The sequence below is a fragment of the Dermochelys coriacea genome, chromosome 8 (genome assembly GCF_009764565.3).
Source record: "Dermochelys coriacea isolate rDerCor1 chromosome 8, rDerCor1.pri.v4, whole genome shotgun sequence".
NCBI classification, from domain to species: domain Eukaryota; kingdom Metazoa; phylum Chordata; order Testudines; family Dermochelyidae; genus Dermochelys; species Dermochelys coriacea.
The window spans coordinates 13,099,526-13,160,473 of record NC_050075.1 but is presented as its reverse complement, the minus strand read 5'-3'; the positions used below and the strand labels follow the sequence as shown (position 1 = coordinate 13,160,473).

Sequence of the window (60,948 nt, the reverse complement as noted above, 5' to 3'; positions counted from 1 at the left end):
CTTCAGCCCCATGGCGCTCCCAGCTTCAGTACTGGGGCTCGGGGCACGGGTTTCAGGGTGGAGCCCTGCGGCCCCCCGAAAGGTCTCACGGACCCCCAGGGGCTGCAGACCCCCAGCTGAGAACCATGACATTTTCAAAAGTCTTGGAGAGTTTGATTATTGCATTTTCAATTACTGGGAAAAGCTGTATATTGATTTTTGAGTTTGTATCTGATCTTTGCTAGCTTTGTAAATGGAGAACCAGAAGAAATTTACTGAATTCTTAAATATTTACTGTCTTATGGAAAAAGATGTATTACAATTATCTTTTCTGAATGAGTTATTCTAAATTTTTAAGTCTCCCAAACAATTTATTCATCACGTACAAGGATACAAGTTAGAAAAAAAAACAGCAATAAGTAAGATGATGCAGGACCATTTTGTACAAACCAAGAGGAATTAATATAAAGACAAAGTAGAAGGTGAAGTTTCAATATTTTATTCAAGCTGGGTTTTTTGTTTATTTCATTTTAAGTAGTGTCAAGTTCAGCATTTTGGGGGTCTAGTTCCACACAAAATGGAAGACTAAAATTGTACCCATTAAATTGCTAAAAAAAGTGGTAATAAAACAAAAGACCATTTTAAATTAAGAGTGATGCCACTATGTGAGGACAGTTACAAAGACTCTTCCCTGCTTATGGCTGTCTTACAAGCTTTTCCATATTTAGTGCAAGGGAAAGGAATCACAACATAAAAACAAGTATTATTGACTAAGTCACATCAAACCTTCTCCATACCAAAATTATACAAGGTGAACAATCTAAAGCTCTCTGAAGACAGCTGTAGATATCAGATAACTAAATAAGACAAACAGTTAATGAAATATCTGTCTAAAAATATCCTTTCCTGACAGTTTTGCACACTTCATCATGGACTGAAACTCTGATAAGTTAATATCCAAAAACAATACTTCATGAATTAAGAGTTCACTATGGTGGATTGCAATTCTCAGTCACAGTTTCTATATCTTTTCTGTCCTTATATAGCCATCACTCTGGAACAGGTAATCAGTACCATCATTGTATCCCTTGTAAAGTTGTAATTAGCAGCTGTGATGGGCAACAAGCCTGGAATTAGGATTTTGATTAATGTTTTCTTCTCAAAAGAGCAACACTTTAAAGCTTAGCTGTCTTTAAATCAGGTTTAACATGACTGATACATAACAATACTTGCATCCCAGACATAAAACACTGAAAGGTTCACTAAATTCTGAAGGTAGCTATACTGTAAAGTATTTTCATATTAGTGATTGTACAATCCCTTTTTATGCTTCAAATTCCAATCCTAGACCAAGTTTGTGTCCACCCGCATTGACATTCTTGCCATCCAACAAAGCTGACAATGTCAGTTTGATACCTGTGTAAGAGAGAGAGAGAGAGAGAGAAGGTAAATCCTGGAATAGAGGTACAGTACCACATAAGATATGGTGTGTGTATATTTTGCTTCTTTGAATTATTGGATAGTTATGGTAATTTAATTTGATTGTATGGGGATGACTCTTCGTGTAAGGATTTTTCTTTTAAAATAACTTGTAGAATGCCTAAAGCAGTGGATGCATTTCTATCAAAAGAAATAATAATGAACAACATAGGGCTAAATTCTGCTATGTTTACTCATCTGGGTGGTACTTTACTCTGAGTCATTCTATTGATTTCAGTGGGACTAATGACAGACTAAGGTATTACTTAATGTGAGTGTGAATGACAGAAGCAAGCCTATTATGTCTACACAACTTCCTAAAGCCCGTTTAGATCTATGGATGAATAGTACAAAATGCAAAAAAAAGTTATAAAAATCTCTATCAATCTGGTGTTCTGACAGCAGCATCATTGTGCTTCAGTAATTCTGTGATCAGCAGCACTGAAGTTCTCTCTGGGCCAGTGGAACTCAAGCATGTCATGCTTTGAATCAGAAGAGAGGCTTACAATAGGAGAGCTTCCAGTGACTATGAATGCACTTGCTAAATCAGGTCTTTACATATACAAAAGGCCTGTTTGTGTGTCTAACCGGTCATTTGAGGTGCTGCATACCTCTGGCAAATCTGCTCCTCATTGAATGTCAAGAACTTTTGAAAAAAATCCAGGTCTAAAAGGGTCAGTTCTTGAGTTGGCAAGTAGGACAATGTTATAAAACCAAATCACTTTTTTACATGAAAATTCTCTGCTACTTAAAGACGAAAATGTATCTTTCTCAAATTCTGAATTCCTTCTGTCCACACTTACCTGGCTTCAAAGTCTGAGTGTATCCTAAACCAATCAGACTGGAGTTGTTCACTTTAGCCTGGGGAAAAAAAACAAAAAAAAACCCACTCGTTTTAATAATCTGGTATATTTCTTCAAAGTCTTTGCTGTTTAAAAGGTAAGTGGCTTTAAAAAAAAAAAAAAAAAAAAGCTTAAATTATTTCAGACTCCAAATCACGAACAGAATTTGGACCAAATTTTTCCACTACTTACATCTATGCAACTCCACTAAATACTTCCAATATACAAAAGATGTTTTTGTTAACCAACTTAATAACTATTGTAGTGAGTCATGAATACCAGAGAATATTCTCCCCCACTTCACTTAGGTCAAAAAACTTACATGCCAGTCTGCTGGTAAGACAGCACTTTGTGCTACTTTTCAGAAAGTACAGGTAATAGTGATCTCAGAATGTCTGATTGGATAGCAGGCAAAATACAGAGAATGGGTCAAATTCATCCCATGGAATTACATCAAGGATGTATCTGACTCCAAAACAAATATGAAGTTTGGAGCTTTCTATTATTACAGAGAGTGCATGTAGCAACACTTATAGTTGAGGTTACTCAGTTTCCATTATAAGAACCTGTTTTCCGTTGCTTATAACTGCACATCTACAGTACTCACAGAGAAAGATGCATCGGGGTCAATCTGATATTTGGCTGCTATTCCAAAACGAGTGTTACTATTTCCAGCTGTCCAAGCGAGATTGACAGCAGTTTCCAATTTATCATTCACTTTCTGATAAATGGAGCCTCCAAATTCTGTGCCATCATTCCTGTAATAAGCAGATTAGTTTTAAATTGCACAGGAAACTTTAGGTTCTTCATCGGGATCCAGGTAAGTAAAAGCTTCATTAATAACTCATTTAAGAGCTGTGTAGCAACTATATAGAATGAAAACAATGGACCATATTGATTTTGAGAAGTCATGCATTACTGTTTTGTTTTTTAAATGCTGAATTTCATGAATTGCTTATCATATTTCAATAAACCCATCCATTACCTAAAGAGAAGCCAGGAGAAAAACAGAAATGGACTCTCAACTGTGATGGTTTCCAATTTCCCCTCCTCAGTGGTTGAAATCTTCGCAGCAAAGTGGGTCCATCAGGCTTGTTTTTATCTATACATCTAAGAAATCTGTTTCCCTAACACAAACGCCTCTTTTAGCGCTCATGGAAGGGGCTACAATGACAGTCCTGCAGACTGAACCTCCTGTTTATCCACAGAACAGGTGCAACACTGGCAGTGTAATTTCCTCCTGCGGCTTTATCAACACGTCTTTGCATAGACAAGGAAGTACCATCTTTAAGGGTAAAATGACAGTTCAGTTTCCAGGTCCATGCAATCCTTGCCCTCCCTTCTGCGAATGCAAATTAGTGCCATTTGCAGTAATAGCAGTTTTATACTGTAGACACTTTTGTATTAAAAACTTATTTCCATTTCGTTCACCTACCAGATGGCAAGAACTTTCAGTTAATACTAGCCTGTCTTAAAAACTGGCTACATGAGAGGTAAAAATGCTCCAAATTTCATTTAACAGATTTATGAAGCCTCTCGGCAAGAGTGGGTTTTTTAAAAGAGCAAACCATTTTTACCGACACACAGCTCATGGTAAAAACTGTGTCTGGCTTTTGCATTTTCAGTGTAGCTCATTCTGCTGAAAGAGGGTGCAAATATATTACCCAGAACAGGTAGCACATAGGAGTTTATGAACTGATTAGAATTGGATCAACAAGCAGACTTTGTGCAAGCTTCCTACACAGCTCTATCTGGACCTGCAACAGCAGGAGTCTGAGCTGTACTCACAAAAGCTAGGAAAGTTGTATTTAAGGTCTTGCCCTACTTAATACTACACATATATTAATTAATTAATCCATTAATTATAAATTATTAATTTATAATTAATTAATTATATATATATTAATTATGGTATGTTATTTTATATCACCATTTTGAAAATACTGAAATATCCACACGGAATATGGCATGCTAGGAATGGAATTCCAGGTATAAATCAATTTCCTGGATGTTGTGGATTACACGTCAGGCCCTTCGTTTTATTCGGACATGATTTTTGTTTAAATTTCTTTAAAAATGCAATTTTAAAACCCCCTACATAAAACGAAGTGCCATCAGCTTACCATGGGGTCCAAGTCTTCTTCAGACCTGAAATCATGTCAAAGGACCTATTAACCCACTAGTACCAGGAGTTAACATTTTTGCCTTGCAAATATTACATTTAGTATTTTTTGTGTATTATAGATTGATAATACCAAATGCAAAAAATAAATATCCTCTGGTGAATAATTGCTAACTAAGAAATACATTTTCAGGGGGCCATGAAAGGGCAGAGGAGTCTGAGAGGGTTTTTTTGTTTGGGTTTTTTTGTTTTGTTTTTTGTTTTTTTTACACCAGCTGTTGCCTTCATTTAAAACAAAAACAAAAAACCTGTATTTTATAGTAATGGCCCCAAAAACAATGTTTTGGACTACTACAGACTACTGTAGTTGAAAGCCATTGTAAGTGTTTGATGGGATAGCTTATAACTGTTGATAATCTGTAGGGACCAATGCGTACACTTAGGATCCAAGTTCTCTGCTCATGCATTTGTGATTTGCCAGTCATTCCTTTCTGGATTATGTGGATTCAACCATTCTTTAAGGCAATTTAAGCTTCCTGAATCATACTTTCAGAACCATGGGAAAACTGAACAGAAGCAGGGTATGAATAAGCAGCTCCTAGAAGGCAGAACAGTTTGTTCAAGCTCCAAATGCAAATGGCTTGCAATAGCCCTGCTACATACAAAATGATTGTGATCAAAAAGGGTGAGAACAGAACTGAATATTTTAATTAAATTTTGCCCCTTTTTTGCCATTTGTGCAGAAATGACAAGTGCTTGTGTAGATGGATTATTAGGCATTCCAATTCTGAAACATCTCAGGATTAAGGCTATATGAAGTTTGATTAAATGCCCTCACTCTTGTGTTTCATTTTCTTTTGTTTCTGTTCTTGTACATTGTTTGTTTTCTCTCTTGGGTCAAGCCATTAGTCTCTATTACAATTTACCTTGCATAAATGGAGAAGTAGCTTTTTATTTTCTTTATTTTCATGAAGGAAGTTTGTGTAATTGAATATGTTTGCTTCTTTTATTTTTCTAATAAAAATCTGTTAAAAGTTACACAGTTGAATGCCAATCCAATCAATTGCTCACAATCTGTTCTTATTCCCTCCAAAACTGAATGAGTGCTAAAGTTCCCTCCATCTCCCACGCCCTCACCCACGTACAGCAAACAAGGACCCAGTGCAAAACAGCATCTGAAGTCTTTAAGCAGATCTCTCTCCAATTTCTGGAGGCTCCTACTGAACCTTCTCAGTAAGTGAAGAGTCCATGCCAACTCCATCATTCTCCCTCTTATTAATTTTGACAACCTCTCCCCTTCACTACTAAACCAGGGAGCAATATACATTAATGCTCATTTTCTGGTACTTACACATTAGTGTGAAGCTGGAATTCATCAGTCTTATAACCAACAGCGAAGTTGCTCTGGGTTACTCTGGATTTAGTCGTCTCAAAAGTCATTTGGTAACCTGCCAACCAACCCTCATAGCCGAACACAAAGGCTCCACGTATTGAAGGTCCAGCAATATCAAAATCCATGTCACAGCCAAGGTTGATGTGTTCCCGTTTATATCCTGTCTTAATTTTAGCATTTTTTTTCCTGAAGGAATGGGAGGGGAAGAAAGGGTAGAGATGGGGTGGCAACAGAGTTTTATGACAAAATCACATACATAGTGATTTTATCAATCCATTGTTACTTTTAACAAAACAATGATGCCAGAAGACGAAGTACACATACCCATAGATCTGTGCTTTAAAATTTGTTTCACATTGTATACATGATTTATTTGCAATTATGTGCACATGAAGCAGTAAAATTGAAAAAAAGTTTGGAATACTGAGCCTTATATGCAGATCTTGAAACTAAATTACAGTATATGAAAGTTGCAATGCAAAAAGCATGAAACTCCTATTTACAAACCTAGTATGTACTGAATTTTTTTTGCAATTAAAGACTGAGTTATCTAGGATCTACCTAATTGCTTTGTAAACTGGTGTAGGTGAGAGAGAAGATGACTTTGCAGTTTTTAGTTGAATACAATTTTAAAAGCTTGTTTCACTGATACCTCCTAAATGCCTTAAACTGGAAACTTCTGTTGATTTACAGCAGTCTGCATATGAAACTTGACTAAGCAACCTTTCTGCTTCATGTTTTCTCAGAAGTCCTGTTCTGGGTTCTAAATAGGTGGGAACTGTGTCAAGAAAAATCCATTGTTAACCATATAGTAACAGTAAGACATGGTGGAGCTGTCTGTTACTACAGCCCCAATGCAGAAAGATAGCCTTCAACTGGACTACTCATGTGTTCAATGGTACACAGGTGCCTCAGTACCTTCCTGAATCAGGTCCTAAGGCAGAAAGTGTAATTTTTCCCCGTCTTTCTCTTCCCAAAAATATTATTCAACTCTATGGCATTAACAGCAGTTATAATCTCATTTAACAGTATGTTCATCTTCCAAGATCAATTTCTACAAGATTACAGCTTGACTAAACTGTGCAACTGTTCCCTTACAGTCATATTATGATTTTATTATTAAATATCAAAAGCTTTTCATCCCATGTTAATTCTTTGCAATTAAAGACTGATTTATATATGATCCTACCTAATTGCTTTGTAACTTGGTATAGATGAGGAAGAAGATTACTTTCCATTAGACAATTTTTATTTGAATATAATGTTAAAAAAACTGTTTAATTGATATTGCCTGACTACCTAAGACTGGAAAACTTCTGAGAAAAACAGGAAATAATAAGTTTGTTAATCAAAATGACATATGCAGACTGCTGGTTGCTTAACAAATTCATACAAACACTTTCATTCAGTATAATGGGTTTGCAACCCAAGGAGGAAGGTCTTTTCCTGTCACACATCTAGTCTTTCTGTATACAAGTATTAATTTAGGGCATTCATTCTCTTGAAATACTCTGTACCTACTTAATTAAGCTCTTACCCATTAAAAATTACCAAAATGCCCTACTTGCCATCCTGTTCAGTTTCTATTAGCAACAATGAATTATCCACAATCCATATAACAGTAAGAGAAGGACACTTCTAATGACTAATGATCACTTGTGGCTAATGGCCTTGGCAGCTGCTATGTATCCCTCTGCCTTGATTATCAGATATTTACATCAATAGTATTTTAGTCTCCAAAATTAATACAAGATGTAAAGAATCACAAATTTTCAGAAGTTCAAGTAATCAAACTCCCTGCCCCTTCCCACCTCATAGCTATTCCCATTATTGTACAGCCACCCTGAGCTATTGCAAACATTTTTAAAATTTGAACATTTCCATTAAAGATGAAAATTGGTGGAGGGGGGGAAAGTGTAGCTGTTCCATTAGTAATCTCTCAGGAGAGTTCAGCAGAGCATTGCAATAAAGGAGCTGCTGGCAACTGAAAGAGTATTTTCCAGTCTTGCCCCAACATTACTCACAGAAATATCTCCTTTTCCATAAACTAGGATAGTTTGAATAGCAGGAATTTTTGAGCCAGTCTATGGAAACAAATGCTCTACCACCCTTCTTTCACAGTGACTATTAACCTTTCAGCTTACTGCTGCATTGGGGGGGCCTACACACCACAGAGGTCTTCACCCCACAGCGCCATTTGTGTAGCAAATAAGTCTAGTTTTCCAATGGATTAAGTAAAACTCTGAAGAAGTTGGAGGAATTTGGGTCTTGTCGCAGCTATGCATCAATCTATGCATTTCTAGTGCAGATGTGCTAAATGCATTAGGCACCAAATGCAAACTCAAGAATGCATAATCTTAAATCCACAAAGCACCTCTTATCCGTCACTCTTACTTAGCATTTCTTTCTTTGCATTTAAAAGAAATTATGCTGTGTCATTCTTCCACACCCATTACTGAGGGAGGCTTGCGCAAACAGGGTGGGTCTTGCATCATGATCTGAAAATAGGCTCAAGCTCATTTGATCTTCTGTGGAAAGTAGTTCTTTAGTGGGTTCTCTTCCAAGACCAACACTGCCCCTGGAAAGTTTCATCTTGTGCTCTCTTAACTCAGTGGGTCACAGAGGGAGACGCATTCACTCAGACAGCTAGGCCTTAATCTTTTAAGGGTTTTAAAGACTAGTACCAGGACCTAGAACATTAGAATAGAAAGCCAAAAGGAGTGTGCTGAGCCCCCCTATACTGTCCTTGTATCTTTCAACATGAAGTTACACCTACCGACAGACCTGCTTCCTGGAGTCGCTTGCTCCTTGCTACAGTCTTGTCCAATGCATCTCTCTCTTACACCTCCTTGGGTTTGTTTACATTAAGGGAGCAGATTCTCATTATCTGGTGGACTCACACTCCAGAATTTTTGACTGTCATTTTTAAGATCTTTTCATTCCTTTGAACTTACAAGTTCATTCCATCAACAAACTTAAATTTGGGGGCAATTGTATCAAAAAGTTTCTTCTGCCACTTTATTTGGTCACTTCCCAGAGTCATTCCAAACATATGGCTCTATCTAATTGAAATTTCAAAGTAATGCTCTACTTCAGCGGGGGGAGGAGGGGGGGAAGGGGGAGAGTGTCTTCCACTTTATTGGCTTCAAACTTGCCTGTATCACACTTTTATAGAAACTGCACCCTTCCTTCTACTCTCAGGACTTCTTAAACTTTGTATTGCTCAGCTGATGTTCTCTTCTGATGTCACCTCTTCTGCAGAAGTGTAGGAGGAGGAAGTCAAAGACTGTCAGCAGTGCTCAGCATTGGCCTACCTCCGCTTCCACTGAACTCAGTAGTAAAACTCACAATGACTGCAATGGGAACAAAGACAGGCCAACACTGAGCGTGTCTGAAATTCCCATTCGTGGTTAATAGGTTCATCCAGGAAGGAAAAGTAAAAGATGTGTCAAACTCATGTCTCGTGTAATTCTACTGAATTCAGTGGAGTCGCACCTGATTCTGGCCCAGTTTATTCAGATAATTTTTAACAGCCCTCCACAAAGGAATCCCCATTTCAATTATAAGGCAGCTGGTATAATGTCTGGAGAGCTGTTGTGAGATAACTGCTGAGCTACAATTTCCCATTCTTACGTGATTATTTTTACAATCCAATGATGTAATAACCTGACATTTTGTTGAAAATGAATTATTATTAGCGCTGTCAAGCGATTAAAAAAATTAATCGCAATGAATCGCACTGTTAAAGAATAATAGAATACCATTTATTTAAATGTTTTTGGATGTTTTCTATATTTTCAAATATATGGATTTCAGTTACCACACAGAATACAAAGTGTACAGTGCTCATTTTATATTTTTTTATTACAAATATTTGCACCGTAAAAAACAAAGGAAATAGTATTTATCAATTCACCTAAGTACTGTAGTGCAATCTTTTTAACATGAGAGTTGATCTTACAAATTTAGAATTACTACAAAATTATAACTGTACTCTAACACACAACATTATAGAACTGTAGCACCCAAAAGTCCACTCAGTCCTAATTCTTGTTCCCCTCTTCTTGTTTACAATGTCACTTGAAAGTGACAACAGGTGTTCGCATGGCACTATTGTAGTCGGCGTCGCAAGATATTTAGGTGCCAGATGTGCTAAAGATTCGTATGTCCCTTCATGCTTCAGCCACCCTTCCAGAGAGCATGCGTCCATGCCAATTATGAGTTCTGCTCGATAGCAATCCAAAGCAGTGCGGACTGACAGATATTCATTTTCATCATCTGAATCAGATGCCACCAGCAGAAAGTTGATTTTCTTTTTTGGAGGTTCAGTTCTGTAGTTTCCACATCGGAGTGTTGCTCTTTTAAGATTCCTGAAAACATGCTCCACACCTCATACCTCTCAGATTTTGGAAGGCACTTCAGATTCTTGAACCTTGGGTCGAGTGCTATCTATCTTTAGAAACCTCATATTGGTACCTTCTTTGAGTTTTGTTCAATCTGCAGGGAAAGTGTTCTTAAAATGAAGAACATATGCTGGGTCATCATCCGAGATTGCTATAACATGAAATATATGGCAGAATGTGGGTAAAACGGAGCAGGGGACATATAATTCTTCCGCAAGGAATTCAGTCACAAATTTAATTAATGCATTATTTTTCTAATGAGCGTCAACAGCATAAAACCATGGCCCCTGGAATGGTGGCCGAAGCATGAAAGGGCATACAAATGTTTAGCATATCTGGCACTTAAATACCTTGCAATGCTGGCTACAAAAGTGCCACGCAAACAACTCTTCTCATTTTCAGGTGACATTGTAAATAAGAAGTGGTCAGCATTATGTCCCGTAAATGTACACAAAACTTGTTTGTCTTAGTGATTGGCTGAACAAGAAGTAGGACTTAGTGGACTTGTAGGCTCTGAAGTTTTACATTGTATTAAAAAAAAAACCCAAAAAACAGTTATGTAACAACAACAACAACAACAACCACCTACATTTGTAAGTTGCACTTTCATTATAAAGAGATTGCACTACCGTACTTGTATGAGGTGATTTGAAAAATACTATTTCTTTGTTTATCATTTTTACAGAGCAAATATTTGTAATATAAAATGAGCACTATACACTTTGTATTCTGTGTTGTAATTGAAATCAACATATTTGAAAATGTAGAAAAAAATCCAAAAAATACAATTTCAATTGGTATTCTATTAACAGTGCGATTAATTGCAAATAATTTTTTAATCAATTAATTTTGAGTTAATCGCGCAAGTTAACTGCAATTAATCGACAGCCCTACTTATTATGCTATAAAACTGAAACTGAATATACTATCTGCACATGGGATAGCAAGCAATTTGAAAGGTAGAACACGAGGTCTGCAACTTGGGGTGAAATGGTCACTATGATTACTGCCCTGGTCACTTGCAGTGCCATGTGCCACTTTCAAAGGCAAATCTGCATGATATTCTCAATCATCACAACAACATTTGTTTGTGTTGGGGAGGGAAATCTGCCAACATCTAGTCTTACAGCTGCCTTATCCTCCTGGCCCATATAAAATGTCACTGTCTAATCACACCAACCAAAACATTCATCCAATCCCAAACCATGTTACAGCCTGCAAGAATTTAGGCTTTAAATCCAGCTTGAAAGAAGAACCCAATTACTGAACTGAGTTATTGGAGCAGGCAGCCAAATGGCTTGCAGTGCTCATTAATCTGCATACTTTAACTGATTTGTTTAGGGTTTTTCCTGTTCAGATGGTAGCCAAGTGTAGATCTTATGAAATGAACTGCATTAAGTCACAATGACCAAAACAAAAAAAACAAAAAAAAGTGTTTCACCTGACACCAGTTTTGACTATAATTTTCAAATTATTGTACTTAATCCTTTGCTTCTTATAAATGTCAAAAAAAGAATTTTCAATTCCAAGATTTAGTAAGATGTGATGTGATTTAACTGTTCGGGGCATACCTGCTATCTGTTCTTATACTTCAGTTTGGAGGGAATAAAAGAATAAGCCAATATTCAGGAAATAAAAACAAGCAAAATGTCCCTTTTTGGTCGCCCATGCAAACTTACTCACTTCTTACCCAGTGTTAGGAGAGAACGAGGAGTCAAAGGTCAGCTTCAGTCCATGTGCAAGCTGAACAGAAAAGAAATTCACCAGTTGCATTTATAATTAAAAAGGAGACTGTGATAAGTGAATTGGTAAACTGTGACTTGTGAGCTAAGAGTTACCTGATCTTCAAGAGTAATCTCTGTGCCTAGTGTGTTGTCGGTGTTCCACTTCTCCGTGAACGTCAAGCCATATTCCCCCCATTTGTATTTTGTTTCCAAACTGCCAGTAACTTTGCTTGTCTCAGAGTTTGCTGAACCTGAGCTTGTAAATTCCTAAAGTAAAGCAAAATAAATAAATAAAAATGCAGAATGTACTGATTACAGTAATTTGGGGGAGTACTCAGCATCACAATGCTTTCCCAAATGTTTTTTCTATATTTGTTTCCTTATCATTAATATAAGCACATGCTTGCCCTGACAAAACTTCAAAATAAGAATGCTTCACATTTAAGGAATGCACTGGTGATGGGTGTGGGAATAATTTTCTGTGCTGACAACACAAAATAAGACACTATTTCAAGTGTTACTATGCAAGATAAAGCCTGTGAAATAAAATAAATTTCTCTCTAAAGTCTTCAACTACATCTTTCATCAGGTATTTCAATCAGCTCAAGTAAGCAATCAAATAACAATTAATGCTTATATGTAGCATAAGCTACAATGAGAAAAATGCATCAATTCTTCAGACGTTTGGTGGGGGGGGAATCACATTTCAAAAGTTCTGACACAGTGAAGAAAAGATACTGCAAGTCACAGCAGCAGCCAACTGCGTGTACACTTTATTTTAAAACAAGTGACGGACAATGCTGCCAAATGGTATTCAGACATAGGTTCCCAGAGAGCAGTGGCTCAATCCTGAACACTTTACTGAAAGCCAACTCAGTCTGCAGGAAAAAAAAAAAAGTCGAATCAGCAGCCTTTGTAAGCTGGAGTTCATGCAGTTTTTTATGCATCCTATTCAGCTGGGTAGAGAGGGAAAGACAATCCCCTCATCATCATCTGGGCAGGGGGCCTGGCCTAAAAAAAAAGCACAGACTGTAGGAACTCAGAGCACTCCCAGGGACCCTTAAGTAATAGGGAAACTCTGCATTCTTTTAAAGGAGAGACTGGGAAAATGGTACTCCCTGGGACATCCCTTAGCAGGGGTACTAGGAGGGATGGAGTTTGAGATGAAGCTGGAGGGGTGGGAACAGAGCTACTCTAATCTTGGGGGCAAGGGGAACTCATGAACATTTTCACAAAACGTTATTCTTTTTGGGGGGGGGGGCACGGATGAAGAGGCAAATCATCAGATTCATCAAAAGAAAAGGCGATGGAAATTTCAACTAGTGCTGGGGACATGTAGGAGATCCTGGGGTGTGTGAGAAAGAAAGGTGAATAAAATTCCAGAGGGGTTTAGGAGGGACTATTACTCTGTCTTCTGGCTCCCGTTTTTATTGAAGTCCATCGGACACACTCATACTCTCGACAGATTACACATCACAATACAGTTTGCATAAGAACAGAAGAGCTGCCATGCTGGGTGAGATCATGGTCCAATCTTGTCCAGTATCCTGTCTGCAACAGTGGCCCACACCAAAACTTCAGGGGGAACACACAGAGCAGGGCAATTATAGAGTGGTCCATCTGTCTTCCAGACCTAGCTTCTGGTAGTCAGAGGTTTAGAGTCACCCTGAGTATGGGGTTGCGTCCCTGGCCATCTTGGCTAATAGCAGTGGATGGACTCCATGAACTTACCCAGTTCTTTTATGAACCCAGTTATGCTTTTAGACATCACAACATTCCATGGCAATGAATTCCACAGATTAGTTGTGCATCGTCTAAAAAAAGTACTCTCTCTTATTTGTATTAAGCCTGCTGCTGATTAATTTAATCAGGTAACTCCTGGTTTTCGTATGTGTGAAAGGGTAAATAACCCTTCTCTAAAAAGAAAAGGAGTACTTGTGGCACCTTAGAGACTAACAAATTTATTAGAGCATAAGCTTTCGTGAGCTACAGCTCACTTCATTGGATGCATCCGATGAAGTGAGCTGTAGCTCATGAAAGCTTATGCTCTAATAAATTTGTTAGTCTCTAAGGTGCCACAAGTACTCCTTTTCTTTTTGCAAATACAGACTAACACGGCTGCTACTATGTAACCCTTCTCTGTTCACTTTCACCACACCATTCATGATTGTATAGACCTCTATCATGTCCCCCCTTAGTTGTCTCTTTTCTAAGCTGAACAGTCCTAATAGTTTCCTCACATAGAAGCCATTCTATACCCTCAATCATCTTTGTTGCCCTTTTCTGAACCTTTTCCAGTTCCACTATATCCTCTGTAAGACGGCGTGACCAGAACTGGACACAGTATTCCAGGTGTTGGCATAAAATGGATTTACATAGTGGCATTATAGTATTTTCTGTCTTACTTTCCATCCCTTTCATAATAGTCCCCACCATACTGTTAGCCTTTTTGACCCTTGCAGCATATTGAGCTGAAGTTTTCAGAGAATATCCACAATGACTCCAAGATCTTTCTTGGGTGATAACAGCTAATTTAGAACCCATCATTGCATATGTACCGCTGAAATTATTTTTTCCAATGTGCATTACAGTACACATTGACACAACACCCTCTATAAACAACAAACCTTAGGAATATGAAATTCCAGCCCATTAAGCGTTGTCAGCTGTCCCCTTCCCCATCCTGTGGGTGGCAGCCTGGTTGGCGGGTGGAGCCTCCCCCCTTCAGGGAGGCTATCCCCCGGCTCTGCCCCTTCCTCCTGCCACACACACACACCCCCACAGCCATAGACATGAGACGCCCCCAACCTTAAGGAGCCCTGATCACCCCAGCCCTGGGCTGGCCAGAGGCCCAAGTGTCCCCCCTACCTCAGCCAGAGCCCCAAGCCTGCTCTTGGCTAGAGCCCCGAGACTCTCGAGCCCAGAGGAGCCCCAGGCCAACCGAAGCCCCAAGCCCCCACCCCACCTGCCAGGAGGTAAACTCCGCCCCTTCCCCCCCCACTACACACACCCACCTGCTCAGAGGAGCCCAGAAGCCAGGCACAGCTGCACCTCTCCTCCCCAGACCCCAAGCTGCTGTGGGAAAAAGCTCTCACTCTCACAAAGAAGCTTTTGATATGCCCCATGCAGGTTCCAGGGCAGCTGAGAAGGCGGTATTTGCTACTCATCTTCCTGGGTGCTTCAGTAGTCTCTCTGGAGTCCAGGGATATTACTGAAACCCGGGAAGCTGCATAGCACATATCACTTCCTCAGCTGCCCCAGAACCTGCCTGGGGCATAATAAAGCAAAAACTTCCCCCGCCAAACCTGCAACTGGGGGTCCAGCGGCGGCAGAGCCTCCCCTGGCCTATTTTATCCATTGCCCATGAGTGGCAGGACTCTTTCACTGTCTATAACGAACCTTTGGCTATAACAAACAAACGGTGTGGCTCCTGACAAGTTCATTATAGCGAGGATGTACTGTACTTTGCACTTATCAACGCTGAATAGCATCTACCATTTTGCTACCCAGTCACACAGTTTTGTGAGAAATCCTATGTCACTCCGTGTGTTCTGCTTTGAACTTAACTATCTTGAATAATTTTGTATCATCTGCAAACCTTACCATTCCCTCCTACCCCATGGCTACTTAGTTCCCTTAGGAGCCTTTGGTAAGGGACCTTGTCAAAGGCTTTCTGAAAATCCAAGACACTATTATCCACTGGATCACCCTTATCCATGTGCTTGCTGACTCCCTCAAAGAATTTTAATAGATTAAGGAGGCATGATTTCCCTTTACAAAAGCAATGCTGATTCTTCCCCAACAAATCATGTTTCTCTGTGTGTCTGACAATTCCGTTCTTCTCTATAGTGTCTACCAATTTACCTGGCATTGAAACGAAGTTCACTGGCTTGTAATTGCCAAGATCTCCTCTGGAGCCCTTTCTCCAGAATTCTCTTACAGAAGGATGGTGCGTTGTATAGTACAATGTTCTCTAGCAAATATTATGCCATACTACAAGTCTATTCACCAAAATTGCACCCGCTAAAAGGGAGTAATTTTTTAAAACGGCAATCAGAGTGGAAATGATAACCTTGAAATTTTAGCAAGTAGGAAAAAATTAAGTCATTTTGTAATTTAACTGCTCTCATAAAATGCAAGGTATAACTAGTATTTTATACAAGTGACGCATAGTACCCGCAAATTAATATATCTACTATGTCATACATACCTCATTACAGAAAGATAACTGCAAATCATAGTACAGTCACATTATAATATAATCCAGAGTGTAAAAGGTGTGAAATTCATATTTTTCCACTTTTAGAAATGGGGACTTAATAAACGTATAGTTGATAGATACTAATGTTTTCTCTTTCCAAACTCACCAGTCCATTTTCTGATTTTGTTTTCAAATCAAGTTTTATTAATCCAAATCCTAAAGATGGCAAAAAAAACAAGAATTTTACATATTAGTTTAAAACAGCAACATAAAGAAACAGCATTTCTTTTTTATATCTCTTACAGCTCCCAGCTACATCTCCTTTGAACCATCTAAGAAAATTAGGATTTATACAAGAGGTCGACAGCTGCTCCTTTTATATTCGTATTAGGTAGCACCTTCCTACACTAGTCATAGTGATTTCAGTGGTGCTACTTACACAATGCTGGATTGGAATACCTCTACTACTACTGAAGAGAGTCTCTTGCTCCACAAATAACTCTATTGATTTCAGTGATACCATGCACAGAGTAAGGTAATGTTCAACATGAGTACGGGGATTGTAATCTGGCCCATAAAAAGTACTATACACCAGTTCCCTTCAAAACAGAGAGTGCCATAAGGGAGGCATTGATGATCTCCAACGACAAGAAAACAAGAAGCTCGCTACTGGTCTTTACCAGCCAGGATGGACATCACTCTAAATCTCAGCTTGTGGGATGCAATTCCTCCAATATTCAAACTCAGCCAGAAAGCTCAGCCTGAACCCAAATATTATTATCTGCAAAATACTTAAAAATGTCTTCATCACAGAAGTCACTCAAATTAGCAGTCAAGCTGTCACCAGCTCAAAACAAATCTGATTAAGACTGGGTGGAAATTTCAGATGAGATTTTTCAATTGATTGCCCCTGGTTTCAGCTAGTTATTAGGTTTTATAACAGGTCTATTGGTTGACCAGTTCCTGGGATTACTGGTTCTTCATTAATAACCTATGGAGACCACAGTAGCAGAAACCAGGTAATGGGTTCTAATAGAATGTACTGAAATGTCTAGTAGGGAAGAGAGTAAAAATCTTAGGAAGACAGCTTCAGGAGTTGGTTATTCAGTGCAAAAAACTTTTGAGCTCCTCCTGTTATTATTTACCATAGCCCTTGGTGAAAACATCTCTGGCAGATTTTCCTAGATCAGCGTAAGCAGGTGGAACAGCCATTTTCTGCAAAAACAACAACAGAGATTACAATATTTAGATTCTAGCTGATAATTTAAGCAAAACTCCAGTACAGCCACTCTCCTTTTTCCAACCATCAGCTCTCAATTAGCTATAGAGCTGGATAAAGTATCAGCAGCGATACTGATATTTTCTTTATTGGCCAGTATTAGTCACTGAGGCATATATGCCATGTTGAATCAGAAACAGTCTGCAAAACAAATACAAAAAGGGTAGTAAAATGTGAAGAAACTTTGTGCCTTTGAAGACAATTAAATGCTGTTGCTTTTACAAGAAGAACTGCATGATCTACTTCCTGGTTTTTGTTCTCATTAAAGTTTCTCTTTATGTTCGCTACTTGCCATTAATCAAGGTGAGTATCACAATCAATTGGGACTGTGAGCAATCCAGGTTTAATTCAGAACATGCCTAACATGGGCTAACCTCTATAATCAGTTGCACCAAAATCCCTCCAACTCAGAGGATGTGATTCCAAGCACAGAGTAAAGTAAGCTCCTCTGTTACATAGTCCAACAGGATACAATTTATGCCAGGAAAAAAAACCTAAGAATGGCTATTCTTTACCCTAAACTTTCTTTTACTTAGTTATTACTGCTGCTCCTGGATCAGATTTTTAAACCTCCTTAGACATTGATCCCTCGGTTCCCTTCTGTTGCTCAGTGGGAAGAAAAACTGAATTCACTATGCAAAACTGGAATTGAGGGGATTGCATAGGGAATAGAGCGGCTACAATACACACCCAAACAGGCAGCCACTGGCTACCCCTCCATACCAACTAGATACAAAATCAGAGCACCACGCAAACTCTGAGGCATGCCAGGAGATGAGGGAAAATGGAGCCTGGGAGAGGTGACTGTATGAGAAGCTTTGTTTGGCATGGATATCCTGAGAACCATCGGCTTTGGCCCAGATTTTCAAACAGCTCTTCAAGTTGTATGCACTCAGCAGAGCTTGCCCCTGCTAGTTTAATACCTGCCAGCAAGAATAAAGGATTCATCACATTTCCCCTCTCTCCCCACACCCACAGAGGTTTGTAGGATATGCTATGTCGGGGAAAAGAAAACTGCCCTTTTTTTTTTCTTTTTTTTTTTTTTTTAAAAAACACCAAGACATGAAGCTGTGAGCCTGACATGTTTTGTTTCGTTTTTTGAAGGAGACAGTCGAAGTCAAGAGACCTGAAGTTTTACAGACCTTCTTCCTTCATACAGAAGTTCACTATTCTCCACACATTACAATTTAAAAACCACAAAATTGATGGTTTCTCCCTGCCTATCAACACCAGACATTGCAGTAGGATTTCATAATCCTAAGATCCGTCTTGGTTTTGTGACATTAATGACATCATTCCAGTAAAGGAGAGTGCAAATATGATAGAAGGAATTTTCTACCAGGAATAACCAATCCTGACTCAAAACGTTTAGGCCTAATATAAGGCCTAAAGCCATAACAAAAAGTCACCAATCACATGCACACAAGAGGGTGCTGCTTTTACTTTTTTTTTGGGCTTCAGACTTGGATGTAATTCATAGATACTAAGGTCAGAAGGGACCATTCTGATCATCTAGTCCGACCTCCTGCACAGCGCAGGCCACAGAATCTCACCCACCCACTCCTATGAAAAACCTCACCCATGTCTGAACTATTGAAGTCCTTAAATCATAGTTCAAAGACTTCAAGGAGCAGAGAAGCCTCCCTCAAGTCAACCATGCCCCATGCTACAGAGGAAGGTGAAAAACCTCCAGGGCCTCTCCAATCTGCCCTGGAGGAAAATTCCTTCCCGACCCCAAATATGGCAATCAGCTAAACCCTGAGCACATGGGCAAGATTCACCAGCCAGATACCCAGGAAAGAATTTTCTATAGTAACTCAGATCCCATCCATCTAATATCCCATCTCAGGGGATTTGGCCTATTTACCCTGAATATTTAAAGATCAATTACTTACCAAAATCCCATTATCCCATCATATCATCTCCTCCATAAACTTATCGAGTAGAATCTTAAAGCCAGATAGATCTTTTGCCCCCACTGCTTCCCTTGGAAGGCTATTCCAAAACTTCACTCCTCTGATGGTTAAAAACCTTCGTCTGATTTCAAGTCTAAACTTCCTGGTGGCCAGTTTATACCCATTTGTTCTTGTGTCCACATTGGTGCTGAGCTTAAATAATTCCTCTCCCTCTCCTATATTTATCCCTCTGATATATTTATAGAGAGCAATCAAATCTCCCCTCAACCTTCTTTTAGTTAGGCTAAACAAGCCAAGCTCCTTAAGTCTCCTTTCATAAGACAAGTTTTCCATTCCTCGGATCATCCTAGTAGCCCTTCTCTGTACCTGCTCCAGTTTGAATTCATCCTTTTTAAACATGGGAGACCAGAACTGCACACAGTATTCTAGGTGAGGTCTCACCAGTGCCTTGTATAACGGTACTAAAACCTCCTTATCCCTACTGGAAATGCCTCTCCTGATGCATCCCAAAACCGCATTAGCTTTTTTCACAGCCATATCACATTGGCAGCTCATAGTCATCCTATGATCAACCAATACTCCAAGGTCCTTCTCCTCTTCCGTTACTTCTAATTGATGCGTACCCAACTTATAGCTAAAATTCTTGTTATAATCCCTAAATGCATAACCTTACACTTCTCACTATTAAATTTCATCCTATTACTATTACTCCAGTTTACAAGGTCATCCAGATCCTCCTGTATAATATCCCGATCCTTCTCCGAATTGGCAATACCTCCCAGCTTTGTATTGTCTGCAAACTTTATTAGCACACTCCCACTTTTTGTGCCAAGGTCAGTAATAAAAAGATTAAATAAGATTGGTCCCAAAACCGATCCCTGAGGAACTCCACTGGTAACCTCCCTCCAACCTGACAGTTCGCCTTTCAGTAGGACCCATTGCAGTCTCCCCTTTAACCAATTCCTTATCCACCTTTTGATGTTCATATTGATCCCCATCTTCTCCAATTTAACTAATAATTCCCCATGTGGCACGGTATCAAATGCCTTACTGAAATCTAGGTAAATTAGATCCACTGCATTTCCTTTATCTAAAAAATCTCAGGTTTCAGAGTAGCAGCCGTGTTAGTCTGTATTCGCAAAAAGAAATGGAGTACTTGTGGCACCTTAGAGACTAACAAATTTATTAGAGCATAAGCTTTCGTGAGCTACAGCTAAGCTTATGCTCTAATAAATTTGTTAGTCTCTAACGTGCCACAAGTACTCCTTTTCTTTTTTCTAAAAAATCTGTTACTTTTTCAAAAAAGGAGATTAGGTTGGTTTGGCACGATCTACCTTTTGTAAAACCATGTTGTATTTTGTCCCATTTACCATTGACTTCAATGTCCTTAACCAATTTCTCCTTCAAAATTTTTTCCAGGACCTTGCATACTACAGATGTCAAACTAACTGGCCTGTAGTTACCCGGATCACTTTTTTTTCCTTTCTTAAAAATAGGAACTATATTAGCAATTCTCCAATCATTCGGTACTATTCCTGAGTTTACAGATTCATTAAAAATTCTTGCTAATGGGCTTGCAATTTCAGGTGCCAATTCCTTTAATATTCTTGGATGAAGATTGTCTGGGCCCCCCGATTTAGTCCCATTAAGCTGTTTCAGTTTCGCTTCTACCTCTGATATGGTAATATCTACCTCTATATCCTCCTTCCCATTTGTCATGCTACCATTATCCCCAAGATCCTCTTTTATCCCAAGAGCCTTATTAAAGACTGAGGCAAAGTATTTGTTTAGATATTGGGCCATGCCTAGATTATCTTTAACCTCCACTCCATCCTCAGTGTTAAGCGGCCCCACTTCTTCCTTCTTAGTTTTCTTCTTATTTATATGGCTCTAGAACCTTTTACTATTGGTTTTAATTCCCTTTGCAAGGTCCAACTCTACTCGACTTTTAGCCTGTCTCACTTGATCCCTACATCTTCTGACCTCAATTAGGTAGCTTTCCTTGCTGATCCCTCCCATCTTCCACTCCCTGTATGCTTTCTGCTTCTTCTTAATCACCTCTCTAAGATGCTTGCTCATCCAGCTTGGTCTACAACTCCTTCCTATGAATTTTTTCCCCTTTCTTGGGATACAGGCTTCCGATAGCTTCTGCAGTTTTGATTTAAAGTAATCCCAGGCCTCCTCTACCTTTAGATCCATAAGTTCTTCAGTCCAATCCACTTCCCTAACTAATTTCCTTAATTTTTGAAAGTCAGCCCTTTTGAAATCAAAAAACCCTAGTTGCAGATTTATTTTTGTTAATCCTTCCATTTAGTTTGAACTGAATTAGCTCATGATCACTTGAGCCAAGATTGTCCCCTACAACCATTTCTTCTATGAGGTCCTCGCTACTCACCAAAATTAAGTCTAAAATGGCATCCCCTCTAGTCGGTTCAGCAACTACTTGATGAAGGAATCCATCAGCTATTGCATCTAGGAAAATCTGAGCCCTATTATTATTACTAGCATTGGTCCTGCAGTCTATATGTGGGAAGTTCAAGTCTCCCATGATCACGCAGTTTCCATTAGTATTTACTTTATTAAAGACATTAAAAAGGGCTCTATCCATATCCAAATTAGATCCCGGAGGTCTATAGCACACCCCAAGCACTATCGTAGGAGAGGCTTTACTAGTTTTCTTCCCCAATGTAATTTTTGCCCAGACAGAAATTTGATGGAAAATGGAAATTTGTTTCCACATGAGCTTCGCCACCCATTAATACCTGGCCAGCACTTTTAAACAGCCACTTAAACCCTCAAGCGTTCACTTCAACAAGTTGTTGCCTGCCAAAATAGGATCCTACTGTTACATAAGTGAAGAATCCCTACCGTAGCATGTACAAAACAGACATAGTGAAATCAAATTGAACTGTCTTCTCAGAATGCACATAAAGTAGTACATAAGGGAGCATAACAGACATATTAAGATCCAGATTCAGTTACCCAGACTACATTGTATCTGGATGCATCAAAAGACCCTGAGAGAGACAAAGTGGGTAAGGTAATAGCTTTTATTGGACCAACTTCTGTTGGTGAGAGAGATAGGCTTTCCACCTCTCACCAACATAAGAACGGCCATAATGGGTCAGACCAAAGATCCATCCAGCCCAGTATCCTGTCTGCCGACAGTGGCTAATGCCAGATGCCTCAGAGGGAGTGAGCCTAACAGGTAATGATCTAGTGATCTTTCTCCTTTCATCCATCTCCACCCTCTGACGAACAGACGCTAGGGACACCATTCCTTACCCATCCTGGCTAATAGCCATTAATGGATTTAACCTCCATGAATTTATCCAGTTCTCTTTTAAACCCTGTTTAACAGAGGTTGGTCCAATCAAAGATGTTACCTCAACCACCATATCTCTAATATCCTGGGACCAACACAGCTACAACAACACACATCAGAAAACCCTTTTTTAGTCAGGTGCATCACAAAGTATCTGAGGAACGTTAGGCTGACATCAAGCAGGTAAATGGTTAATAAAAGGTTCAGGCCATATTCCAAAAGATTTGAAGCTGCTTACAACATTAGGGCTGAATTTTGCGCTTTCCCCCCCCCCCCCCAGCATGAAAGCCAGGATTTAATTCCACTCCCAACAGTGGAAACCATTTTTAAAAGTTCATCAGATGTGATTCTGCAAAAAAATAAAAATAAACAAACAGCCTACAAATCTGTTGATGCTTCTACTTTAAAAAATATTCCTCTGCTCCGCAGACCACAACAAGTCATCAAATTTAAAAACATAGCACAACTATGGCCCTCAGTGCACAGCTCACTTCACAGAAAATAGAGTCAAGGTAGGCCCAGCAACTCCAGAATCCTGGACATATTGAGACGATTCAGAATCAGGACCACTTACAGTTTAGACAATGCCACTTTCCAGTAATAGCAGCCAAATCTCACTAGAATCCCAAAAACCTAGCAGCATCAAATCACAGTATTAAAAATCCCCACATTTGAAAAGTAGGTTAGGATTGCTGTGAAGGGCAACTCATCTGCAGTCATTCTACAGAAGCCCTAATTGCTCTCAGTACAAGGAGCATTTTAGTATCCATATGCATTTCCAATACACACTTATGAGCACATTGGTTCAGTTGGTTTTCTTAAAAATCAAAATTTTACACTAACTTGTCTTCAGCAAGACTGTGTGTTAATATTATTGTTTGAGTTATATATTTGTAATAATTCTCCTGTATAAAACTCCAGAGTGCCAAATTCTGCTCTCACTTACACTTGTGCAACTCCACTAACAGCAATGCAGTTACTCTTACACAAATGTAACAGAACGGAGGCAGGCCCCAGGATTCGGTTCTAAGATATTATCCCCAAGAAGCTATCAGCAGAGAGAGTCAGTCATGCTTGTCTGATGAATCAGCTGTGACATACTGCTCCAATGCAGCCGTTGTCTGTGGTTCTAGGGCAGTGACAGATGCCTAGTCTTCTCTTATGCAATCACTGTAATTAAGAAATAATATCGTAATGCTAAATCCATGTCCACTATAAATCTATTTGTAAGGCAAATCATTTAAGTAACATAGAAAGAGGTGTCTAAAATTGGTGAAAAAAATTCTGTGTATAAGGTGGTAGTTAACCTTGTCAGTGACAAAGAAAAGATAATTATTTCTGTTCACATCAGCTTGTCAACAGAGGCCTACTGTATTACAGGAGAAAAACAAATCCATCACATCATATAAGACTGCAGCATGCTTAACCGGAATAAAGGGCCAGGGACGAAGGACATACCAAGCGCATGCCCTCGTCTTTCACCTCTGGAATACGAGGAGGTGAACTCGACTATGTCACAAGTGAAACTGAATGTGCTGGTCTTATCCCCATCCTGCTGTGTGTATAGATCATAAAACTACGAAGCGATTCAATCCCTGCTCATAGAAGGACAAGATTTAAACGGTAGGAAATACTGGGAGTCACTGAGAGCTACATGGGGAAACTCTGAACAGACTGCCTGACTCACAGTAGAACTAGTAACCTGAGCACCGAATTCAGAATTGTCAAAAGAGAAAAAATGGGAAGCTTCCTTTCGAGCAGTGTGGGACAACCTGCGGCCCGTCAGGGTAACCCACTGGCAGGCCACCAGACCACGTGTTTACATTTGCACGGCCAGCCGCAGCTCCCAGTGGCCGCAGGTTTGCCATTCCCGGCCAATGGGAGCTGTGGGAAACGGCAGCTAGCACGTCCCTGCGGCCTGCGCGGCTTCCTGCAGCTCCCATTGGCCGGTAACGGCGAACCTCAGCGACTGGGAGCTGCGGGCAGTCGTGCAAATGTAAACACACGGTCTGGCAGCCTGCCAGCGAGTTACCCTGATGGGCCAGATGTGGCCCACGGGCTGCAGGTTGCCCATGACTGCTTTAGACTGTGCAGTGGCTTCTACTTATTGTAGACAACAGGGGCCAAATTCAGCCCTAGTTAAGAAAATTCCACTGAAGTCAACAGAGTTCCACCTGGGCTAAATCTAGCTCTAAATGTTTCCAAATATTGTGAGGTTGGCAAGTTTTCGTTGGATAGCACAATTTTTGGGTCCTGTGTCAGCAGTTACCCAACTACATGCAAACAACCATTTATTCACCTGAGTCATACAAAGTGTTTTTTTTTTTAAACCCAGTAATTTTAAATACATGTTTGCTAGCAGCCTCCCTTCCCACAGCGAGGCTGAAATGATATAATTAATAATGATGATACTACCCAGCTATTACATTGAGATCTACTGATGTGGAAACTGAGGCACAGAGGCAAAGTGATTTACCAAAGAACACCCAGCAGGCCAGTGGCAGTGCTGGGAACAGAACCCAGATCTCCTGATCCCAGTCCAGCACTCTAGCCACCAGCCAACATGCCTCTGCTATGATACTGGAACTTTCCCTGTATAGACTATGGGCTTTTCCTTTAGTTTTACTAATATTTAGATGGTGGAAAAAAGATACCACAAATTTAAAAATAAGAAGGAAAAAAACCCATGCCGGACTAAAATTAGTGCGAGTCTATGAGTAAGGATGTCTTGATTTAGACCTCAGTTCAGGCTAATTTTCACTTATACATTTGAATATATGCAACAATTCTTGAAAATTGTGATTCCTATTGAATTTCAAAGGATTTCCAATTACCATTTCCACAGCAGGGTTCCTTTACAGCATCTTAAAGGCAGGCTTTGTGCCATGATATAAGCCAACGATAGATTTCACTGAACTATCTGTACAAACTACAGTGACATACTATCACAAATTATGAGACAAACGACAATCTCTCTGCATAAAAAGGAAGGCAAATCAAGGACCTCATCCCTTACAGTCCACAAACCTAAGAAATTTGATTTATTTTCAAAATAGTTGCTAGAAAGTTACAACTTGGAACAATGTTCTGGATTCTTCGGCCATGAGATAATTTACAAATAATTTTCAAAAAGCAGGAGGGATGGTGGGTTTGTATTACAGAATTACAAAAACAAACCAGACTTCAGGGTCTCAAAAAACTACCCGCAGTTGAAAAAAAAAAAACAACTAAGCCTGCCCAGGCCTTGTTTTAAAAGAAATTTAAGAGCCTAATAAAAAGCCCATTCAAGTCACAATTGCTAAGATTTATGCATATGCTTAACTTTAAACACAAGTCATCCTACTGAAGTCAAATGTGAAGTACATGTTAGTCTTTGCAGGACCTGGGCCTAAATGCACATATTTATGAATACTCTGAACTATGGATCAATGGAAAACCAAAGTCCAAATTTTGCCCCAACTTGTAATTTCACTGAAATCAATATACCATAATGACTCAAATACAAGTCCAAAGCCTGCAAGCTGTTCCACACAGGAGGACCACTAAGCCCTTGCAGAGTCAAACTAACTAAGGTACTTATACGGCACCCATTACCGTAGTATCTGAGCAATATCCCTGCAATACTCTTGTGAGACAGGGAGATACATTTAACAGATAGGGAACAGAGGCACAGAGTTTAGGTGACTTGCCCAAGATCACACAGGATGTTTCTGGCAGAGCAGGGACTTGAACCGTAATCCCACATTGAGTTCATGGAACCGTGTGCAGCATAAGGGCCCTATTCTTAGTTTATTGAACAAATATTATGCATTTTAAACCCTCTCAAACTAGTTACATTATCATCCAAATAAGTAATCTGTTTAGTTCTTAAATACTGATGTATTTAACATACTCTAGTGACTCCTTTGATTAATCAAGCAATAGGCATTTTAAAAAAAAAACTTTTAGCACATATTTACAAGAACAGTTCAATGATATTTGTGTTTAGGGAATTAAAGAAAGGTGATTCTGATCCCAGTTACATAGGTGTAAATACAATTTTAATTAAGAGTTTTTATTATTATTATTATTAGTAGTAGTAAAGTTTAAGATACTAATTAAATAAAAAACAGAGGATACAATTCTGCCCTCCCTGCTGCGGCAAATAAAGTTAAAAAAGCTGTGAAAGCCGAACAAGTCCCAGGGATCCTATTCTTTAAAGATAAAATCCCACACATTAGCAACTGTTCATGCAAATACATGTTTACGAAGCAGCGAGCAATAATGTGATCATTGGCAGCACAAGGATGGGAACAGAATTAGGACAATTAATTAGTTGGCCAGTAAAGTCTGAGTTACCATAATTATATCACCAATGCAGTGCAAACTAACCAGGTACAGAGGGCACAGTAGGCATGGGCAAAGCACTGAAGAAGGGATAGAGCATTCCCTAAACGTTCTGGGTCTTATTATATCCTCTATTACATCCGTGCATCCTCAAATCAATGGGCCTGACCAGTTAAAATTGAGGGCAATATTTGATCCTTCAGGGTATTCTTGTTTGCTAGTTCCTTTCACACTGTAGAAAAGCATTTACTGTATTTAATCTTATATACATTTTCTCCTTCTATGTTTTTCATCTGCCATGTTCTCAAAATATGTACGTTTGGGCTTTGCAATCTCGCTGCTTAGATTCAGCCGACACCATCCGGCAGGGAAGTCACAATACTGACTTGGGGACATCACTCATGTTGCCATACCCAATTCAGACTCAACTGTTCAATCAGACAAAAGTTGAGGCTGGATGGAAGAAAAAGGAGTACAGAAAATGGACCAAATAAATGACTTTTTGTGTAAAGCTGGAGAAGGTGTTGCATTTTAAAAAGAGTTTTCAAAGAGATTCTGACACAATTCATACCAAGGAATAACAGAATTTTCATTTCTGATTCTCACAAGGCAATCTGGAATGCAACACAGAATCAGAACAGTTTTCGTTGGTATCACTATCACTGCTCTTTAGAAATAGCCTGACTAACTCAACAGCATGGACCCGTTCTAATCCAATTTTATTTTAACTAATGGCCAGAGACAAAGTACATGGAGACAGAGCTACTTCACGCCACCAAAAATAGTTCCTCCAGGCCACAGCTGTGACAGGACAGGGTGGGGAAAACTCATGGCTGCTGCACAAGGCTGAGCCTTTTCTGAGGATAAAGGAATTCAGTCCCTAGCATTCTCAAACTAGCCCACTGCCCCAGTATTAAAATACAGTTAAAATATAAATAACTTCTTTTTTTAAAATTACAAGTATTTTGGGGGTTGGAGTTCTTGTGTGTTCTTTTAAATATCTCATGCTGAATTTTCCTAACTTCTGGAACTCCACCAAGCCCCATCATTTATTCACACTTTCCACAAGAATAAGGAAGATAATGAGCTCGTTAAAATAAGGTAAATTACTGGCCATCAAAGACTCTGTGCTGAGTCATGCTATCATACAAGACCGCCATATAGGTGGAGAGATAGCCAGTGGCCTTTGCTTTCATCTGGAAATGAAAAATTATGAAAGGAAGCACACACCTCAGGAAGTGAGGCCATTCAGAAACATGAACACACTTCAAGGGTTGAAGGACAATTACCTTCAAGACACCTCTCAGATTGATTAGCACCTAGTAACTATAACTCAATCTAAATCAATGGGATTGCACAGAGCGTTAATGACAGAATTTTGTCCACTGCATGGAAGTATCCTAGTATAACCAACACTCTGTCACATTATTGCTCACATTTACATTAACCATATAGCAAGTCATGGTTTAAAGGACCAAAAGCCATCTGATATCAAAGGTTATCAGCTAGACATTGTTTCAGAAAAAGGTTATATAGTTGTATATTTAAACTGTTAGAAAAAATATTCTTATTTTGCCTCCACATACGTTTTAAAACATGCAAATCTTAGCTGCTATGGAATTTCCTCATATCATTCCTGAGCCCAATTGAAGCAGTTCACATTTCAGGATCCTGCCGTTTTAACAGCCTGATGGATAAACAGCAAGTGTTATTTTTTGTTACCGTCAAGCCTCAAAAAATAGGCATGAAAAAGTCATTAAGGACATTCAGAATGCATGGAAGTGGGGGTGGGGGGGAAGAGGGGAGAAGAGGAAAATACTGGACGTTTTGGAGCCCAAAATCCAATCAAGAACAGTTATAAATGCAGTATAGATAATGAACAGTAAAACCTTGCTAATGGAGAAGTGACAATATGTAGGCACTATATTTATAGCCCTATCATCCCGGCTGTGAAACCAACGTATAGATTGCATCAGCTGGCACAGCCCTGCACGGCGATGTAACCGGCTCAAGTCTAGTTATTCACCCAGAAGCCGACTCGCATTTTCTCGCTGGGGCCTGTACAGCGATCGCGCAGCCAGCTACAGCACAGCGCTGAGCGTGCCGCCCCCAGAGAGAAGGTCCCCTACCGCCGGGGGAAGCTGCAGCCACCGTCCCGCGAGCCCCTCCCTCCCTGCCTCCGAGGCGGCCGGCGGGCTCCCGCTCCCGGCGGGCAAAGCGATGGCGCTGCCTAAAATAGGTGCCAGCTGCCCAGGCTGCGTGCCGCACGACTGCGCCCGCCCCGACGGCGACTGGGGGGCGACCGGCGGAGTCCTTTGGGCCGCAGGCAGCGGGTGGCTGGGTCAGGCGCCCCTCCCCAGGCCTCGCCGCGGGCGGAGGCAGCCGCAAGGGCCTGGCTTTGCGCGGCCGACGGCACCAGGCCTCCGCAAGGCACGGCCCGGCCCGGCCCGGCCCCGCCCCTGCAGGCTGCGAAGGCGGCGGCCGCCCGGTTACCTCTGCAGCCCCGCCGCGGGGCGGGAGGCGGCTGCGGAGCGGCTCCGCCGCCGGCCCACGCGCTTACCTCGCTCGCCCGGCTCTGCGGCGGCGGCGGCGGCGCTGAGTGACAGCTGGCGGGAAAGGGGCGGACCTGGCCTGGCACGAGCCCGCGAGAGCCCCTCAGGCGCTCCCGGCCGGCGGGGCGGGGCTGAGTGACAGCTGGCGGGAAAGGGGCGGACCTTGCCTGGCACGAGCCCGCGAGAGCCCCTCAGGCGCTCCCGGCCGGCGGGGCGGGGCTGAGTGACAGCTGGCGGGAAAGGGGCGGACCTGGCGCGGCACGAGCCCGCGAGAGCCCCTCAGGCGCTCCCGGCCGGCGGGGCGGGGCTGAGTGACAGCTGGCGGGAAAGGGGCGGACCTGGCGCGGCACGAGCCCGCGAGAGCCCCTCAGGCGCTCCCGGCCGGCGGGGGGGGGGGCTCGCCCTGGAGCTTGGTGCGGAGCCCTGGCGGGGCTTGACAAGCGGCGGGAGGCTCCTCAGCTCCCCGTGTTTTAAGCCGGTGCTGGGCAGAGTCCTGGGGCGGGCAGCGGGTGGGCTTGTTCCCAGACGGCTCCTCCGGCCCCAACTTCTGGGCGTCCCCGCGGGCGTGCTAGCCCTTGCCCCCAGGGGCTGGAACGGGGGGTGCTGCCTCACCCCCTGCCTTGAAGCGGGTTTCCATCACATACAGGGGTTTACAGTTTGGTTCAATGGCTCTCAGCGCCCCCCCACACACACACACACTCACACTCACTATTCAGGTTTCAGAGTAGCAGCCGTGTTAGTCTGTATTCGCAAAAAGAAAAGGAGGACTTGTGGCACCTTAGAGACTAACAAATTTATTGGAGCATAAGCTTTCGTGAGCTACAGCTCAGCTGTAGCTCACGAAAGCTTATGCTCCAATAAATTTGTTAGTCTCTAAGGTGCCACAAGTCCTCCTTTTCTTTTTACTCACTATTCAAATTGTTCCAGCGCCCCCTGCTCTTGTCACGTTAAAGGGGAAAAATTAAGGTCAACCGTGGACCTAATAAAACCCCCGGTGAGGGTGTCCTTTGTAGGTCTAGTGGCAACAGGGTGCGTGTTTGTTTCGGCTTCTGTTTTTTGCTGCAGACATTTGCCCTGTCTGCTACCTAGCCGTGGTATCCTGGTGCTGGGGGTAGAACCGGAAAGTGATACGCATTCGCTTCTTGAACACAGCATCCTACCCAATGTAGAGGAAAATATGCTCCCTGCCCCAAGGACTTTACAATCTAAGGCCCCGATCCAGCAAACACAGACATACGCAACTTCCCTCCAATCAGTAGTCCCTGAAGTCAGAGGGGTTACTCATGGAAATAAAGCTTTTCACGTGCTTAAGTGTATGCAGCGTGGTAGTCAGCACTACACTTGACAGAAAGGTTGTGCTGGATCAGATGTGGAAGATCAAGTTAGAAGCTGCGTTTTGTATGGACTCAGGCAATGTGTGTGTGTAGGGAGACCCACTATGCTGAGGCTGCAGCAATCAAGTCAGGAGACAACAGGGCCTGAAAAAGAGGAGAAAGCTATCTGAAGAGAAAATTTAAAAAAAAATCAGATCTTAAAAATATTGTGGAGGAAGAAGTGGAAGGATTTGGACAGTGGCTGAATTTGGAAAGGGAGGGAACAGGGAAGAGTTAACAATGACCCCTGTTGAGGCAGGTGATGGTGACAGAGACAGTTTCAGAGGAATAAGAAGTTCATTATTGGCCACGTCAAATGAAAGATGATAGCCATCCATCCATAAGGAGCTGTCAGACAGGCTGAAATGCAGGACTGCAAGGAGGGAGACAAGCAATGTGCCAGTCAACCACTGGGGTGTGGGGCGGGTGGGAGCACAGCCCAAAGTCATACAGATAAAATCACTGAGATTTACATTGTTAACCATTTCCAGCAAACTCATGAATGAGAACCAGTGGTGATTAACAGGAATATTGGGACTGATTGAGCCCTGGGTGAAATTCCCATGGCTGAGGACATGCATCCTTTTCAAAAGGCCCTCAGCTGAGGAACTCCCTGCTATCAGAGACCAGCATAACCCAAGTCTTGCTTCCTTCAGGGCAAGACATAGATGCTGGAACTAGGGGTGCTGGGGGTGGCTTGGCTTGAAGTAGTTTCCATTAAATACAGGGTTTACAGTTGGTTCAATGGCTCTCAGCATCCCCACTATAAAAATTGTTCCAGCACCCCTAGAGCTAGAGATACTGGGGTTGCTCAATGGCTCTTGGAACCCCCGCTATAAAAATTGTTCCAGCACCCCATGGGCAAGATGTACTGGCTGTCCAATACCAGTCACTGCAGGATAGCCTACCAGCATTACCCCTTCAAGTACAAACAATGATAACCCCACCTAAGAAAAGGGTGTTGATTTTGGAACTGTTACTATTTCTGGCCCGAGCCATTTGCCAATATATGGGACCTTGCATTAAGAGGAGAAATTCATAATACAATCAAGTTATTTCTTTGATGCAGTCTTGTTTATTTACAAAGAATGTACACAAAGTCCCATTTCCCTGAACACAATAGGTGCAAACAACAGGAGACAGTTTCCTTGTTCACAATCCCAAGCCTCCCTTTGCAGCCAGCACTCTGCCGAAAACACTCTCTCTTGGCTCTTTCGCAGGGCCACACTACAAGTGCTTCTCTTGCTGTCTCCTGGTTTTCTGCTACTCTTTGCTTGCTTCATAGCCATTTCTCATTGAAATGTACAGCATTGTACTGGAACTCCTGGAACTCACTTTCACCTCTTTCTCCCTTGCATTTACTAGATCCACTGGTTCTTGTTTTTCCACTGTAGTTCCCTTTTCTAATACTTGCTGTTTATCAGAAACGGTTAGTAAATGAATAGGAATCCATTCCCACTTCCCACCCCCAAGAGCCTTAGCAGCGAAAATTCCTCTGAGAACCTGGGGTTTTAAAACAGGTTTCAGCCACTCTCCATCTTCCTTTTGCTCGAAAGCTACCCCCAGCATGGCCAGCTGAGAGAGCCCTGTTGATCCCACTCCCACTTGTAGGTGTACCCTTTGAGCAGATTGGAGTTGACATAGTCGGCACTCTTGAGAAGAGTGCCGCCAGATACCGGTTCATCCTTGTTGTGGTGGGCTATGCGACCCAGTACCCTGAAGCAGTGCCTTTCGCTCCATGAACACCAAGGGTGTGGCGACGGAACTTATGAACATCTTTGCCCACATTGGGGTGCCCCAGGAAATCTTGATAGATCAAGGGACAAACTTTATATCCCAAGTGTTCAAACTGCTCTGCCTTCTACTCAAGATCAAGAATTTATGAAGTTTGTATACCATCCCCAAACGGACGGCCTGGTAGAGCACTTTAATCAAACCCTTAAAACAATGCTGTGAAGGTTTGTCCTGACGGATGTCCGACATTGGGACCAGCTGCTCTCACCTCTCTTGTGGTCCGAGAAATACCACAGTCTTCCACTGGTTTCTCACCATTTGAGCTTTTATACAGGTGGCAACCCCGGGGGATTTTAGACCTCATTCGAGAAATGTGGGAGGAGCAACCATCCTGAGCCGACAATGTGGTACAGTATGTGCTAAACCTGTGGGAGAAACTTGAGGCCAGGGAGAACCTCCTACATGCCCAGGATACCCAAGAAGCAGCTAAATAAACGGGCATGCCTCCGGGAGTTTCAGCCCAGTGACCGGGTGCTGTTATTGTTTCCCAGTTCGGAGTCAAAGCTCCTGGCCTGGTGGCAAGGACCATACAAGGTGATCCAGCATGTGGAGCAGGTGAACTATGAAATCAAGCAACTGGACAAATGTAAGGTACAACAGATCTACCACATGAACCTGTTAAAACTCCGGAAAGCTCTAGTAAAAGTACTAATAGCACCCTACCCATCAGAGCCCAAACTAGGCCTGTAGGCCTCAAACTCCAGGATAGTCAAGATTGAGGACAATCTTAACCCTGAGCAGAGAGGCCAGGCACAAGAATTGATCACTGCCTTCTCTTCCCTTTTCTCAACCCAACCAGGGGAGACTCACTTGATAACTCATCATATTCAGACGGAGTTGGGCGTTAAGATCAGAGAAAACCCCAGGCCCCTTCCCCAGAAGCTTAGAGAGACCATGAAAGAGGAACTCCACTCGATGCTTGCATTAGGGGTGATTGAGGAGTCATTCAGTGACTGGAAAAGTCCCATGGTACTGGTCCCTAAGCCCGATGGAAGCACTCACTTTTGCATAGACTTTCGCAAGGTCAATGCAGTATCAAAGTTTGATGCCTACCCGATGCCTCGGGTTAATGAACTGCTCACCTGGCTGGGAAAAGCAGAATACATCACCACTTTAGACTCAACAAAGGGCTATTGGCAGATTCCGCTCACACCCGAGTCCAGGGAGAAAAACACTTTCTCCACCCCCTTCGGGCTTTTCCAGTTCCGGACCATGCTCTTCAGCTTGCATGGGGCCCCGGCCACCTTTCAGCGGCTAATGGACTGAATTCTCCGCCCCCATAATGAATATGCAGCCGCGTACTTAGATGATGTGGTAATCTATAGTCGCAACTGGCAGCACCATTTGAAACATATGACCACGGTCCTACAATCTCTCAAGGAGGCCAGCCTGACAGTGAACCCCACCAAATGTCACCTTGAGAAGCATGAGACCATGTACCTTAGGTACACACTGGGAAAAGGTATAATCCGACCCTTGGGTAGCAAAGTCCGGGCCCTCAAGTTGTGTCCCTTGCCGTCCTCAAAGAAGCTGGGGCTAGCCGGATATTACTGCCGCTTTATCCCAGAATTCTTCTCTATTGCAGCCCCCCTTTCTGATCTTCTCAAGAATGAGAGTCATAAAAGGATCCAGTGGACCACAGCCTGTGAGAAGGTGTTCCAAACTCTGCAGACCCGGCTCTCTCAAGAACCTGTCTTGTACAGCCCTGACTTCACCAGGAGTTTTTGTTGCAAACGGATGCCTCAGACACAGGCCTAGGAGTGGTTCTATGGCAGGTAGTAGGGGGTAACGAACACCCCATCCTGTATATTAGCAAGAAACTGTTCCTGCGAGAGAAGGCCTATTCTGTAATCGAGAAAGAAGCCCTTGCAGAAAAATGGGCCATGGACTCACTCCATTAGTATCTTTTGGGCACACACTTCACCTTAGTTACGGATCACGCCCCCTCCACTGGCTCCATGGCATGAAGGACACAAAGCCCCGAATCATGAGATGGGACCTCTCCCTCTCCAGCCTTTCTCCTTCCGCATCCAGCACCGGGCCGGGAGAGACCATTTGAATGTGGACTTCTTTTCATGAGATGGTGGACGACAGTTGGAGGGAGGGGCAGACCCCAAATGGGATCATGAGGTGGTGCTGTGCGAAGAAGCAAAGAGATGGCTGCTAAGCACAGCAGGGGTTAAAGAAAACCTGTGGGTTCAGCTAGTCCTGCCCCCTTATACCTGCAGCCAATGCCAGGCCTGGAAGGGGGAGAAAAGAAGGGAGCCTGGCTCAGTCAGGGGCTGACTGGCAAAGAGACAGGAGCTCCGTGTGTCTGCCTGAAGGCACAGACCTAACCTGCCTGTCAATGCAGCTACTGGAAGCGAATAAGTCTTCCCCAGTGAAGGGGAATCTACTGCCAAGCCCCAACTATGGGGAAATTGGACTACCAGGGCCACACCCCAACCTAAAGGACTTACATAGGGAGCAGCTCAGACAACAAGTCCTGAGCACGCACACCCCCCACCCCCCACACAACTAGAGGCAAGATCCATCTCCCCTGTCTAGGGGTGTGAGTGGCCCAGGACTCTGAGACAGGACCTGAGGGAAAGGAGAGCAGGTCCCCTCCTCCAGCCCCTAACCAACAATCTAGCCGCTAGGCTGCCCGGCCACTGAAGGCCCTATCACAGGCTCTTTCGCTGGTAAAAGGCCCTGCAACCCGCAGAAAATTACACCCTGAGCCCTAGGAATTGGGTAAGGGTGAGTGACTAAATTGACAGGGTTACACCTGAGCCCTAGGAACAGGATAAAGGTGGGTGCCCCTAGAGTGTATGAGTTACAGAGAATATTGTGCAGATAAGTCCAGGGCAGCAAACCAGTTGCTGTGATTCAAGGTGGAGAGGATAGTTGCTAGGATGACCACATGGAATCTAATGTATGTGCTGTATTTGTTGAGATCGCAGAGGTCTCATCCTTCCCTTGGGCTTGGGGACCAGAAACTACTGGGAGTAGAATCCCTGACCCTGATGATGCACATGGACCTCCTCTACAGCCCCCAAGGCCAGCAGAGACTGAACCCATTCGAGGAGCATTGTCTCATGAGAGGAGTCCCTGAAGAGGCATAGGTTAAAGGGGTGGAAAGAGGGATGAAGAGGAACTGTCTGACATTACCCAATCTGGTGGTGCTCAGGACCCAGTTATCCATGGTAATCAATCCCCAAACACTGTAAAAGTGGGTCAGCCTGTCCCTGAACAGGAGAGAAGGAAAGGTTACCACTGAAGATGAGACAGGGAAGCTATGACACCAGTGAACTCTTGGACCAGTAGAGAGTCCGGGACTGAAAGGCAAAGCAGTGCTAGTGCCACCTAGGAAGCTGCTGCAAATGCACATACTACATAGTGGATGGGAAAGTATCTGTAGTTAGCTAAAATCTAGCAGCTAATCTCTGCCATTTTTCCTGTAGAGAATCAGGCATGGGGAGATGAGGTTCATGCCTATTTATTATATATCAAAATCATAGCTCTATTAATCCCCAAACTTGGTGTTTTTTACTTTTAGTTAGTTTGGTAAATCAAGTTAGTGCTTTAGTGATCAATCAAATTTGGAACTTCCATTTTCTGCCTGTTTCCTGGCCTGGCAGGCAATGCCCCATGTCTGCCAGGAGGCATCAGACCAGCGCTAGAGGACAGGCCAGCAGAGGCACCACTGCCGAGACCCTGCCTGTAGAAAGAGACAAGGTGGTAGCTGTGAGGGATAGTGCAGTTAGGGGTGAGCCCCACTGCTCCTTGGTGGAGTGGGGGGCATTGAGAACTTGGCAGTGGGCTAAGGCAGAGCAGAGAAAGCAGGTGTTTATAATGGGTGAGTAAGGGTGAGAGCTACACTATAAAATAACTTGATTCTCTACTTACATAACATGCATCCACCAAAAGGTGGCAGCAAATCCCTCAGTATGTTAACTAGATATCTGAATTGGAATTAATTTGCAAACTGGATAGGATTAACTTAGTCTTGAATAGAGACTGGAAGTGGATGGGTCATTACACAAAGTAAAACTATTTCCCCATGTTATTCCCCATCCCCCTCACCGTTCCTCAGACATTCTTGTCAACTGCTGGAAATGGCCCACCTTGATTATCACCACAAAAGGTTTTCTTCCTCCCCCTCCCACCCCCCGTCCGGCTGGTAATAGCTCATCTTAAGTGATCACTCTCCTTACAGTGTGTATGATAAAACCCCATTGTTTCATGTTCTCTGTGTGTGTATATAAATCTCCCCACTGTATTTTCCACTGAATGCATCCGATGAAGTGAGCTGTAGCTCACGAAAGCTTATGCTCAAATAAATTTGTTAGTCTCTAAGGTGCCAAAAGTACTCCTTTTCTTTTCTAAGGTAATAAACACAGTGAACTGCAGCTTATCCTACTAAATGCTGGCTGACCTGAAGGATTGTGCTGTCTACTGTCACAAGACAAAAATCTATGCTTGCAGCTCTGGTTGAAATGGAGGAGGCTCATAAAAAATAACCAGTGCGCTGTAAATACCCAGGTCCTTCATTTATTTAAGCTGTCTATGATTTGGATAATGTTGCATCTCAGTTTATTTTGTCATTGACACAAGTGAGGCTGGAGTGTCGGGGAATCCCTGCTTTGCTGTCAGATACTTCAGATCTTGACCTCCGATAGGCTTGTTTAGTATTACAGCTTTTATTGGATGTTTACCTTAGTTTACCTCAGTTCCAGATTTACCATTGGCTACGTAAGTTAGCATGGCAGTTGAGGAGTTATTTTTAAACTCTCTACTGTATTACTTAGAGATGCACCTTTTCAATTCTGAGCCTGCTTATGGACCTATTTACACCAGTATAAATCAGAAGTAATTCAACTGAAGTCAGTGGCGCTACATCCATGGCATAAGTCAAATCAGATTTGGGCTCTGTGGGTCTGATTCTCCTCTGCGTTACATTTTGAATTCTCATGCTGATTTGGCAACATTTTACACTTATTATGCACAGGAGTCAGTAATGACACAAGATGCAAGGCAGCAAGGAATCAGGCCCTACCTATTATAAAATCTGCTTCTGATTCAAGCCTCTTTACAAAACAGGAGTGATTAAAACTATGTTTGCTTATCAGTATAAACAAACTCTCTCCAGTAGTATATAACTAGTCTATGCAAAAAATGTTAACCTCACCCCCACCCCATCCTTCCTGTAGATTTGTTCCTCCCACTTGTTGCATCTGGTTTTAAACAGATTGTAAATTCTTTGGGGCAGGGACTGACTCTCACTATGTTTGTACAAAGAAAAGGAGTACTTGTGGCACCTTAGAGACTAACAAATTTATTAGAGCATAAGCTTTCGTGAGCTACAGCTCACTTCATCGGATGCATTTGGTGGAAAAAACAGAGGAGCTCCTCTGTTCCACCAAATGCATCCGATGAAGTGAGCTGTAGCTCACGAAAGCTTATGCTCTAATAAATTTGTTAGTCTCTAAGGTGCCACAAGTACTCCTTTTCTTTTTTCTCATTCTGTAATATTAATGGGAGTTACATGGATGCAGCAGAAGAAGGCATCCCTGAGCAGGGCTGGATCACATAATGGATACTCACAGATCAGGTCCTGAGCATTTAAATGCATTCATGTCATTTTAATTCTGTTGCTAACATTTCCCTTCCGGTGACCGACAGATGAGTTTCATTACAAACTGTGATGTCATTACTGGGATCAAGAAGGATTTAAGTCTGGCTGGTATCTGAACCTTTGTCCCAGTTACTCAGAGCATTAATCCTGTCTGGCGGGGGTTCCCTATGAATTATGTGGTGATAGCATTTCCAGTCTAATGCAATTGTTCACCCTGCCAATTCCTCCCAGTAAAATTAGACCGTTTTCTGTTTCACACAAGGCAGTATAGATAAGATCAACAGGCTTGCAGCAGAAACAGGTGTTATAACTGTGGGTTCTCTATCATGTATGCATTTGTAATATATATGCTATAAAATCTTAAGGCTCAATCCTGAAAAGTGGATCTCCTACAAGCACTTGCCATAAGCCTCTCAGCCACTCCCAAGGGGAGATGAGGAGTATAATTAGTGTGAGCCTGTAAACTATGCTATAGGAGGTCAATAAATTCTGCATCTCCAAAGGTTTGGACACAGTTGTTTGGGTACTGGCCAGTCTTACAGCATCAGAGGTGACAATGAGGTTCACATTTTCAGCACTGCCCTGCCCTCTGGTTTTGCTTACTCACTTTTGCACATGCAGCTGATTTTGCCCACGGAGCTGGCTGCACAGGCAATACCTGCATTTGCACAGGCAGTCACCTAACCACCTCATGTGTGTGCACAAATGGTTGTCTGAGCACGCAAAATGGGTGTGTACCTGTCCTAGCAGGTACAAGCAGTTATGTTCTGTATGCTGCTTCATGGAAACCAGAAGAAGCCCATTTACGTCAATTGCAGTAGAGGTGTGGTGGTCTATTATGCCCTTGCAGATGCCAAGTAAAGATATTTATGCTGTTTGCCTGTCACTACAGCTTTTATGTATCCCTTACAGTTCTTGGACATGCCCATGCACTACGGTACATGATCAGCAGGCATTTAGGATCTTCATTTGTTTTGTGAAACAATTATTATTTTATGTATGTAAAAGCATGAGCCATACTCATCACCCAGCAGCAAGGATGATGGGCGCTGACTATCAATTAAAGCAATGAAATACAGATCAAAGGAATATAACTGAATTCCCTGCATGATAACAAAGAAAAAAATATTTAAAAGGTCAGTTAAAAACTTGGCAAACAAATAAGACTTAGAGCTGCAGACAATGAATTTTCAGTGGCTCAAACCTATGTATGTATGAGTATTTGAATTATATCCAGTCATTTAAAATTAAATCATCAAGTTAGAGTCACCTCCAGCAAATACTTAAGAACATGAGTAAACTCAGAAGTCAGGGCCCAGGGGATTACTTCGGTAGGGAAAGTTACTCAGGTGCTTCAGTGTTTGCAGGATCAGATCCTTACATACCAACTGTGAAACTTGTAGAGATATAGTGTGGGCCAGATTCTGCCTTCAGTGACACACACACAACTCCAAGTTGGGAATGCAAAGGCTCAAAACTGCAGTTGGCAAACCAACATACCCAATTCCAAAAGAAATTAAGGAAAAAGGTTTTATAGCATCACCTATCCCATTTTATTGATTTTGGCATTGGGGAGGTGGGGACAGGGACAGAAAGCCAAAAACAGAAACAAAAGGAAAATGTAATAAAAGTGAAACTACCAAGGCTCTTTTGATCTAGGAAAACAACAAAGAAATTGACCTGGCAATATTTTATCTCTCCTCCTCCCCCTCTTCCTCTGCCCCCCGCCACATTAGGTTATGTTTTGATTTCCTGTAACTGGCAACGATCAAAGTCAAGATTCTTTCTGTCACCGTATATTTTCCTTTTCACTCTGAACAAAAACTGTAAAGGCTGCAACACTATCTCCCTTGTCTGTCCTGGACCAGTAGTCTACTTCAAACACAGCTGTTTAGAGGAGAGCAAACTCCTGTAGTTTCTGTAATCTCATCCTCACATTGCAAAGGCAAATGCATGCTAGTTTAGGCAAGTGGGAGAAGAATGTGGTAGGTATCCTGCAGCCTTGGAAGCAGGATATCAAAACGCATATAATGGCCTCTAAGACTTTAATTATTTTGGAAGGGTCTGGACTTTAATATACCAGGCAACTGTTTAGAGTTGTTGTCTGTTTGTTTATGGGCCCTGGACAATATTAGAGTCAATGGGGAACTCAGTGAGGGAGTTTGGAAGGAATGTGGGGTAGTGTGATGTGATTGCAGGTACAAGAGAAACCTTCAAAGAACAAACTAAGAGGAAGAGATGAATATATGTCAGGTGGGCTGCTGAATTCCAGGTTTGATTGCTCAATGGATATCTTTTGTTGATTGCAATGAAGAAGATTGGAGGGGAGGGTAGAATGAAAAATCAATATCTGGTTGACTCATAAAAACATGTCATGGACCCTTATCTTAGCCAAAGGATCACCACAGGTGCATTAGTAGTGTTACCTTCTTGGAGAACCATTCATACAGTGTGCCCCAATGCTGACCCATGGTCCCCAGGATATTGGCCTCACATGATTCTTTAGATGTGATGACACTTAGGTGTGAAAGGAAAGAATATGTGCTTACGGAGTAGAAAAGAACACACGTGTTCAGTTGCTCCAGGACAAATTGAAGGTTTTATTGCTGTTGACACTAAAGAAACTCAATAAGCCTGACGGGATCAAGGAACAAGATGAGCCACACAATGGTACAGAATTAAGAGGGGATGCTATTTCACTTTCATCAGACAATACTTTGTATTTCTGTAACACCCTTTATGTGAGAAACTCAATGCACTTTAAAAGCAAAGAATTGTGAAGTAGGTGAGTCACAAACTTATTTTTATAGAGGGTAAACTGAGGCACATAAATTAATAGTGTGATTTTTTCCGAGGTAGAGAACTTCTGCAGCTCCTAGCAATTTCAGGGGTCAGCATTTTTGGAAGTCAGGTCATGGTGGAGTTACACAGAAAAACTAATGCCAGGACCAGAACCCAGGAGTTCTCTCAGCCTGTCTATCTTTTAGACCACACTTTCTCTCACACAATACCATGAGAGCTTGTTGGAATATAGATCTTGCTGTTGTAGTTGCTGTGAGCTGATAGAGATTAGTGGCCCACCAATTTACAGAGGACCTTTCTATTGTTAGAATTCATCCTGTACTGAACATTTCCTTTAGAAGAAAAAGTTGAAGCCAAGCACTTCTAACACTCTCCATTTCTGAAGGACATTCAACTCTGTTAATCTCCCTGAAAAATGCAGAACCAAGGACAAAGTTTTCACAACCACTAATTTTTTTAACTGTACATGATTATCGTATCTTACAAAAGAGATTATAGAAACAGAAAAGGTATGGTATGCATGGCAAACAGATAAGTATATATCAAGCAGGAGATTATTTGTAGGCTATTAAATTCACAGAGCTATTTTTTCAAAGGAAGTAGGAGTATTAATTTGGCAGATAGATCCACAACACTGATTAGACTTGCAATACAATATCATAGAATCATAGAACTGGAAGGGACCTCGAGAAGTCATCTAGTCCAGTCACTCGTGGCAGGACTGAATATTATCTAGACCATCCCTGACAGGTGTTTGTCTAACCTGCTTTTAAAAATCTCCAATGGTGTAACACTCTGTATCTCGGGGGAACACCCTGCACCTCCATGTTCATCCTTATAATACAATTGTGTGGTATCCAATGCAAAGTTTGTCATGTTGGGTGTCTTTGGAAGGCTCATGATGCAGTGAGCATTGTTGTTATAGTAATGTTATAGGTTGTAATTTCATGTATATAGTTATGAGGCTGAAAATGTGTCCTCATGGCTTAAAACAAACCCAGGCAAAACTCTCCAGGAACAGAGGGGCAGTTCACACTATATCAGAGCATGTATGGGACAAACCCAGCCCTGCCTCACAGGAACAAAGGATCTGTTGGACTCTCGAGTGACTCGCTCCCCTTCCCTTGGCCAATTTAGAACTAAGATGAGGTAATGCTCACCTGACCTTGAAGGAGCGGGGGCAAAGCCAAGAGGGAAGAAAGAACATGATAAAAGGGACAGACATTGGCCATGCTCTTCCTCTCTCTTCCACCTCCATCTACAGACATTACCACCAACCGACTGAAGCGCTGATCAAAGGGGAGAGCCTGGCTGAAGGGCAACCAGCCAGCCTGTACTGAGAAGCATCTAAGTTTGTAAGGGCATTGAAAGTGTTAAGATCAGCTTAGCTTAGAATGTGTTTTGTTTTTATTTCATTTGACCAAATCTGACTTCTTGTGCTTTGACTTATAATTACTTAAAATCTATCTTTTGTAGTTAATAAATCTGTTTATTCTACCTGAAGCAGTGTGTTTGGTTTGAAGCATGTCAGAGACTCCCATTGGGATAACAAGCCTGGTGCATATCAATTTCTTTGTTAAATCGATGAACTCATATAAGCTTGCAGTGTCCAGCAGGTTGTGTCTGGGACCGGAGATATTGGCTAATGTCATTCGGTTGCACAATCCAAGCAGCTTACATGCCAGAGGCTGTGCATGAACAGCCCAGGAGTGCAGGTTCTCACAGCAGAGCAGGGAAGGCTGGCTCCTAGAGGCAAGGATTGGAGTGACCTAGCAGATCACCAGTCCAGATAACACCAGGAGAACGTCACAGATGGAGACTCCACAACCTCCCTAAGCAATTTATTCTAGTGCTTACCCACCCTGACATTTAGGAAGTTTTTCCTAATGTCTAACCTAAACCTCCCTTGCTGCAATTTAAGCCCATTGCTTTTTGTCCTATCCTCAGAGGTTACGAAAAACAATTTTTCTTCCTCTGATTAATAGCATTGTAATAGAACACTCTGTTTACTGCAACTATTTGTTTAGGGCTAAATTTTCTTATGTATTCTCACATAACAGTACCTTTCATTGAAATGAAGAGGGCAACTCATGGAGCAAAGGTGGCAGAAACTGGCCTTTGGGTGACAGTTTTCTACAACCACCAGCTAGTGAAGATGTGTAGATTATGCCCCTGAGAACTAGGCTCCAGGTGACCTCTCAGATCTCTCCATGAAATATGATTTCAGTAGAAAGAGAAATCAGTGATGTGAGGTGGGATAGGTTTCACTTTAGCCACCTCCTACGTCGTCCATCCTTCCAGTAGTGAAACACAGCCACTGAGATAGATTTTGGAGTGGGTGGAAGAAATATTGGCAACTGTGGAGGTCATGTTTGCGATGTAAGTGCACCTCACTGGAAGCATCTCTTCAGAGATGGACATGTGCTTTTGACATTTCTCCAACATATTCCAATGACTATTACTGCCAAGACTTATAATAATGGCTGGGAGTCACTAAATAAGCCTCTAATACACTGTCAGTTTTTTCTAGGCAAAAATTTACTCTTTGAAAGACTGGATACTTCTGAAGGAAAAAAATGGTTTGAAAGAAAAAGAATCCCCTCAACGGATTAGCAATGTAAAGCCTACTATGAGTGATGTGCAATTCTTCCCTAATCTGGGCTGGCCTCATCTTTCTGGCACAGGGAGATATGATGTGTGCCAATGAGCTGTAGTTACCAGGAATAACTTGAGGGAAAATCTGAGCACAGCCTCATCTCTGATAGAGAAGGAAAAAGTACCTGGTGTAGACCTCTGACTATTTCCTGAAACCTGGCTTCCTCCTGAAACATACGTTTGCATATATTATACCAGAGCTATCAACTGCAGCAAAATCTTTGGGTACAGTCAGATGATCTGTAGCAAACACCACTTTTGTAACATGTAGTTTAATAAGATTTACAGATGTCCAGTGGACATCACAGATTCACCTACTTCCTGTTACCCAGACAAATCCCAGTTTATCGTACTTTGAAAGTCCCCAGTCCTCAATTACATCTCCATTACTCTAGTTGGAAGTAGTATGTACTATCATTGTTTTAGCTATAATGCCACAAGGGATATAAAAAGTTACTGGAAACACATCATATGTGCTGTCCATATCAGCATCTTCTTGGCCTTAGCCTATAGATTTGAACAATTGGTCCTTTCCATTAAAATAAAATAACATAGTATCCTACAGTAGGGACCATTAGATCTAATATGACCTCCATAGCATTTTACCCTGTATTGAGCCCACTAACTTTTTTGGCTAGAGCATATCTTCTAGAAAGGCATCCAGTTTTGATCTGAAGAATTCAAGAGACAGAGAATCCATCACTTCCCTGGACAGTTTGTTCCAATGGTTACTCACCATCACTATTCAAAATTTGTGGCTTTAACAGAATGGCTTTAACTTTCAGCCATTGGCTTTTGTCATGCCTTCCCCAAAGGCTGGGGCCCCTTAATCTGAGTTGGTTACAATTAAAGATAAGTGAATAATAAATAATTTGACAAATTTCACTCTTTTGTCCATGAATTATCCATGAACAGATTTAAGAATGTCAGAGGGTACTTGTCATGCAAAATTATTCAGGAGTTCACTCAGTGATTAATTCTTGGGCTGCAGAGCATTCAAACTGTGAACACTCAACTATTCAATTCACAGCTCTTGCCATGTTGGTTAATTATGTGGCATGTGTCTGTTCCCTGACTGAATAATCTCTACAATTAAAAGTTAGCCAGTCTCAATTGTATATTAGATTATAAAATTGGCAATTCTCACTGTGTTCCTTCGCAAAAAAAAAAATTAGAATTGAATATGCAATACAATAAAAATTAACTTTTAGCAAATGTATAAGACTTGAGCTAAAATTTTGCTTTGTATATCTATTTTCACAAGTAAAGCTTCAGCACCTGAATGTTGCTGGAAGCAAATACAAAATAATAGAAATGTAGGGCTGGAAGGGACCTCGAGAGGTCATCTAGTCCTTACCTCTGCATTGAGGCAGGGCCAAATATCCCTAGACCATCCCTGACAGGTGCTTGTCTAACTTGTTCTTTAAAACCTCCAGTGAGGTGGGATTCCACAACCTCCCTTGGAAGCCTATTCCAGAGCTTAACTACCCTTATAGCTAGAAAGTTTTTCCAAATGTCTAACCTAAATCTCCCTTGCTGCAGATTAAGCCAATTGCCTCTTGTCTTGTCCTACCTTTGGTGGACACAGAGAACAATTGATCACTGTCCTCTTTATAGCAGCCCTTAACATATTGGAAGGCTTATCAGATCCTCCCCACATCACTCCACAGTCTTCTTTTCTCAAGACTAAAACTACCCAGGTTTTTTTTAAACTTTTCCTCATAAGTCAGGTTTCCTAAACCTTTTATCTTTTTTTGTTGCTCTCCTCTGGCTTCTCTCCAATTTGTCAACATCTTTCTTAAAGTGTGGCACCCAAAACTGGTCCCAGTGCTCCAGCTGAGGCCTCACCAGTGCCAAGTGAAGCTGGACAATTACATCCCAGTTATTATGTATGACAATCCTTGTAATATGCCCCAGAATTATATTAGCCTTTTTGGCAACTGCATCACATTTTTAGCTCATCATCATCATGTGATCCACTATAACCCCCCCTAGATCCTTTGTTGCAGTATTTCTGCCGAGCCAGTTATGTAGTTATGCATTTGATTTTTCTTCCTAAGTGTAGCAGTACTTAGCACTCGTCTTTAGTGAATTTCAACCTATTGATTTCAGAGCAATTCTTCAATTTGTCAAGGTCATTTTGAATTCAAATCCTGTCCTTTACAGTGCTTGTGAACCTCCCTTGGTGTCATCTGCAAATTGTATAAGCATACTCTCCACTCCATTATCCAAGTCAGTAATGGAAATGTTGAATAGTGCCAGACGCAGGATAGATTCCTGAGAGATTCCACTAGTTATGTCCCCCCAACTAGACAGGAAACCATTGATAATTACTCTCTGAGTATGCTCATTCAGCCAGTTATGCACTCACCTTATTACAGTTCCATCTAGACCATATTTCCCTAGTTTGCTTATGAGAATGTCATATGGAACATTGTCCAAACCCTTACTAAAATTAAGATATATTACATTGTCACCTGCCCCCATCCACTAGGCCAGTAGCCCAGTCAAAGGTGGAAATTATGTTGGTCTGGCATGATTTGTTCTTGACAAAACTATGTTGGCTATTACTTATAACCCTATTATCCTCTAAGTCCTTACAAACTGATTGCTTAATAATTTGTTCCAGTGTCTTTCCAGGTATCTATGTTAGGCTGACTAGTCTTTAATTCTCTAGGTTCTCTGGGTTCCCCTTTTTAAAGATAGGTACTACGTTTACTCTTCTCCAGTCCTCCATGTCTTCTGGAAGATAATTACTAACAGTTCCAAGATTGGTGCAGCTAGTTCTTTAAGTATTCTAGGTTAAATTTCATCAGGCCCTGTTGACTTGAATACATCTAACTTATCTGAATATTCTTTAACCTATTCTTTCCCTTTTCAGGATTGTGATCCTTCCCTCTTGTTGTTAATATTAATCATATTAAGCATCTGGTTACACTTAACGTTTTTAGTGAAGACTGAAGCAAAATGGGCATTAACACGCTCAGCCTTCCAGAAGTCATCCATTATTAGCTCTCCTTCTCCACTAAGTAGAGGACCTACACTTTCCTTCATCTTTCTCTTGCTCCTAATGTATTTATAGAACCTCTTCTTATTCCCTTTTATGTCCCTTGCTAGGTGTAACTTATTTTATGCTTCAGAATTTCTGAGTTTGTCCCTACATGTTTGTGCTTTTTTTTTTTTCCCTGTACTAATCCTTAGCAATTTGTGCATGTTTCCACTTTTTAAATTTTCAGGTAATTAAAGAGCTCCTGGCTTCAGTAATATTGGCTTCTTACTACTCTTCCTCTCTGTCCTTTGCATCACTATAGTTTGCTATTATGCCCCTAAAATATTGGCTCTTTTTAGAAACTGCCAGCTCTCCTGAATTCCCTTTTTTCCTTAGATTTCTCTTCCTATGGGACCTTACCTACCAGTTCTCTGAGTTTCTTAAAGTGTACTTTTTTGAAGTCTATTGTCCTTATTCTGTTGCTTGAGTGTGTAATATATGTCACAAAAATGTTCAAATCAAAATTCTTTAAAATTCAAACAAGTATTATTTTTTTAGAAATCTACTATTTGTTCCAATCTGATTACAATATGTAATGTAATCTATTCATATTAAGCCAGACTGACTGAATAATCTTGTATATAAAGACGAAAATATAATGTTGGTAAAAGAGCCCATCTGGTCATTAGCTGCAGTGTTTATTCTGTGCATATTAAAGCCAAACAGAATACTTGACATGTAATTTACATTGAGTGGATTACATGAACCCAGCTTCAGCTTTAAATGGGGTATTGTAATTTTAGTATGTAATTAAACAAGACACATTTTAAGCTGTGATTCTTCAAGTATGTGATAAATGGCCCCCCGTCATTAGCCTGGCTTCATGGCCAATGGGAAAGTGATGAATTCAGCTCCTTTTTCAACTGTAAAAAGAACCCCAACATGACATTGTTCATCTTTAAAACCACACATTCAGAGTCTGGCTTTGAGATGCACTTGCTAAATTTAGCATTTGCAAGGGTGAAATCACTAGAGAGAGAAAAAAATACATTCAATTGCTTTCTGTAACATTTTTTTCCTAGTTCCAACACTAGGTGGGAGTTTTCTCTGCATTTGATCAGCTTGACCGCTGCACTACATGAGCTTTACTGTTCCAGTTCAGCCTGCTCTACAAGTTCAGGTTCTGCTTTAAACTCTAAAACCTTTGCAGTTAGCTCCAGGTCCCTTTTTCTGATCACATGACACACACAAAAGCCTCGTAGAAAGAGTCACCAGTTTAGCACTTGGGTCACTTGTTTCTTTTGGCAAATATGTTCAGCCTTTATAAATCCTGCTTGCAGTCTTTTTGTTCTGCCTGTACAGCGCCTAGCACAATGGGGTATTGGTCCATAACTGGGGCTGCCAGGTGCTATGGTAATACAAAAAAAGTGACACACAGGGAGTGACCACCAACAAAAATGAAATAATTGCTGTACAACTACACAGCATAGGCGTAAACTCTGTGAGTGCTCCGGGGCTGGAGCATCCACGGGGAAAAATGCTCTGCACCCTCCGGCAGTTCCCCACCTCACCCCTGCCCCCCAGCTCACCTCTGCCTCTGCTCCGCTCCGCCTCCTCCCCTGAGTGCACCGCTGGGTCCTGCTGCTTCTCCCTCCCTCCCAGCACTTGTGTCACAAAACAGCTGTTTAGCATGGCAAGACGGGGGGGGGGAAGGGGAACGCGGCGACTTGGGGGAGGAGGCAGGGCCGGGGCAGGGATTTGGGGAGGGATCCAATGGGGCAGGGAGGGGTGGAGTTCGGGCAGGGGTGGGTGCAGGGCTGGGGGCACAAGCACCCACCGGCGCTGACAAAAATTTGCGCCTGTGCTACACAGTACCTGTCCTCCCAAAGCACTTCACAACTATCAGCACACAACACACTGAAATATAGACAGAATGGTAGTCAAGTGGTGCACAGCAATAAGGAAAATAAGAACATTGTGGCCACTGGGGCTAACTCCTCTTCTTACATGAAGCACCTCGAGATCTCTGATGCCTCCACACAATAGGGCATCATTAGTTACAGAAACCATGTTGTTTAAGTCAAGTCTTGCCTCCCTCTTGGCCTCCCTCTTCTTCTTCATAAATGATCTGGAGGATGGTGTGGATTGCACTCTCAGCAAATTTGCGGATGATACTAAACTGGGAGGAGTGGTAGATACGCTGGAGGGGAGGGATAGGATACAGAAGGACCTAGACAAATTGGAAGATTGGGCCAAAAGAAATCTAATGAGGTTCAATAAGGATAAGTGCAGGGTCCTGCACTTAGGATGGAAGAATCCAATGCACCGCTACAGACTAGGGACCGAATGGCTCGGCAGCAGTTCTGCGGAAAAGGACCTAGGGGTGACAGTGGACGAGAAGCTGGATATGAGTCAGCAGTGTGCCCTTGTTGCCAAGAAGGCCAATGGCATTTTGGGATGTATAAGTAGGGGCATAGCGAGCAGATCGAGGGACGTGATCGTTCCCCTCTATTCGACACTGGTGAGGCCTCATCTGGAGTACTGTGTCCAGTTTTGGGCCCCACACTACAAGAAGGATGTGGATAAATTGGAAAGAGTACAGCGAAGGGCAACAAAAATGATTAGGGGTCTAGAGCACATGACTTACGAGGAGAGGCTGAGGGAGCTGGGATTGTTTAGTCTGCAGAAGAGAAGAATGAGGGGGGATTTGATAGCTGCTTTCAACTACCTGAAAGGGGGTTTCAAAGAGGATGGCTCTAGACTGTTCTCAATGGTAGCAGATGACAGAACGAGGAGTAATGGTCTCAAGTTGCAATGGGGGAGGTTTAGATTGGATATTAGGAAAAACTTTTTCACTAAGAGGGTGGTGAAACACTGGAATGCGTTACCTAGGGAGGTGGTAGAATCTCCTTCCTTAGAGGTTTTTAAGGTCAGGCTTGACAAAGCCCTGGCTAGGATGATTTAACTGGGACTTGGTCCTGCTTTGAGCAGGGGGTTGAACTAGATGACCTTCTGGGGTCCCTTCCAACCCTGATATTCTATGATTCTATGATTCTATGATTCTAAGAATAAGGGAGGTGATTATTATGGCCTTTCCTAGCATGCATTGCTATCTACTCTCCTCTTGAAATCAACACCTCACAGAGTTCCCTGGTTTGGGGCTCAGCCAAGATCAGGGCCATGCCTGGCCTGTAGCTTCCTTTAAAGGGCTTGAAATTAGACAAGGGTTTCTAACCATTAGAAGAGTGAAGTTCTGGAACAGCCTTCCGAGGGGAGTGAGTGGGGGCAAAAACCTAACTGGTTTCAAGGCTGAGCTTGATAAACGTATGGAGGGGATGGTTTAGTAGCTTGCCTATAATGGCATTTGGCCCATCTGTGACTGCTAGTAGCAAATATCCCCAACTGCCAGAGATGGGGAGGGCTCTGAGTTACTACAGTGAATTCTTTCCCAGGTGTCTGGCTGGTGGGTCTCATCCACCTGCACAGGGTCTAACTGTGGGGTTAGGAAGGAATTCTCCCCCAGTCAGATTGGCAGAGACCCTGTGGGGGGGGGGGTCTCACCTTCCTCTGCAGCATGGGGCACGGGGTCAGTTGTTGGTATGAACTAGAGTAAATGGTGGATTCTCTGTAACTAGAAGTCTTTAAATCATGAGTTGAGGACTTCAGTAACTCAGCCAGACGTTATGTGTCTATTGCAGGAGTGGTTGGGTAAGGTTCTGTGGCCTGCAATGAGCAGGAGGTCAGACTAGATGATCACAATAGTCCCTTCTGGCCTATGAGTCTCTGAGAAGGCCCTGCATCAAATACCCAGCCAGGGGCCCACATGATGTATTTACATGGCCCACGCACATTTTCAGATTTTGCTGAATCTAAGTTTTTCATTTTTAAGAAAGTTTCTAGCCCTCATGGTTACAAAGAAAAGCTTCCAAATGTGAATCAACTGTTGTTTTCCTGAGTTTGCAGGCAGTTGGAACCATGACTCTAAATGGTATGCTATTTGCTAATCCCCATTCTCATTGGACTGTTGATCCTAAAGCCTAATAATGACATTTTACACCTCTGCATTAACTATTTAATCACTGATTATTTTAGCCAACAGAATGGAGATGGAGGGAACCCACATGGGGCAAATCAGCAGTTGCTGTGGGTTAGTGTAGAATGCACCGGGAAGAACAAAGGATAAGCACAGGTGAAGAAAGATGAGCAACAGAAAGGAAGATGGAGAAGGAAAAGAAGCAAAGGTCAGGAATAGCAGTTCTCTTAGAGGTGAGAATATTTTCCCATGGGATAACTATTGAACATGATTTATAAGTAATAATTAAAAGCTTAATTATTAGATGATGGCTGCCATCTAGCCTTGATCTTTATGCAACCTCCTGTTGGCAGCAGTGGGAGGTCTGCTGTGGACTGAGAATGGCATGCAGTCCTAAATTTATGCCCCAATCTAGGAACTATAATTAAAAATGGAATCCACCTTGCTGGGACTGGACCTTTTATAGAGAGCATACACGCCTTTGCCAGTTCACCTCTATCTATCTATCTAAGGTGCTTGAAGGACCTAAATCCACACCGTGTAGAGGTCAAGCATAGGAGTTTATTACGTACAGCACTGACGAAGTGTCACCTCGCTTATAAGGCTCAGAGACACTGTCAATCAATTGATTACAATAGAATATATGGATTTTCCATGAGCGGGGAAAGTGACGGGGTAGGCAGTCCCACACTCCCGGATAGGTTTAGCTGCTAGACATGATAGCACAGTAGCCAATGGTCAAAAGGTTACATAATATCTCCACCCATGGTCTCAAGTTAACAAATTAACATTTAGCATTTAATTAGTACTTTAATAAATGTATTAGTATGGAATATATGTTGGATTTAATTTGGGGTCCACAGGAATGAAGTAGCTCCTTTGATTGTCCAAGAGATGCATATCTAGGGGTAAAAGCAAAGAAACAGTGACAGTATATGGCAATAAAGATTATCTTTCAAGTTGCTTATTTGTGTTTTAAAGCAGGCATGGGTTCCTGGGAAAGGGAGGAGGCCATATCTTATACTGACATGCTTGAACTTTTCATAAACTCAAGGTTGGATGTGTGGGAAGAACATCTCTCTACAGAAGAAACTAACATAATAGAAACAGGGTTTCTTCTATTTGCAACTTTGAATAAGACACACTTATCGTCCCCAACATCTGGCGTTTTGCTGACTAGGCATATCTTAGCAAAAGCAAGGTTATCTTTGGTTATTCTGCTTTCTCTTAGCTATTGCTAGGCCTCTGACCTCTTGACCGAACTCTGGACTTTGGGCACAAATCCATATACCAGGTTATTACGTCAGCAATGGATTTGAACCCTTCAATGCTTATATAGCTCTCGTTATGATAGTATCTGAATACCTTACAATCTTTACCGTGTTTATGCTCACATTGTGAGAGAGAAAAACACCATTCTCTGTTTCACAGCTGGGGAGCTGAGACACTAAGGGACTTCTTCAAGGTCACATGGGACGTTTGTGATAGAGGAATTTGAACCCACATCTCCCAATGGCTAGCAATTGGACCATCCTGCCTCACTCCCTGGGACTTGTCCATTCACCATTCCTGGTTTCCCTGCCCTTAATTGCCTTTGTTGCTTCTCCTGCCACATTATTCAATGGGCAATTTTCCCAGGATTTTCAATAAGGTTTTGGATAACACCTAAGATCTCAATGTCATGAGTTGTTAATAATCTCCGTATAGATAATATATAGGCAAAGCGAACAGGATTCTTTGGATAGGTTTGCCAGTATTATTTTACAAGGACTAATGCAGCGAGCAGAACTGATTCATTTCTAAAACTACATTTGCTTTAAAAGAATACATTCATTCTTCAGCTCCATTATAGACTTTTATCACCTTTGAGACCAATTCTTCAGAGTGTAAAAGGAATATACAGTGCAAGATGTTCCAGATCCTTAAGGGCTAAAAAAATTTTGCTATGGTTGCTAAGATGACACAATTTTAATTAGTACTAGCTAGTGAAAACTGATGACTAACAAAATGAGACTATGGTGCCAGTACAGCAGTACTGGGAGATGGTGAAGATGTATTAGATTGTTGAATCTCCCTACAAAGGTAAAATTCATAGATTCCAAGGCCAGAAGGGACTATTGTGATAATTTAATCTGACCTCCTATGCAAAACAGGGTCATAGAACTTCCCCAAAATATTCCTGAAGTATATATTTTAGGAAAACATCCAATCTTGATCAAAAAATGGTCAGTAGTGGAGAATCTACTATAACCCGTGGTAAATTACGCCACTGGTTAGTTACTTTCACTTAAAAATGTACATCATATTTCCAGTCTGAATTTCTCTAGCTTCAATTTACAGCCATTGGATCATGTTATACTTTTCTCTGATAGATATAGAGGTTTCTAACATTATACATATTGCATTAAGGGAATTTTCCACCCCAGCTGCCCTTCCCAAATCACCCAGAGCCCAACCCATGGAGGGGCTTCTCTATTTTGGAAAAGGAGAGGCATATGTCCCAAGATCCACAGTTCCTGGTTCCCGTCCACTTAAATTACTGCAGGGAAGCAAAGAGCCCAGAGTATAGTAACTCAGCCTCTGGATTCGACCAGCAGTAGGTTTATATCTGAAGCTGTCATTGTACAGGATTAGCCAGATTTTTTTTATTTATTTTTACAGCAGCTTTCTGTTAAAAAAAACTCCAAATATTATGACTGGGCAAACAAAGCCTTTGCTAACTGTTATAAGAAGGATGCGGATGTAATGTTAGGAGCGCAGGATGAACGATTTAGAGAGTCAACAGATTGCAAAGAGAAAATACCTTTTCATAGCTCTTAGGATCCTTGGCATCAATTAAAGTTAGGTATCAAGTGTATACATAACCACAAACTGCATACGAATGTGAAGGCTCCATTAGCAAAAGGCAAATCATGGTTTGCAGTGGAAGCCATTGATTGTTCCATGAACGATATATTTGTTCTCCAAGAAGATGATAGACTACGGCTAAGCTGTGAAAAAAATAGTGCACATATCACTCCATTCAAGAAAGCATGTTCATGCCATGCCATTGTGAAGGTCTGTCCTCACTTCCACTGTAAGCCCTTTAGGAGTAGGGGTTTTACAAGACAGCTGTCAAAATGCACCGTTCTTGGCTGGAAGTCACATAACAGAGCATCACTTAGAGGTATAGGAATGCAATTGAGAAATGTTACCGAGAGTTAGTGATGGGGATTGCTAGGACCTATTGTTTGTCTTGGGGATTAAACCCTTTGATATTGTATAATATTAAGAGAATGGAGGGATGATGCAGGACGAAACTCAGAACTAGCCAAGAAGAGGCAGAAGCTCAGGCTCAGGTTCCTGTTTTACTGTTTAAGTAAAGAATAAAAGCAAATGCCAGGATGGGATGCGAGTTGTGAAGGGCAACTTTAAGATACAGACTTTCCTCTCAGCTGTGAGACAGATCAATGGCAGTGTGGAAACATGGCTAAGTCATTGGAAGGGGTTCAGTCCATGCATGATACATTGGGAGAGGATTTGGTTGGCTTTGTCACCACATGTTTACTGACACCTCCCTTAGTCCCTGGAAAGTATCAGAGGCTTCCAAAAATGGTGAATTTTTTTCATTCTAACTTCCAGAAGAAAAAGGAGGAATTCAATGTTTGGCACTGACAGTAGATTCCAAATAGATGTAAACACACAGGCAGCAGGGAACAGTCAGTCTCTCTCACTTTTTATATTTTTTTTTAAATAATTACTGCAAAGATGTGGTAGAAGCTAACAAAAAAATCAGGGGATTTGAATTTCCTATATATTTTAGCTTTTTAATTCATTAATAGTGGTTGGCACTAGCAATATCTATTTTCTTTTGATCTTCAAAATGTTTTCCATCATTAAATGATAGATATTCCTAACCCTCCTCAGAGGCATTCTCTGAGTTTTGTGAAACTCAGGCAGAAAGGCTAAAGCCAACATTTTCCAGAGTGGTCACTAATTTTAGGTGGTATTTCTGGGTCTCAATTCAAGCACCCTATGTTACTAGACACTTTAGAATACTTGAACTTGGCTTGACTGTAGAGGAAGTCAACGTCAGAGCCAAGATCTGCGTTTAGGAGCTCCTGACTCTTAGTCCTTCACTGGATACCTCTACGTTCTGGACCTATGCTCAGCTCACTAAGCCCTATCATTTTGTTTGTACAGAGTGCAATATGTTGCCTTGATGTGAATAAGGGCATGGACACTTTTGAATAGGAGTCTACAGGATATTTAAATTTTAGCCATGCTGAGCAAAGTCACTGCTTATGCATGCCATCTGGTGGCTCATGGTAGATTTCACTGTACACTCCAAAAATCATTCTTTCCTCTAAAACTAATTTTTCCACTCTGTCTATTTGGAAAAGGACAAATATAGTGCCTATCTACAAAAAAAGGGAAATAAGGGCAACCAGGGGAATTACAGACCAATCAGCTTAACTTCTGTACCTGGAAAGATAATGGAGCAAATAATTAAGCAATCAATTTGCAAACACCTAGAAGTTAATAAGGTGATAAATAACAGTCAGCATGGATTTGTCAAGAACAAATCATGTCAAACCAACCTGATAGCTTTCTTTGACAGGTAACAAGCCTTGTGGATAGAGGGGAAGCAGTAGATGCTGTATATTTTGACTTTAGCTAGGCTTTTGATACTGTTTCGCATGACCGTCTCATAAACAAACTAGGGAAATACAACCTAGATGGAGCTACTATAAGATGGGGGCATAACTGGTTGGAAAATCGTTCCCAGAGAGCAGTTATTGGGGGTTCACAGTCATGCTGGAAGGGCATAACGAGTGGGGTCCCGCAGGGATTGGTTCTTGGTCCGGCTCTGTTCAATATCCTCATCAATGACCTAGATAATGGCACAGAGAGTACACTTATAAAGTTTGCGGATGATACCAAGCTGGGAGGGGTTGCAAGTGCTTTGGACGATAGGATTAAAATTCAAAATGATCTGCACAAACTGGTGAAATGGTCTGAATTAAATAGGATGAAATTCAAAAAGGACAAATTGAAAGTACTCCACTTAGGAAGGAACAATCACACATACAAAATGGTAAATGACTGCCTAGGAAAGGACTGCAGAAAGGGATCTGGGGGTCATAGTGGACCACAAGCTATATATGAGTCAACAGTGTATGCAGAAAAAGCAAACATCATTCTGGGATGTATTAGCAGGAGTATTGTAAGCAAGACACAAGAAGTAATTCTTCCGCTCTACTCCGCGCTGATTAGGCCTCAACTGGAGGGAGTATTTTGTACAGTTCTAGAAAGATGTGGACATATTGGAGAAAGTCCAGAAAAGAGCAACACAAATTATTAAAGGTCTAGAAAATATGACATATGATGGAAGATTGAAAAAATTGGTTTCAGAGTAGCAGCCGTGTTAGTCTGTATTCGCAAAAAGAAAAGGAGTACTGGTGGCACCTTAGAGACTAACAAATTTATTAGAGCATAAGCTTTCGTGAGCTACAGCTCACTTCATCGGATGCCATCCGATGAAGTGAGCTGTAGCTCACGAAAGCTTATGTTCTAATAAATTTGTTAGTCTCTAAGGTGCCACCAGTACTCCTTTTCTTTTTGAAAAAATTGGGTTTGTTTAGAATTGAGAAGAGAAGACTGAGAGGGGACATGATAACAATTTTCAAGTACATAAAAGGTTGTTACAAGGAGGAGGGAGAAAAATTGTTCTTCTTAATCTTTGAGGATAGGACAAGAAGCAATGGGCTTAAATTGCAGCAAGGATGGTTTAGTTTGGACATTAGGAAAAGCTTCCTAACTGTCAGAGTGGTTAAGCACTGGAATAAATTGTCTAGGGAGGTTGTGGAATCTCCATCACTGTGGATTTTTAAGAGCTGGTTGGACAAACACCTGTCAGGGATGATCTAGATAATACTTAGTCCTGCCTTGAGTGCAGGGGACTGGACTAGATGACCTCTCGAGGTCCCTTCCAGTTCTATGATTATTTGCTATTTCAAAAGCTCTCTTGTAACTAAGTTGTTAAAGAGAAATCAGTGCAAGTGATTCTTTAGCTCCACAGTTGAAATTAAATGTAGCATATTTAGAAAGTTGTTTAAAAGACAGAAAATACTTGATGATCATAAATCCTTTCTCTGCCTTTCAAAACTGCTGCGTATCGAGAAGGAGCTGTAAAGATGTAAAGCAAATACATAGCAAGAAAATTTATTAGAGCATAAACTTTCGTGAGTTACAGTTCACTTTAACTCACGAAAGCTTATGCTCTAATAAATTAGTTAGTCTCTAAGGTGCCACAAGTACTCCTTTTCTTTTTGCGAATACAGACTAACACGGCTGCTACTCTGAAACATAGCAAGAAAATTGTTACTCATGGGGAAATTTGATCACCAGCATCTTAGAAAGGCTATAATTCTGCAAAGGCAGAAGTCGCTCAATAGACTAAGGACAATATTTTCAAAAATCTAATAGTCATCGTAAGGATGGTTTCATATTTGGAGGAACTGTCCATTTCTTGTGAAACATACCAGATGAATAGCCATTGGTGTCCATTTTTCCTTGGATTATATACTGACTCTGCAGGGCCAACTTTTCCATTCTGTTCTGAAAGAGCTTGTTTTAACTAGAAAGTTAGTTTGTGTTAGAACTCAACCTTGAGGAAACGTGTTACTAACATGATGTTGAACAGGAGGATGTTGGAATGTAGACAGGGACAAGCTGTATTTAACATCATGTCAGATGGTGTGGTTAAACGTATAGTTCTATGCAATAGATATGCACCATGTTACTGACCAGACAGAAGCAGCTATGTGGCTATTACAAAGTGTGTACCTTACTGTGAGTGGGAAGAAATCCTAGTGTCTAACCATATGCTAATATTTAGGTAATAGCCTCGGTCTGCCATCTAGTGGCAGTAATATTTAATGCCTTTTGTATCTTCATATAATGGGGCCAGAAATAGACAGAGCTATTTGTGATAGCAAAAAATAGATGCCTTTGGCTTGGTGCAGTACTGCAGAGCTATGAGAGAAAGCTCATTCAGTCAAGCTCCCTGCCTTCTGCACTCTGCTACTCCCAGTTCACTCCAGTCTGTCTGCAACGTAAGTAACCCCTTCTATCCAAACTCTATGGAATTTACTAGGGCTGGAGAATGTCCCCTGCATGACTTTCAGGAGGAAGAGAGAGGACTGTATTTGGTCTGGCCTGCTGAACAAGCTAAACAATTTGGGTGAATTCCTTGCCAGTGTTGGGGTAGGAAACCCTTTTGTTCCCTTACCCAAGGTCAGCTGATGCGGCTAGGCTTTGTTTAACTTTGCTAGGAGGCTCTATTCCTGATCACCACAGGAATGGGTTACTGTGCAGGCTGTATATCTTTCCTTCTCTCCTCCTTGGATGACCACTCCCTTTCAAAGCTAGCAGCCAGCAGAAGAGAGTCTTATAACGCTGCTACTTTAAAATTCTTGCTTTGCTAACAGATGTTTAGCCACCCAAGGCAGAAGTGAGCCCCCTACACTGGGACAGTGGCAGATTCCTAGAGGAACACTGAACATCCTTCTGAGAGATGGATTGCCACCTATGGCCATCCAGCTGGGATGAGGCAATGCAAAATGACTATGCTGGAATCCTACAGCTACATTTCACTTTCACAACTGAGAACGGCCCATAGGACCTATTTAATGCTATTTGTTATTAGTTTTTCACTAATGTGAATCAGAGCTTAATAGGGACAGAGTACTGCCCACTTAGAAGAGGGGACCGAGTCAGGTCTCCTGGCTGAGGTTGACAACTTTCTATTCAGACAAAACTGAACACCCTTGCCCCCACCCCTTATCCAAGGGCCCCCCCGCTCACTCCATCCCCCCTCTCTCTGTCGCTTGCTCTCCCCAGCCTCACTCACTTGCTCATTTTCACAGGACTGAGGCAGGGGGGTGGGATGTGGGAGGGGGTACAGGCTCTGGGCTGGGGGTGCGGTTTCTGGGTGGGGCCAGAAATGTGAGGTTCAGGGTAAGGGAGGGGGCTCTGGGCTGGGGCTGAGGTAGGGGTTGGAGTGCAGGGGGTGAGGGTTCTGGCTAGGAGTGTGGGCTCTGGGGTGGGGCCAGGGATGAGGGGTTTGGGGTTCAGAAGGGGGCTCTGGGCTGGGGGATGGAGCCAAGGGGTTCAGAGTATGGGAGGGGGCTCGGGGCTGAGGCAGGGGCTTGGGGTGTGGCGGTGGGTCCAGGCTCTGGACTGTAAGTGCGGGTTCTGGGGTGGGGCCAGAAATTAGGGGTTATGGTGCAGGAGGGGGCTCCAGGCTGGAGAAGGGGGTTGGGGTGCAGGCTCTGGGGTGGGGCTGGGGATGAGAGGTCTGGGGTGTAGGAGGGAGCTCTGGGCCAGGATTGAGGGGGTTGGAAGGCGGGAGGGGGGAATCGGGGCTGGGGTAGGGAATCGGGGAGTCAGGGTGCAGGCTCCGAGTGGCGCTTAACTCAAGCAGCTCCTGGAAGCAGCAGCATGTCCCCCCCTCCAGCTCTTACGCAGCGGCACAGCCAGGCAACTCTGCATCCTGCCCTGCCACAGGTGCTGCCTCTGTAGCTCCCATTGGCCATGGTTCCTGGCCAATGGGAGCTACGGAGCCGATGCTTGGGGCCAGGGCAGCATGCAGAGCCCCCTGGCTGCCCTTACACATAGGCACCAGAGGGGGGACATGCCGCTGCTTCCAGGAGCACAGCAGAGCCAGGGCAGGCAGGAAGCCTTTGCCCCACTGCTCTGCCGACCAGACTTTTAACGGCCCGGTCAGCAGTGCTGACCGGAGCTGGCAGGGTCCCTTTTTGACAGGGACGTCCCAGTTGAAAATCAGATACCTGGCAACCCTACTCCCTGGGTTCTCTCTGACTCTCTCACTTGTAGTCCATTAGCTCCTAGAGACCCCAGTAACGTGGGCCCCATTCTGCTAGACACTGTACAAAGGTAAGAGACAGAGCTACTTTGATGAGCTTACAATCCAAGTAAGCAGTTGGAAGTGCTTAGCAGCAACCAGGCTACATCAGGAGGCCTCTGGTAAGTCAGTGAACCTATGTGTAAAGCACTTATGACAACTCACCTACATCAGTGTTGTGAATTTAGACTTTTTCCTCTAACTCCCATCAATTTAGTATCTGGGCACCTTGCATACATTAGCTAACGTACGCTCACAATCCCCTTTGATACAGCAAAATATTGCTCTCCCCTTCTACAGATGGAGAACTGAAGCACAAAAAGCTTAGGTGACTTGACAACAGTCACACAGGAAAACTGTGACAGAGCCAGGAACAGATCCCAGCTCTACGGAGCTCCACTTCTGTGCCTTACCCACATACCCATTCTGCCTACATCATTTGTTTGAAATCCTAGATAAGACAAAGCATTATTATTATGGCTTCCTCCACAGTTCCTAGGGCTTATCCACTAAACCTACCTTCTTAGAAGAGAAAACTTTCTTTTCTCCTTTTTCTACATCCACTCTGACCTAGATTTTCTTCTTGTGTTATCCTGTCTGTTCAAAGTACCATTGCTCACAACTAGGTAATTTAGGATGCTTGCTTAAGAGAATCTAGTTCATCAGTTTCCCCTTTCCTCAACATATTTTCTTTTTTGGCAGTTCCCTTCCCTCTCCCTCATCTTTTGTCTCATTTTTTACCACCTTAAGTATTGTTATTGTTCAAAAGGGAAATTAAAAATTTCTCATATTGTAGTGGGCAAGCTTCTGCTAGAGTAATTGTTCCTGTTTGCAAATGAATGACCTGCACTTGTTTTCAAAAAAGATTTTGAAATGTTGTAGAACAGGGAATCCAGTTGCTCCATCCTGCACTCTACATCCTAAATGCTTAATCAGTCTGTGCTCTCAGCAGGTCCAGGACAGAGATTCCCAAACTGATCTGTAGACCAATGGTGACATGCTGGTGATCACACAGCTGTCTGTGGACCACAGGGTGTGTCTCCACCTCATCTATAGCTGCTAGATCACATTAAAAGCAATTAAATGTGTAAAGTGTTCCCACTCCCCCCAATATTAACTTTCCAGGCAAACTCTTGCTGTAGGTGCCACAGGGACATTAAATGGCTGGGAATTGGAAGGGAGATGGTCTGTGAAATTGCAAATGGGAAAGCAGATGATTTTCAACTTGTGAAACAG

At 42.2% G+C, this 60,948-nt stretch overlaps 1 protein-coding gene and 1 long non-coding RNA gene across 4 annotated transcripts in view; both read right to left on the bottom strand.

The window, feature by feature from the left end:
- Positions 1-462: 462 nt before the first annotated feature.
- On the bottom strand, positions 463-29,658 carry VDAC1 (voltage dependent anion channel 1). 3 transcript variants are annotated; one of them, XM_038411872.2, is made up of 10 exons: positions 29,550-29,568; positions 28,576-28,676; positions 17,289-17,358; positions 16,310-16,359; positions 12,057-12,209; positions 11,909-11,961; positions 5,774-6,001; positions 2,908-3,058; positions 2,262-2,319; positions 463-1,395 (listed from the first exon to the last, which is right to left on the bottom strand). In XM_038411872.2, the coding sequence occupies exons 3-10, from the start codon at positions 17,353-17,355 to the stop codon at positions 1,304-1,306; spliced, it is 852 nt and encodes a 283-aa protein (XP_038267800.1). In that variant the 5' UTR covers positions 17,356-17,358; positions 28,576-28,676; positions 29,550-29,568; the 3' UTR covers positions 463-1,303. The 3 variants fall into 3 exon arrangements, with proteins under 3 accessions (XP_038267800.1, XP_038267798.1, XP_038267802.1); XM_038411870.2 differs by lacking the exon at positions 28,576-28,676 and having other exon boundaries at positions 29,550-29,658; XM_038411874.2 differs by lacking the exons at positions 28,576-28,676; positions 29,550-29,568 and adding an exon at positions 29,483-29,545.
- Positions 29,659-51,642: 21,984 nt separating this feature from the next.
- The window catches only part of LOC122455517, a 24,340-nt gene continuing 15,034 nt past the window's right edge, over positions 51,643-60,948 (bottom strand). The window contains exon 4 of the long non-coding RNA XR_006273743.1: positions 51,643-51,706. This is a non-coding gene — a long non-coding RNA (uncharacterized LOC122455517). The remainder of the gene's footprint in view (positions 51,707-60,948) is intronic.

What these genes read in the sequence shown, in the direction of transcription:
- VDAC1 (XM_038411870.2), bottom strand. Translation starts at nt 17,355, where the DNA reads ATGGCTGTTCCACCTGCTTACGCTGATCTAGGAAAATCTGCCAGAGAT. An exon ending in TGTTTTCACCAAGGGCTATG is followed by an intron (nt 16,360 to 17,288) that starts GTAAATAATAAC and finishes TGCCATCTTTAG; the next exon opens with GATTTGGATTAATAAAACTT. An exon ending in CAAAATCAGAAAATGGACTG is followed by an intron (nt 12,210 to 16,309) that starts GTGAGTTTGGAA and finishes GCTTTACTTTAG; the next exon opens with GAATTTACAAGCTCAGGTTC.